Source organism: Camellia sinensis, chromosome 12, assembly GCF_055761805.1.
Source record: "Camellia sinensis isolate YWXY chromosome 12, ASM5576180v1, whole genome shotgun sequence".
NCBI classification, from domain to species: domain Eukaryota; kingdom Viridiplantae; phylum Streptophyta; class Magnoliopsida; order Ericales; family Theaceae; genus Camellia; species Camellia sinensis.
The window spans coordinates 67136728-67190498 of NC_138972.1; the positions used below are offsets into that span (position 1 = coordinate 67136728).

The 53771-nt window shown below is 33.0% G+C and overlaps 3 protein-coding genes and 2 long non-coding RNA genes across 6 annotated transcripts; 4 read left to right on the forward strand and 1 right to left on the reverse strand.

Annotated features, from left to right (window-relative positions):
- Positions 1-359: 359 nt before the first annotated feature.
- On the forward strand, positions 360-7804 carry LOC114311907 (F-box protein SKIP24). 2 transcript variants are annotated; one of them, XM_082898854.1, is made up of 5 exons: positions 360-883; positions 1267-1440; positions 2019-2181; positions 2280-2424; positions 7337-7804. In XM_082898854.1, coding segments are annotated over exons 1-5 (777 nt in total). In that variant the 5' UTR covers positions 360-590; the 3' UTR covers positions 7339-7804. The 2 variants fall into 2 exon arrangements, with proteins under 2 accessions (XP_082754980.1, XP_082754981.1); XM_082898855.1 differs by lacking the exon at positions 7337-7804 and adding an exon at positions 4461-4751.
- A 9907-nt stretch (positions 7805-17711) lies between these two features.
- Positions 17712-29046, forward strand: LOC114311534 (F-box protein SKIP24). Its single transcript, XM_082898856.1, has 5 exons — positions 17712-18168; positions 18537-18710; positions 19289-19451; positions 19550-19694; positions 28506-29046. Exons 1-5 carry the CDS (start codon positions 17888-17890, stop codon positions 28520-28522), a joined length of 780 nt encoding a protein of 259 aa, XP_082754982.1. The 5' UTR covers positions 17712-17887; the 3' UTR covers positions 28523-29046.
- On the forward strand, positions 21064-21657 carry LOC145804545 (uncharacterized). Its single transcript, XR_014346516.1, has 2 exons — positions 21064-21196; positions 21429-21657. It is a non-coding gene; the product is annotated as an uncharacterized LOC145804545 (long non-coding RNA).
- On the reverse strand, positions 21853-26492 carry LOC145804544 (uncharacterized). Its single transcript, XR_014346515.1, has 3 exons — positions 25547-26492; positions 22883-25445; positions 21853-22449 (listed from the first exon to the last, which is right to left on the reverse strand). It is a non-coding gene; the product is annotated as an uncharacterized LOC145804544 (long non-coding RNA).
- Positions 29047-35843: 6797 nt separating the features above from the next.
- MYB60 (myb domain protein 60) lies at positions 35844-38815 on the forward strand. Its single transcript, XM_028257693.2, has 3 exons — positions 35844-37305; positions 37412-37541; positions 38033-38815. Exons 1-3 carry the CDS (start codon positions 37173-37175, stop codon positions 38598-38600), a joined length of 831 nt encoding a protein of 276 aa, XP_028113494.1. The 5' UTR covers positions 35844-37172; the 3' UTR covers positions 38601-38815.
- Positions 38816-53771: the final 14956 nt, after the last annotated feature.

Sequence of the window (53771 nt, forward strand, 5' to 3'; positions counted from 1 at the left end):
AAACACTTCTAAATAAAATTATCAATAAAAATTTCTTTTTTTAAATACAAAAATTTTAATCTACTAAAATAACTACTCCTTCCGTCCCAAAATAATGGTTCATTTTGGAGAATTCAACTTTTTTTGATAGTATAATTATTGCATTTAAAAAAAGTTGATTTTCCAAAATTATTCTTTTGATGGTATATTTTTTAGGAATATCAATGTCATAATTGTATTTTTTATATTATTTATTAATTTAAAAGAAGGGCAAAATAGGAAATTTATATTATTTTTGTACTTAATTTTTGAAGAGAGACTAATATTTTAAGACAATAAAAAATAGAATAAGGGACTAATATTTTGGGACTGAGGGAGTGTTAAATATTTCCCAAACGATTTTTTCCAAGAAACTCAGCGTAAGGAAGAGGCGGTTGGTTGAGATGAGCGAGCGTGTGTGATTCCTCCTCCGTCAGTCCGAGTTCAACTGACCAAATTCTGGGTTTCTGATTTGTGTTTTGAGAGAGAGAGAGAGAGAGAGAGAGAGAGAGAGGAGAGAGAGAGAGAGAGAGCTGCACGCACAGACTCATCATCAATTATCGGATAGAAAAATGTGGGTGTCAGTTCTGCCGGAGGAGCTGTGGAGAAGAATACTGGAAATTGGGGTAGTTGAAACCCCGAATTTGCTAAACTTCAAAGACCTGTGTTGCCTCTCCATCACTTGCAAACGCCTCTACAGATTGTCCAACGACCCTTCTCTCTGGTCCTCTTTACTCTCTTCCGATTTCCCCCAATTTCGATACCCACTTTCCTCCTCCTCCTCCTCCTCCTCATCTAACTTCATCATCAACAACAACAACAACCCATCTCTCAATTCCTCTCCCAAAGCCCTCTACAAAATCAGGTACCAATCGCGCTCTCTCTCTCTCTCTCTCTCTCTCTCTCTCCCTCTATATATATATATATATAGTTTGGTTGCTTAGAGGAAATGGGTTTTTCTTTTTCTTCTTTTTCGGGGAAAGCAAATGAATGTTTAGTGATTCATACTCACCATCCATCTACACAGCCTAAGCAAAATGTTTTATTTTTTTTCCCCTGCTGTTTGTTGGAATCAAATGGATGTTCATTGATTGATTCTGGAACACTGGTTAAGAAGTACTTGTTAATCTGAACTCAACCAAAGCAACTGGAATCGGACGATTTGAAATTTTCTTTTACTTCTGTTTATGGGAAATTACCGATTGATTGTGGAAAAGTGGTTAAAGAATTTTGGACAAATTGAAATAGGTTTGAGAGAGAGAAAGCTCGAAAACTTGCAGCTCATCATCGCGCTGTTCTTAGAATTGAGAGTCAAATTGCGGAGCATTCCAGAAAGCTGCAAGAGATACAGCTTCGGTCAGTGGAGGAGACTGAGAAAATGAAGGCAACAGGTGCAGAACTATCAAACTTGCGCAAAGTTAGGTAATAATATTGATAATGTTAAATCAAATTTTCCAATGTTCTTTCATTCTTCTCTTTGCAGACTATCTTTTTATGCAACTTTAATCATTTTTCCACATGTAAGATACTTGTTGACTATAACCCAAAACAAATCAAACCAAAGTAAGCCTTGTGTCCTAATTAGGTTGGGTCAGCTATATGTTCCATGCTTTAAGAGATTTGGTGCTTGTTGAGCGACCATAAACAATTCAGGAGCCATGTTCCTGGGAAGTCAGTGCTATCCCATTTAGGACAAGGCTTATTTAAAAAAAAAATGTCCATTCTATTCTTGAATTTTTTGTGCTAGCTAAATTGTATAGAATTGGAGTTACAATTGACTTTAATGCCTATCTTGTGTACCAATGTGAACCTTTTGGTTAATGACTCTGATTGTTTATAATTCTCTAAATCTAATCATATAGATACTTTGGTAATTGCAAATTTGATTAAATCTCTACCAAATTCTTTTTCCCTAGTATTCTTAGTACTTTGTTAGTGTAGAACAATTTGGAACTTTTCAGCTTAATGGCAAGATCTTGTGATTGGTTTGATCCTATCAGGCAAGCTTCAGTGGCCTTAAATGTGTGGCAGCCAGAGGTTGTTCGGGGTAGGCATAAACAAATAGTTGAGCAATGTGTTGTACCTGCTGACTCTCGAATCCATGCACTTGAGATAGAACTAAGGCTCTGCAAGCAGCAAATTACTGGTCTTGATAAGGCTTACGTTAGTGAAATTCCTAAATACATGCCATTGGGCTTCATTTTGGGTTTGATGGAAAATGGTACAAAATATTTATGATGTTTATTTATGTAACGTGGCAGAGAGATGAGAAGAGAAGGCTTAATGCAGCAAAGGAACAGTTGGCATCCGTAAAGTATCACCCCGTGCGAGATTACAGCTCGACTAGTGGCAGGGTTGATGAATGTTGCATTAAGAGGAAGAAGTTGAAAAAGGAACACATCAACTGTAAGTTTTGATTTCCTTATCAATTTATTTTAGTTCTTGATATGCGGTTTCCTTCTCTGTTTATATACAGTAAATTTCATGAGTCACTAGAAAAATCTGTTGCATTTTCTGTACCATTCTCTCTCTCTCTCTCTCTCTCTGTTTGCAAGCTTAACTTTCTTTTTCTTTTTTTTGGGTATGTAAAAATAATGAAGAAGACACTGAATGGGCTGCCACCTGAGTACAAAAGTATGTTGACAAAAAGCAACAAAGCCCTATATGCATGAAGCAAAAGGACCCTACAAAATCCTAATTATGTTCTGTTCTGTGGTCAGGTTGATGATACCCCAAAATTCTCATAAATTTACTGTTTAGACTAAAAGAAGTCTACATCAAATGACCTTCCCATTCATTGTCCCCAAGTAATCCACATAACCCAAAGAACTGCCAAACTCCAAGCCTTCTTACTCTTTCTCACTTCCAATTATGGATAGAGTTAGTCAATGATGAAGGCAATCTTAACTTTATGACTTGATTTGCTTTGTTTTAAAGTCTTACCTACCCCCTCCCCTACTATTTTCCAGAGTTGTGTGTCTGCAAAATGGAATCCTGATTTGTATTCTAAGTTGTTGCTTGTCTTCCAAAGGTTCATAATTATGCTTGCACTATTTAACACCTTGGATCCCATGACCTGAGACCTTGAATGGGGTAAGGGATAGGGATGGGTCAAAAATTAAATTAGTCAAAGGAGTGCAAAAAGGTCTCCAAAGGGTTGGATCAAGTCAAAGGGTCAAAGGTGGAAAGTCAATAAGGTGAGGCAGTCGCTCGAGCGGACTAACTGTAGACTCGACTTTCTTCGCGCGCCCCCTTTTGGAGAGCTCGAATTGGTCCTACAGTTCGGATTTCTGTTACGGTTCTGAATTTAATCTCACAAAGTGCAATGTGAGACTGATAAACACCAAAGAGTCCAAATCCGGCAAATTGTTTTGGAAAATCGATTTTGAATCAAAAAGTGCCAAACATAGACTGTTTTGGCAGATTACAGAGTCGCCACTTAAATATTTTGTTTTTGGAAAATTTAGGAAACCCTAACTTGTGCCAAAGGCCACGTGTCCGTCATCACCAAAGTTGCCTCGGCTCGGGAACTTAGGTGCCTCGGCTTGGGAACTTGGGTACGAGAGAGGAAGATCCTGAAATGAGCACCCCCACTCGCCCGATCAAAGTATCGGCTTCTACTAAGCATGATATGTTGTTTGATAAGCACATGTGTTCTTATTCTGATTATTAGCTAACTTTACTATGTGACGCACACAAAGTAAGTATAGACTAGATCGCAAGAATTGGAACAAATCAACTCGTGTTTGTTTTCAAAAATGGTTTGAAAGTGCCACTCGTAAGTGGGCTAAAGCGCGGATTTGCCACCCTCAAGTGGGCTTAAAACATGATTTTGCCACTTCGCAAAGCGGCCTTAAAACTCACATTTATCGAATTGTCCCAATTCAAGCAACAAAGCCTTCACCCACAGGCATTCAAGTAGTTTAGCAAGTAAGCAAATAGCCTCATGGCAAGTATGCTATCATGGCAACACTCACACTCATGCAAGCGTGCTAAAGTGTAAAACTTACAGTGTACTCTAAGCTAAAACAAAAGCTAGTTAGAAACAATGCATGATTCTAACTATACAAGATGCCTAATACAACACATGCAACATGAAATTAATAGGCTCGATTACTAATATGGCATATGAATGGAACAACTTGATAACATGACATATTCAAGGAAGTGTATTGAAATACAATGCAGTTTGAATGATGCGCCAAGCCCGGTGCATGCAAGACAAATGAATGATGTAAACATGCAAGCATAAGGTATGCTAATCAAAACGTGTCCTAAACTAACCATACCCGAGTCCATATAACATAGAGTAGAGGTTAAAAGCATATAAAGGTTAATGTATTGTTCTTCACATGGTTAAAAGCTTTAGTCTGTACAGTAGTTAATAATTAATGAGTAGCTCTTAACATTGTGACCTTTGGCGTTGCGGGTTTGAAATACAGAAACATCCGCTCCATCCCAGGTTAAGGGTACATACATTTGACCCTCCCTAGAGATCCCATAGTGGCAGCAGTCTCATGCACTAAGATGCACTCTAACATGCTTGAGAAAACAATACGTCATCTCTTTTTCTCCTCAAACAAGTGCATATTGTAAATTGGGTAATGGATAGTTCTTGTAATTTATTTTTGCCTCATTTCTTTTTCTCAAACAAGTGCATGTTGTAAAAGTGAGTAATGGATGGTTCTTGTAATTTACTTCTGCCATTTGGGAAATGCTTGTTGATTTGGTGAGTGCTTGATGTCCTTTCACATTCCGATTCATCTTCTAAGTTTTGGGGGGGGGGGGGGGGGGGCGAGAGTTAAGCGTTGTCCTCCTAATGATTTGGAATGTTTGGCTAGAGCAAAGTAGGAAAATCTTTGAAGATAAGAGTGGAAGTATGATTTTTTTTTTCTTTTTTTTTACTAGATAAAATCTAACCTCCAAGTCAAGTTGTTGTTCTGGGCATAGCAACCTCATAATTTAAGATTATTTCGTCTTTGATTTTTTGCGATTGATTTTGTATGTTTAAGTTGAGCTATGAGAAGAAGGCGATGAAGCTGTATGCCCCTTTAAAAGGCAGAATAAAGCCCAATATGGATAGGTGTCCTCTTCCCAAAAGTACCTTGCACCTCAAAATCCCAAATTTACCATTAAACCAACCCATAGTTTGATGAGGAGACAATATTTGTCCACAAATGAGCATCTTCATTAACAATTGGAGACCAAACCTACTTTCTTGTGTTCAATCCTAATACCCAACGGGTTAAAACCTATTTTTGGATTGGTGAATGATGTGTGATAGTTTTAGAAAACTTGGAATTACATGGCCTATAGTCTAAAAAGCATGGATATGTGACACAACACAGACACGACATGGACACGCCGACACATAAATTTAAAAAAAAATATAAGACACAACATGTGGGGGACACGTGCAAAATATATAATTTTATATATTTATTATATATCATACATGAGGATAAATTATTATATTCTATCATATATATGAATATTTAAGTCAAAATTAATAATTTTAAATCTAGAGGATGAGAATATGTAAAAATGTACATTGTTTTTTATTTTATAATTGGATTTCAAGTTATTTTATTCAAACTTGTAATGCGTTTCATGTGTGCTAAGTGTTGAGAAGTGTTCGATAAGTGTCATGTCATGCTAGTGTCGGATATAATACGTTACCTTCTCAGAAGTTACCTTCTCAGAAGTGTCCATGTTTCTTATCCTACAATTGATTTTGTGGTGGCTTTAGGTAAAGGTAAGCTTGTAGTTTAGGGTTTTGAAAGGCAAAAGGGAGGTTCTAAAGTTTGTAGACCAAAGGGGGCTGAAATTATGCTTGTACTTCATTTTTCATGAATATGTGTGTTAGTGTATGTCCCAAGTTTTAGGATGGGGGAGCTTTGCTCGAAACTTGTCCAAGACTTGGGGGTACTAATATGGAACATGTCCTGCAAATTTGAATAAATTGGGTTTTTCATTGTGCATGATATTGTTATTAGAGAATATATTTGAATGGAATTTAAATTAACTAGAATGTGGTTGTAAATTGGGGTTTCTGTATCACATCAGAGAAGTAGGAAATCCTCTACCATAAAAAATGAGATTCTCCTTCTTTTCACCCATAGAGGATCGATCTATGCCTGATCATGTGTCCCATACATCCCATACCTATACCCAATTTATGTCTTGTTAACATGGGTTCATATTGGGGAACATGAAAGTCCATATAACGAGTTTAAGGTGTTTGATTGCTGATTTTTAGAAAATTCTTGTTGGAAATATATGGTTAGGAGTTATGACAACTATTTTAAGGCTTCCATATGTACTTAGAAGGCTAGTGGAGATATTAAAAATGTTTGTTAAAGTGTATTATATGACAAAAAGGGGAATCCAATTTTGTATGTTAAGGGTTTGTTCATGTAGTAGTGTATATGGGTGTTCCAATGGAGATGTTAAAATGTGTTGTGGGACGCCAACTTTCATTCTCTCTCTCCCCTGTCCCTTCTCTCTCTTGACTGCTAGGGAGCTGGCTGCGGTTAACAACCAAGTTAAGAACTGATAGGTTTAAAAAAATTGGCTAACCCATCCACTGGAGCCCAAAATTGTAGAATTTGGTTGCTAATTGTGTAGCACCGACACTAGCATATGTGGTGATGCCAAAAAAGGTAGGAGAAAGGACTAGCGATATAGGCTTGTAGGAGACTAAAGAAGGGACCAAAATTGAAAATTGGCGATATGAATGTGGGATGTTTGAATAATTTCTGGAGTTTTGGACATAGGTTGGGTGGTTTGTTTATGTTATTAGTTTGTAATATATGATTTTTAATTGGGTTAGATAGATCTTAAGAGTCCTTAATTTTTAATTTTGGATTTTGGGGTCATAGTTTGTTTAGATTAGTAATTGTCTTACTGTACAAAGGTAATTCTTCTAACTGAGCTGAGCAGATAAATTTCTAATGCTTTGTTCCTTGTTGGGATTGCATGATGGAACCTTGACTCTCGGTGTGATACCTATGCGAATCTAGGTTTCATACCAATATTATGATGTGTGTTCTCATAGAACCCTATCTGGCAATTTTTGAAATTACCTAACTATCCTGGCTCGTAGAACTTATTAAAACCATACCAGCAGAGCAGCACAGTAATCTAGAACTAATCCATTGTAACAATCCCCTTAGTCCAACCTTGATTAGATGGGGTCCAAAGCATGCTTATATAAGACTCCTAATTTGATCCTTCTGTTGTTGTCATGCTGCACAATAGTTAATCTTTGAAATGGCCGAAGATTGGATTGCTCAAACTTCCTTTTATGCCATTGCAGGAGCTGATCTTTTTCTGCTTTTGATAACTGCTGTAAGCATCATGATGTCAGAAATAGTTTGGAGGTTTCAAGTAATTCATTCAGGCAGTATAATAGCTGGGAATTTTGTTTTGCTTTATTTTATTTTGTTTTGTTTTTGTTTCTTTTGGAGGGGAAGGGGGCAGTCGAACTTGTGCTCTCCTAGTGAGGGTACATATGTTCTGGCCACTGAACTAACCCTAGTGGTTGAGTTAATAGCAATTCAGTGCAATATTTCCCTAGTGTGTTGAAGACTAATGTTGGATGCTTTCTACCTTCTACCCTACTTTTGTTTTTTTGGTACTACGTGTATTGAAGGATGAAGTACTCATTGTTCATCGATTATTAGATTTCCTATTAACAGTTACATTTTTTTTTTTCTTTTGGGACATTGACCAATAAATCTTGAATGTTAAAATTGTGATCCAGATAATCCCATGATTTTTCTTATGTTCTATTTGTTACACTAGCCTTTTTAAAACCATTCTTTATAGTGAAACATGTCCCATCAACACTCTCCCAATCTTTTGTTGGGTGTTACGGTTTTTGTTGGACGATGGGAAAAGTGAGCAGTGTAGGAAAAAGTACATTATAGTATTTTAGAATCTTTTCTTGTGGTGGTGTATGCCACATCCCACATCAGAACTCTCCCTAAAATGACATGGCCATATACCACATCCCACATCAGCACTCTCTCTAAATGACATCGCCTAATGAGGTAAGGTACAACCGTCCAACAAAAATTACCAAACACACAAAGTAGGATTTCATTGTTATATTGACCCTGTTTGGTAGACCTGTGGTAAAGTACTTATAAACAGCTTATAGTTTATAACTATGAACATAAGCTGATTTCTGACTTATAAATTAAGCATTTCCTGCTCCACTCAAAGAATAAGTTGATTTCTGATTTCCAAAAAGCTATAAGCTATAAACTAAACAAAAAACATCAAAATAATTTAAATTAAGCTGAAAGTTGAAATAAGCAGTTTTTAAGCTGCACCAAACAGGCACATTGTCAATACCAACATGACTTATCAAGATAATAGAAAAAAGTTGGATGGATTGGAGTAAGCCTACGTTTGGCAAGATGGGTTTGGAGTTTTTTTGGCTAAAATAGTCACAAACAAAAAAAAACAAATTTTAACCTAATAAGACAAAACATTACATCTAATTTATAATTATTATATTTTTTTTCTCATAAAAAAGTCAAAAATTCTTTCCAAATCAAACTTCTTAGTCTTAAGTTAAAATAGTCAAAAAAGTTAAAAAGTTAACTCACTTCTCAAACGGAGCCTAACTATTATTGAGAGGAGACTTTCTGATAACTTTTCCTTTTCTTTTATTTTATTTTATTTTTGTAATAAAAAAAGCACAATACACAAGAAGGAAGAGCATGGAAAGGAGTTACATAGGAAACAAAATACATGCAATTCTTCCTTTTTAAAAGAAGCCATATTTGTCTTCCTGTTTGGTTACTATTTATGTAGGTTTGTTCTTATGTTACTGGTGGACAGATTGACATTTTCTGCAACAAAGCATTTCCATCAGGTTATGATGAGGCTGTAAAATGTGAAACAATACAATGCCCATGTTCTTTTTTCTGAAATTGCAAATCAGTGGCAAGATGAAAAAAAAAAAAAAAATTATAAAATCCTGAAAAAATTTATCACTTAATTATTAAAGTTCATAAATTTTATCATTAATTTACAATTTATTTTAGAAACTTACATTGAATTGCAATTTTTCCTTCTTTTTTTAGTTCTTCTACTTTTACATTAACAAATTAGAAAATCGGATATAATTTATTTCCCATGTTCTTATTTTCCATCCATTTTTTTTTTTTTTTCCTGACAAATTTACAATCTAAGCATGAACTTTACCTCTCCTTTATTATAAAGTTAAGAAGGTAGCTCTGTCAATGGAAGTGATTGTTGGAGGAGATAAACGACAAACGGTAATTAAATGTGAATAAGCAATGAATGGTGACCAAAGGAAATGGAAGAAAGAGATTAATGAATGGATTTTTTTTTTTTTGAACAAATGAAATTAAATTTTTTAAGATTACAAAAATTTAGTAAATTTTAAGATAAATTACAAATACACTTTTAGATTTGATTAAAATATTAATCATCTCTAATGGTTTCGAAAATTACATTTCACCTATTAAGATTTCTAATTTCATAACAAATTGTTTATTTTATTAATAAATTATCAAGTCTGTTAACATTTTTTAATAATGTTAGAAATATGTTTCAATTAATAATTTATATAATTTTATTATTATATAGAAGAACAATTATGAATTTTATTTTTTCAATTAATTCTGTTAAATAAAAATTATGGTTATGAAGTATTTGTAATTTTTCAAATCACATTGAGTGATTTGTACTTTAAGCAAAATTCAAGAAGTGTATTTATAATTTACCTTAAATTGTATAAATTATTTAGAGCTTCTCGAATAAGTTCAAATTAAACATTTTAGTTAGTCTCATCTCAAACTGTGATGTTAAGGTTCACATCAACATCAACATCAACATTGTATCAAATTACACAACCACAAGCCTCAACTTTCAGTTGACTATAAACATGTCGTGAATCTTCACACCAAAACATATGAATGTGAATGTTCACATGAATTATGGAATATAGATATTAACATTATGAATATTAACATTTGTATTCACATTCATATGTTTTAGTGTGAACATTCACGTTATCTGATATTAACATTATGAATATTAACATTTGTATTCACATTCATATATTTTAGTGTGAACATTCACATCATCTAATGTGAACATTCACGTCATCTAATGTGAACATTCACATTCATGTTATCTGATGTGGACATTCACGTCATCATGTACAGTCAACATTTAGATGCATGAAAACTATCCAAAGATAATGACAATCAATAAAGAACCATGTTTAATTTTGTGTATGTAATGTATATCAACATTAAATAGTGGTGTGTAATTAATGCATATCAACATTAAATATAAAGGTATAAGAGTCTAAGAAAATAATGTAAATCAAGAAAAAAGACCTTATGAAATAAATGTATAAATGTATGGGACTAAATGAGCTATAAATTTCCTTCATGAACTTCTTGAGTTAGAACACTCCTAAATAGGACCTATTAATAAAAATCTCTTAGAAAAATGGTTAGATTTTTCTACTCTTTTTTTTTTTTTTGGAAATAATGTTTATGAAAAAAAATGGTGAAATAATTATGAATTTGATATGATATTTTATTTATTAATTATTTTAATTTATTTATCTTTTTATAAATTTTAACTAAAAACAAATTCAAAAAAATCTCTTGCCAAAGAGAACCTATGTACATGTTTGTTTGGGGTTTATAATTGAGGGGATGCAGGCAGACTCTGGTGCGATTGAATAAAAACATTAAATTTGTACATCAGATTAGTAATAGTAATAGTATTAGTATATAAAATTAATATTTTTAATTTTTAGTAGTATTTTAATATTATTATTATTTTTTTTTTCTTAAAAATATTAAATTTTGTTCAAAAATCATTTAAAAATTTATTAATTAATTTATAATCTTAACTCTCCTATAGGATTGGCAGTCTTACCAATTGGGAAATTACTAGTCGAAAGGATAATTAATTCCTTCACTCAAGTCCCTAGCCAAACATTCTTTGTCTTAAATATTATTAATCCAATTTTTCTCTTCAAAGAGTCAAACAAACAAGGCTTATAACTTAAGAATAAATACTTTCTGAGTCATAACTAAAAAAAAACAAAAACAAAAACAAAAAATAACAATCAAACACTATATGAGGTATAACCAAAGATCTTATGAGTTATAACTTAAAAAAGAAAATTAATCATAATAAAAAAAAATAACATAATTAGAATACATATAATACACTCTTTCTTTTTCTTTTTTTTTTGGTACTTCGGAAAGGATATATAGTGCCTGTTTGGCAGAAATTATTTACAGCTTATTTCAGCTTTCAGCTTAATTTAAGCTATTTTGATGTGTTTGGTTTAACTTATAGCTTATAGCTTATAGCTTTGTGGAAGTCAGAAATCAGCTTATTCTTTGAGTAGGGCAGGAGATACTTTAAGAATAAGCTGGAAATCAGCTTAAGTTGAAAGTTATAAGTTATAAGCTGTTTAGGCATAAGCTATAAACACTTTCCCACAGCTCTACCAAACAGGGCTATAATACACTCTTTCAAGACAAGTGTAAAGTAGCATTTTCCAAGTTTCTTTCATCCCACAATTACATCTACTATTGTTAGGTTTATTTATTTTGATAATTTATTTAATTATATTTTAATTTATTTGGAAGAAAAAAATAGAATCAAAATTTATTTTGATGATTTATTTAATTATGTTTTAATTTATTTAAAGGGAAAATTATTGATAAATCTCATTTAGAAGTGTTTTAACCCAAGAAGTCCATAAATGAATTTTTTAACCCATTTAATCCCATGTATGTATAGTTTTATTCCATAAAATCTTTTTTCTTGATTTACACTATTTTCTTGGACACTTATGCCCTTATATTTAATTTTGATACCCTTATAAATATTTTTTGAACGGTTAGCAATTTTATGATGTGAACATTCATATTTTAAAATTTACATTGGTAAGAATGTAAAATTGACCCGTGGGCGGCCCGAAACCCGCCCGCGAGCCGGGGCGGTCCCGGGCCGTTGACAATGTGAATATTCACATTGACATGTTAATATTCACATTAATAGGAGTGTAAAATTAGCCCCCGTCCCGTGGCGTGCGCGAAACCCGCCTGAGGCCCATGGGCGGCTCGGGGCGGGCCCGGCCCGTTGACAATGTGAATATTCACATTGACATGTTAATATTCACATTAATAAGAATGTAAAATTGGCCCCCGTCCTGTGACGGCGCGAAACCCGCCCAGGCCCATGGGCGGCTCGGGGCGGGCCCGGCCCGTTGACAATGTGAATATTCACATTGACATGTTAACATTCACATTGATAAGAGTATAAAATTGGCCCGCGGCCCATGGGCGGCCAAAAGCTCGCCCGTGGCTTAGGACGGGCCCGGCCCGGCCCGTTGACAATGTGAATATTCACATTGATATGTTAACATTCACATTGATAGGAGTGTAAAATTAGCCTGCGCCCCGTGGTTGCTTGAAACCCACCCACAGCGCGTAGGCGGCCCGGGGCGGGCCCGGCCCGGCCTGTTAACAATGCGAATATTCACATTGACATGTTAACATTCACATTGATAAGAGTGTAAAATTGGTCTGCAGCCCGTGGGTGGCCCGAAACCCGACCGTAGCGCGAGGCGAGCTTGGCCCGACTCGTGACATTGTGAATATTCACATTGACATGTTAACATTAACATTAATAGGAGTGTAAAATTTGTCCGCAGCCTGAAGCTTGCCCGCAGCCCGGGGTAGGCCCGGCCTAACCCATTGACAATGTTAACATGCACATTGATAGGAATGTAGAATTGGCCCGCAGCCCGTGGGCTGCCCGAAGCCTGCCCACGGCCCGGGACAGGCTCGTTTGGGTCCGGGCCCGAGCCGATGGGTCAAACCTCGGGTCGGGCTGATGGGCCTGGGCTTAGCCTCAGGCTTGGGTCGGGCTTGGGCGGGCCTGGCCATTTTTTTTTAATTCTTTTTAATTTTTTCTACCAAAATTTTATTATTTTTCACAAAAAAAGACACAAGGCCTCGGCGCGAGCCGGGCCTCAGATCGAGCCTTGAATGGGCCTTTAACCGGGCCGATAGGTCGGGTCAGGCTTCAAAGTGATGGCCCAGGCCCTAGCTTAGGGTCTCAGACTAGGCTCGAGCCCGGGTCCAAACGAGCCTTTTTCGGGCCGCGGGCGGGTTTCGGGCAGCCTACGTTCTTTTTTACTATTCCATTAAGTCCTATTTGAGGTAAGAAGATCAAAATATCATTTTCATCTACTTATATTCTATTTAGTCCACATTATTTTCTTATGCTTCAATAAGTCCTATGAGAGACATAATTACCAAAATACCCATAATGTGAATGCTCACATCGTCAATGTGAATGTTCATATTATCAATGCGTAAAGGCTCGGGCCGGCCCATATCGAGCCTCGTGGGTGTCAGAAAAAATTCGGGTTAGCCCGGCCCGGCCCACGGGCCAAAAAATTAAGCCCAGGCCCTAGCCTTGGCACAAGGGTATTCGGGCTTTGGACGGGTCAATAGATCGAGCCTCGGGTCGGGGCGGTGGGCTTAGGCCTAACCTCGAGCTTAGGTCGGGCTTGGGCGGGCCTGGCCATTTTTTTTTAATTCATTTTAATTTTTTCTACCAAAATTTTATTATTTTCTACAAAAAAAGACATTGTGCCTCGGCGCGTGCTGGGCCTTGGACCGAGCCTTGAATGGGCCTTAAGCGGGCTGATGGGCGGGGCCGGGCTTCAAAGTGATGGCCTAGGCCCTAGCCTAGGGTCTCGGATATGCTCGGGCCCAGACCCAAATGAGCCTGTCTTGGGCCGTGGGCGGGCTTCGGGCAGCCCACGAGTCGCGGGTCAATTCCATATTCCTATCAATGTGCATGTTAACATGTCAATGTGAATATTCACATTGTCAACTGGCCGGGTCGGGCCTACCCCGGGCTGCAGGCAAGCTTCGGGCAGCAGGCAAATTTTACACTCCTATCAATGTTAATGTTAACATATCAATGTGAATATTCACATTATCATGGGTCGGGCCAAGCTCGCCTGGGGCTGCGGTCGGGCTTCGGGCAGCCCATGGGGTGCGAGCCAATTTTACACTCTTATCAATGTAAATGTTAACATGTCAATGTGAATATTTATATTGTCAATAGGCCGGGCCGCCCACGGGCCGTGGGCTGGTTTTGGGCAGCCACGAGGCACGGACTAATTTTAAACTCCTATCAATGTGAATGTTAACATGTCAATGTGAATATTCACATTGTCAACGGGCCGAGCCGGGCCCGCCCTAGGCCGCGGGCGGGCTTTTGGCTGCTCATGGGCCGCGGGCCAATTTTATACTCTTATCAATGTGAATGTTAACATGTCAATGTGAATATTCACATTGTCAACGACCTGGGCCGGGCCCACCCCAGGCCGCGGACGGGCCCGCCCCAGGCCGCGGACGGGCTTTTGGCTGCCCATGGGCTGCGGGCCAATTTTATACTTTTATCAATGTGAATGTTAACATGTCAATGTGAATATTCATATTGTCAACGGGCCGCCCTGGGCCGCTCATGGGTCGTGGGTGGGTTTCGCCCCGCCACGGGACGCGGGCCAATTTTACACTCCTATTAATGTGAACGTTAACATATTAATATGAATATTCACATTGTCAACGGGCCGGGCCAATTTTATACTCTTGTCAATGTGAATATTAACATGTCAATGTTAATATTTCCATTGTTAACAGGCCGGGCCGGGCTCGCCCCGGGCTGCCCACGGGCCGTGGGCGGGTTTCGGGCAGCCACGAAGCGTGGGCTAATTTTAAACCCCTGTCAATCTGAATGTTCACATTGTCAACGGGCCGGGCCCACCCCGGGCCACGGGCGGGCTTTTGGCTGTCCATGGGCCGCAGATGAATTTTATACTCTTATTAATGTGAATGTTGACATGTTAATGTGAATATTCACATTGTCAACGGGCCGCGCCATGGGTCGTGGGCGGGTTTCGCACCGCCACGAGACGCGGGCCAATTTTACACTCCTATTAATGTGAATGTTAACATGTCAATGTGAATATTCACATTCTCGGCCCGACTCGAATTTTTCCGGGCACCTACGAGGATCGACATGGGCCGGGCCCTTACACATTGACGATATGAACATTCACATTGACGGTGTGAACATTCACATTAGGGGTATTTTGGTAATTATGTCACCCATAGGACTTATTGAAACATAAGAAAATAATGTGAACTAAATGGAACATAAGTAGATGAAAAGGGTATTTTAGTCTTCTTATCTCAAATAGGACCTAATGGAATAGTCAAAAAGAATATAGGTTGGATGGAATAAAGATCTTAGAAAGTGAATTTATCAAAAAAGCTTCCTTATTTAAAAGAGAAAAATAAAATCAAAATTTATTTTGTCCCATTATTTCTTACCTAAACTTTTATCCTAAATGTTGTTAGAATGTATTTAATATTTGATTAAATCAGAGATTCAAGCAGCCCAAAAACAGAAATTCAAACAGCCCAGCACAACAGCAGTTCAAAAGGTTCAAGTGAAAGATATTCAAATTTGTAATGATGGCGTGGAATATATTCAAATTAATAATAATGGAGTACAACGGCTATAAATTCAAATCAATACAAATTTGTAATGATAGAATGAAAGATATTCAAATTAGTAATGATGGAATACAACGACTATAAACGGCTATAAATTCAAATGAATACAACGGCTATAAATGGTTATAAATTCAAATGAATACAACGGCTATAAATTTCATTATATATACCAAAGCTTCTAATGTAAACAAGTTACAAAAAAAAAATCAGAAAATATTATTTGATTTATAATCACTCACATCCATTCTCTGAGGAGTGTTCTTCAATTTTTATTTACATCCTCTTTCAGAAATTATACATTGAGACGTATAGCTTTAAGCCCATCTTTCGTGTGTGAGGTTTATAGAAAAACCAGAGCTTCATTTTTATATCTATCTTTGAGAGATAATTTTTATAACTTTCTGTAAAAGCAAAAACACATTTCTTTTCAACTTTGTAAGAGTGTAGTATGCTCAGTGTTCTTGACTTAGAAAGTCAGTGTAAAATCCGTAGAGGATTACTCCATTTGTAAAAATGTTGCTAGTACCCCCGTGAAGCTAGAGAATAGTGAAAAATCTCAAGTGAAGCTTGAGGAGTGGACGTAGGCCGAGTTGAAGCCGAATCACTATAAATTTGTTTGTCTCTCTCTCCTTACCTCTTTATTTTATTTAAATTGTTGTAACTATATTTCACATTTTCACTATGCTAAAATCATTAACTGACATAGTTATTAGAATAATTGTTTTAATTATTTTTATTTCATTAACTATATTTATCTATTGTGCTAGACATAATTTTTATTAAGATATTATTAATTTTTAATTGTAAAAACTTAATTCACCCCCTCTTAGATTGTCTTTTAGATAACAACTATGAAAATTGTTACTTTTGCTTAAATAAATGTTATTTTTTCAAAATAATAGTACATGTTTATCAATTTTATGTGAGATTTTTTTTGATAAATTCTTTTTTAAGAGTTTTATTCCATCTAATTTATATATATATATTTTTTAACGAGCAATGCTAGGTATCATGAAAATCTTTTCATGAAAATGATCATGAAAGATTTATGACCCTTGGATTACACCTAAAATAAAGCACCACACATTAATCAAGCTAATCCAAGAGTCACAAATCATTCATGATCATTTTCATGAAAAAAATTTCATGATCCCTACCTTTTCTCTTTTTTAACTATTTCATTATATCCTATTTGAGGTAAGAAGACCAAAACACCCACAATCTCTCATATCTCCTATTAATGTCAATATTTAATGTTGATTGTTATTATGTTTTGATAGTTCCCATGCATCAAGAGGTTGACTGTCATTATATTCATATTAATTTGAAAGGAATTTTTGTCAATGTGTTTTCAATTACATGATGTAAATATTCATAACATGTAATTGAAATAAATATTCACATCATCATATTCACATTAATTTGAAATAAATTTTTGTCATTGTATTGTAATTACATAATGTGAATATTTATACTAAAACATACGAGTGTGAACGTTCATATCACTATATTAGATGAGAGAGAATATTCACATGTTGTGAACGCTCACATCATTACATGTTGTGAATAAGAATGTGTTGTCAATTAAAAATATAATGAACGTTATTTTTAATATGTTGTCAATTAAAAATAAGAAAGTTCACATGTTGTGAACGTTCACATCACTACATTAGATGAGAAAGAATTTTTCGAAAAGGTGTTAAAAATGTTCACATCAGATGAGAGAGAAAATTCACATTATTTTTAATGTGTTATCAATTAAAAATATACTCACATTATATAATAATATAAAATAATAACATCAATGTTATTTAATTTGTATATGAAATTTCTTATATTTTAGTCTTTTCTCTTCTCTTTCCTCCCCTAACATTAAATATAAGAGTATAAGAATATAAAAAAATAATGTAAATAAAAAAAAAAGACTTTATAAAATAAAAATATAAATACATGAGATTAAATAAGTTAAAAAATTTCTTCATTGACACTTTTAAATTAAAACATTTCTAAATATAATTATTAATAAAAATCTTTTTTTTTTTAAATACAAAAATTTTAATCTACTAAACATTTCTCAGCGTAAGGAAGACGCGGTTGGTTGAGATGAGCGAGCGTGTTTGATTCCTCCTCCGTCAGTCCCAGTTCCAACTGACCAAATTCTGGGTTTCTGATTTGTGCTTTGAGAGAGAGAGAGAGAGAGAGAGAGAGAGCTGCACGCACAGACTCATCATCAATTATCGGATAGAAAAATGTGGATGTCAGTTCTGCCGGAGGAGCTGTGGAGAAGAATACTGGAAATTGGGGTAGTTGAAACCCCGAATTTGCTAAACTTCAAAGACCTGTGTTGCCTCTCCATCACTTGCAAACGCCTCTACAGATTGTCCAACGACCCTTCTCTCTGGTCCTCTTTACTCTCTTCCGATTTCCCCCAATTTCGATACCCACTTTCCTCCTCCTCCTCATCTAACTTCATCATCAACAACAACAACCCATCTCTCAATTCCTCTCCCAAAGCCCTCTACAAAATCAGGTACCAATCGCTCTCTCTCTCTCTCTATATGTATATATATATATATAGTTTGGTTGCTTAGAGGAAATGGGTTTTTCTTTTTCTTCTTTTTCGGGGAAAGCAAATGAATGTTTAGTGATTCATATTCACCATCCATCTACACAGCCTAAGCAAAATGTTTTATTTTTTTTCCCCTGCTGTTTGTTGGAATCAAATGGATGTTCGTTCATTGATTCTGGAACACTGGTTAAGAAGTACTTGTTAATCTGAACTCAACCAAAGCAACTGGAATCGGACGATTTGAAAATTTTCTTTTACTTCTGTTTATGGGAAATTATACCGATTGATTGTGGAAAAGTGGTTAAAGAATTTTGGACAAATTGAAATAGGTTTGAGAGAGGGAAAGCTCAAAAGCTTGCAGCTCATCGTCGCGCTGTTCATAGAATTGTGAGTCAAATTGCGGAGCATTCCAGAACGCTGCAAGAGATAAAGATTCGGTCAGTGGAGGAGACTGAGAAAATGAAGGCAACAGGTGCAGAACTATCAAACTTGCGCAAAGTTAGGTAATAATATTGATAATGTTAAATCAAATTTTCAAATGTTCTTTCATTCTTCTCTTTGCAGACTATCTTTTTATGCAACTTTAATCATTTTTCCACATGTAAGGTACTTGTTGACTATAACCCAAAACAAATCAAACCAAAGTAAGCCTTGTGTCCTAATTAGGTTGGGTCAGCTATATGTTCCATGCTTTAAGAGATTTGGTGCTTGTTGAGCGACCATAAACAATTCAGGAGCCATGTTCCTGGGAAGTCAGTGCTATCCCATTTAGGACAAGGCTTATTTAAAAAAAAAATGTCCATTCTATTCTTGAATTTTTTGTGCTAGCTAAATTGTATAGAATTGGAGTTACAATTGACTTTAATGCCTATCTTGTGTACCAATGTGAACCTTTTGGTTAATGACTCTGATTGTTTATAATTCTCTAAATCTAATCATATAGATACTTTGGTAATTGCAAATTTGATTGAATCTCTACCAAATCCTTTTTCCCTAGTATTCTTAGTACTTTGTTAGTTTAGAACAATTTGGAACTTTTCAGCTTAATGGCAAGATCTTGTGATTGGTTTGATCCTATCAGGCAAGCTTCAGTGGCCTTAAATGTGTGGCAGCCAGAGGTTGTTCGGGGTAGGCATAAACAAATAGTTGAGCAATGTGTTGTACCTGCTGACTCTCGAATCCATGCACTTGAGAGGGAACTAAGGCTCTGCAAGCAGCTAATTACTGGTCTTGATAAGGCTTACGTTAGTGAAATTCCTAAATACATGCCATTGGGCTTCATTTTGGGTTTGATGGAAAATGGTACAAAATATTTATGATGTTTATTTATGTAACGTGACAGAGAGATGAGAAGAGAAGGCTTAATGCAGCAAAGGAACAGTTTGCATCCGTAAAGTATTACCCCGTGCGAGATTACAGCTCGACTAGTGGCAGGGTTGATGAATGTTGCATTAAGAGGAAGAAGTTGAAAAAGGAACACATCAACTGTAAGTTTTGATTTCCTTATCAATTTATTTTAGTTCTTGATATGCGGTTTCCTTCTCTGTTTATATACAGTAAATTTCATGAGTCACTAGAAAAATCTGTTGCATTTTCTGTACCGTTCTCTCTCTCTCTCTCTCTGTGTTTGCAAGCTTAACTTTCTTTTTCTTTTTTTTGGGTATGTAAAAATAATGAAGAAGACACTGAATGGGCTGCCACCTGAGTACAAAAGTATATTGACAAAAAGCAACAAAGCCCTATCTGCATGAAGCAAAAGGACCCTACAAAATCCTAATTATGTTCTGTTCTGTGGTCAGGTTGATGATACCCCAAAATTCTCATAAATTTACTGTTTAGACTAAAAGAAGTCTACATCAAATGACCTTCCCATTCATTGTCCCCAAGTAATCCACATAACCCAAAGAACTGCTAAATTCCAAGCCTTCTTACTCTTTCTCACTTCCAATTATGAATAAAGTTAGTCAATGATGAAGGCAATCTTAACTTTATGACTTGATTTGCTTTGTTTTAAAGTCTTACCTACCCCCTCCCCTAGTCTTTTCCAGAGTTGTGTGTCTGCAAAATGGAATCCTGAGTTGTATTCCAAGTTGTTGCTTGTCTTCCAAAGGTTCATAATTATGCTTGCACTATTTAACATCTTGGATCCCATGACCTGAGACCTTGAATGGGGTAAGGGATAGGGATGGGTCAAAAATTAAATTAGTCAAAGGAGTGCAAAAAGGTCTCCAAAGGGTTGGATCAAGTCAAAGGGTCAAAGGTGGAAAGTCAATAAGGTGAGGCAGTCGCTCGAGCGGACTAACTGTAGACTCGACTTTCTTTGCGCGCCCCCTTTCGGAGAGTTCGAATTGGTCCTACAGTTCGGACTCTTGTTACGGTTCTGAATTTAATTTTACAAAGTGTAATGTGAGACTGATAAACAACAAAGAGTCCAAATCCGACAAATTGTTTTGGAAAATCGATTTTGAATCAAAAAGCGCCAAACATGGACTGCTTTGCCAGATTACAGAGTCGCCACTTAAATATTTTGTTTTTGAGAAATTTAGGAAACCCTGACTTGTGCCAAAGGCCACGTGTCCGTCATCACCAAAGTTGCCTCGGCTCGGGAACTTGGGTACGAGAGAGGAAGATCCTGAAATGAGCCCCACTCGCCCGATCAAAGTATCGCCCTCTACTAAGTATGATATGTTGTTTGATAAGTACATGTGTTCTTATTCTGATTATTAGCTAACTTTACTATGTGACGCACACAAAGCAAGTATAGACTAGATCGCAAGAATTGGAACAAATCAACTCGTGTTTGTTTTCAAAAATGGTTTGAAAGTGCCACTCGTAAGTGGGCTAAAGCGCGGATTTGCCACCCTCAAATGGGCTTAAAACATGATTTTGCCACTTCGCAAAGCGGGCTTAAAACTCACATTTATCGAATTGTCCCAATTCAAGCAACAAAGCCTTCACCCACAGGCATTCAAGCAGTTTAGCAAGTAAGGCCCCGTTTGGGGACTTACCTTTTTAGCCAAAAAGTCAAAAAGTTACCTTTTTAGCCAAAAAGCCAACAACTCTTACAAAAAAGTCAAAGATTATCTTTTCTCTCTACTTTTTGCACATCTTTTCGTAATGAGCTAAAAAGTCATCCCAAACATATAAGTTTTTTTTATCTACTTTTTTAGACAAATAGCCAAAAAGTTACTAAATTAGCCTGTTCCCAAACGAGGCCTAAGCAAATAGCCTCATGGCAAGTATGCTATCATGGCAACACTCACACTCATGCAAGCGTGCTAAAGTGTAAAACTTACAGTGTACTCCAAGCTAAAACAAAAGCTAGTTAGAAACAATGTATGATCCTAACTATACAAGATGCCTAATGCAACATATGCAACATGAAATTAATAGGCTCGGCTACTAATATGACATATGAATGGAACAACTTGATAACATGACGTATTTAAGGAAGTGTATTGAAATACAATGCAGTTTGAATAATGCGCTAAGCCCGGTGCATGCAAGACAAATGAATGATGTAAACATGCAAGCATAAGGTATGCTAATCAAAAGGTGCCCTAAACTAACCATCGAAAGCGGTTAAGTAAAAGGGAGAAAGAAGTGGGGTTAGAAGACACGCACACACGCACGCACGCACCCTTATTACAACATTGTGTCCTCGCGAAGGAGGATCCGAATAAATAAGTTAAGCTAAACTAATTATTACAACACAAAACGAAACTAATTAAGTCTTCTAGCTAATTAATTATTACAAACCGAATTGAATAACTAGCTATGTTAAGCTAATTAAAATATTACAAAACAGATTAAACTAATTAATTACAACACTTGTATTAATTTGCTACAATTAACTAATAAAGCAATTAAAGTGGCCTCGCGGGTGAGGGGGACATGCATGCTCAGTTGGTTTCCTTCCAAAAATTCATCGCTTTCCCAAAGGTTGCCTCTGTTTGCATTCGCCGTGATTTCTGAAAATTGCACCAACTTCCAGACTGCTTCTGATCTAAAACAGGAACACTTTTGCATAAAAATGGATTGGTGGCCGGTCGGCCACAGAAGGTGGCTGCCGGCCACCTTAACTGGCCGGTCGGCTAGTATAAGTGGCCGGTCGGCCACCCCTTTTTCCAGGCTTCTGGTTTTGCTGCAACAGAGAACAACAGAGGCAAAGCAATGCATTTTTCAAGGAATGTGTCTACTGTCACCCTTCTTATCATTTCTCAAGCTCAAAGGAGTATGACACTTGGGGCCCGTTTGTTTTGGGAGATAGAATGGAGGGGATTGATAGTGAGGGGATTAATAGTGAGGGGATTGTTAGTGAGGGGATTGATAGTGAGGGGATTAATAGTGAGGGGATTGATAGTGAGGGGATTAATAATGAGGAATTGTTAAATTATTTTTATATAAAATAATAAAACAAATAAAAAAATATAAAAAATTAAACATTATATTTAAAAAAAAATTCCCAATATATAAAAAATAAAAAAATTTCTAATCCCCTCACTATTTTCTAATACCATCTCTACCTCCTCCTTACCAATCCCCCTTCCAAGGGTATTAGCAATACCAAGGGACTAATAGTCCCAACCCTTTCTCTGCAAACAAACAGAGACTTTAGTAATACCTTGGTATTACTAGTCCCAATACCCTCCCTATAGCCCAAAACAAACGGGGCCTTGGCTCTCAAGCCACCAACCAAGCATTTTCATGCATGATGGCCAAAGAACCAAGCTTGTATAAGCTTAATGAATGCACAGATAGACTCAAAGGGCCACCACCCTATCATGCATGATCAAGGGTGACGGCGACCGAGAAACGTGGCGCGTTTCATCACTTTGAGTATGAAACGTCCTCCAATTCTCGTGTTTGGATTAACGTCCGATCCAAACACATACAATGCAACACAAACATGCTTATTATCTTGCTCAAGTTTTACTTGTCGTGTTTTATTTACTCATTTTAGATTATCGATTAGTCCTTTAACCGATTGAGTTCAAAGTGAGAGTCCTCTAATTGGAAAGAGGGTCTAAGCCACAAGAGCCTTGAGCATGAAAGAGACCTCATGCTGTTGGTTAGTAGAAACCCTCAAGAGATGATTAAAACCATTAGGCATGAGAATCTCAATTTCATACACAAGCCAACAAGGGACTTAAAGCCACTTTCAAAACAAATTGAAAAGTGAAGAATAGGGGGAGGTTGCAGACTTTTCAGTGCTGATATGGCATGCAAAATGACACTAAATCATGCAAGCAACACATGCACAACATGCTACGAGCCAAAAGCATCAAAACTAGTGAAGAGTGCAACACTATAAGCATGCAACACTAAGTTCAATTGACCAAACCAGCTCTGGACAGAGTTGAAACATACCAAAAAAGTGGCTAAAACATGCTGAGATAGAAGCATAAAAGGTTAGAAAAACATGCTCACATGTTAGCTCGGAAATGAGACTCAAGACACAACTTTCAAAAGCAATGAAAGAGTGAAAAAAATGAGCATGTGACAGAGATTATGATGCTGAAATTACATGCAAAATGATGCTACAACATCTACTCAAACACTTCATGCTCGAAGCCTCAAAACAATGGACTTGTGAAGACCGTTACACTATAGCCATGCAAAACAAGCCTCGAAGGACTTAACCAACCCAAAACAGAGTTAAAGTAGGTCTAAATAGTAGCTAAAACAAGCTGGATTTAAGTTAACACAAGCTAGAAAAATAGGCTAACTCATTAGGCATGTTAGTCTAGTAAGCACAATTGCACTACAAGTACAAAAAGCAAGCAACAGGTGCACCAACCAACCAAAAACAGAGTTGAAACATGCCAAAACAGAGCCTAAATCATGCTTGAAATAAGCTAACACAAGCCACAAAAACATGCTACTACGTAATGCTAACTAGGCATGGAAGAGAGACACAAGGAGGGGAGGCCAACCCCTCCATTTTTGGACTTCAAAACATACTTTTTACCACTGAAATAATTCTGAATTTTAGTGGTTTAAAGGCCCAAAAAGTTTGACTTTTACATGCTAAAAGATGAGGCAAAGGCTGATACAAATATGCAACAAAGAAGGGTTGACAACCCCTTAGCACCAAATGGCTTCAATCCAACATGTTTAGGCCCAAAAATCAGAACTTTTTGTAGTTGAAAACTAAGCTCAAAATAGCATAAAAAGATGGTAAGACAAGAGTGTACAAAGAGCTTAAATGAGGTAAGTCTTATACCTTTGAAGCACAACACTTAAACAACCACTTTCTAGGCTCAAATGACCTTCCAACAGCCCAAAATAAGTCCCAAGATGCCTCAGCTCTAAGGTGGTCCAATTTGGTTCAGGGGTTGTATGCAAATACGTAGAGAATTATAACTTTTAAGCATAAACAAGAGAAGAGAGAGAGAATTGTAGAGAGAGAGAGAATTGTAGAGAGAGAGGTTCTAGAGAGAGAGGCTCCCAAACTTTTCTTCCTCAAATGTTCTAACCTTCTAAACTATAGAGAATGGCCTCCATATATAGCAAAATACAATCTCAGGTCGAAATATCTAAATTAGGACAACTAGCACATTGTGAAAACAGCTGGAGGGGAAATGCAAAATATCTGAGTTTTGGACACAAGTGGCCGACCGACAACCTTTAGTAGCCGACCGGCCACTTAAAATGGCCGGCAACCCACTTTTCTGGCCGACTGGTCACCTCTAGTGCCCGACAGCAAAAATCTGTTTTCCAGGTCCAACTTTAAATGGGTATATCTACTTCGTCTGGATTCATTTTCAGGTCATTCTTGTGCCTAAATTGAAGCCCTAAAAGTTTTATTTCCAATGGTGGCAGTCTTACATTGAAATTCCAAGTGTGCTAAGGGATATCCCTCTTTTAGTGAAGACTGCTCAGTTTCAGTTCAACTGGATTCATGCCTAACTTCTCCGCAGCTAGTTTTCTTTCCTTCTCTCCTCTTTTCTTCAACCCCAAACCCCTAAATAAGGTGTTTTGAAAGATTTTTCAAAGATTTCACCTCTCTTTCATTCATTTCCACTTTGTCCTTGCTCAATTTACCGAAAAGCGCAACATTTAACGAAATGCGAGCCTCGGAACATCGTAGAATCATTTTTCAAAAATATTTTGAAAGAGAGGGTTTTAAGGTCTAAAATCATTTTGGTCAAAATGTTTTGGTCCACAAATGGGGTGTGAGGTTTGGGATTTAGAGCGCCTCTTGCCGAAGAAATTGAACCTTTGCACTGCATAGCCTGCACCATCGAGTAAGCAATCAGTGGCACCTAAATCTTAAGGACGGTAAAAAATGGGGTGTCTATACTAACCACCACTTGAGTTGTGAATACAGACTTACAGCTTCTTTGATCAAGTGATAGATCTTGGATGAAAGGCTACTCGAGTGCTAAAATCAATGTTCTATGACTTTTGCTCAATCAGGAGAAACTGAAAGGTTGTGATGACCGCTCAGGCAGTCTCAGTTAGTAAGCACACCCAAGAGGCTAGGCAACTTTCACTTGGCTTCCCACATTGCCATCAAGTTGCTCCATCCCTTGTTCTAACCGATCTTGCTGCTCCGTGACATCGGCCACGGCCACTTCCACCTTGACCACTCGGGTCTCCATGGCGCTCACAATGTCGCGTGACTTGTCTTTGGCCTTCTTGCCCAAATTAGCAGTAGTCTCCCTTCCTCGGATCTCCTCGGTGTGGATTACTTTCGACATGGTGCTCTTCCTTCCTTAGTCACGATGTCTTCATAACCTTGGCTCTGATACCAACTGTCATGGCCTTGGTTTTTTCCAAGCCAATCGTGCGGCCTTTTAGATGCTTATGCACGCCTTGCTTGCAACTAAGTAAGCCTTCTTGGAAGAGAGTTAGGAGAAGATTGCACACACAAGAGAAAGCTTAGAGAAAATTAGAGAGAGAGCTCTTGGAGAATGTTTGCTTGTATTGCTTTAGAATGCTTTGGATACACTTGGATGGTTTGGGCAAATGAAGCCCTCCCCCTTTTATAGGCTACAAAGAATGTTCTAGAACTATAATGATGGAGAGTATTCTGAACACTTCCTCCAACTACATCCTATAGACTATTCTAGAATTACAAGGATGGAGAGGGTTCTAGATCTTTCCCTCACCTTCTCAAAGAACCTATTCTAGAATATACAAGAATTACGTACAAGCTTCTAGACTTATGTACAATTCTCCACAAAGCTCTAGGGAGTTCTAGAATCTTCCAGCAATCTCCAGAACCTCCCAGTGCTTCCTTATTGAGGGATAGCTTCAAGATTTGTCAGTCTATGACACTAGGCCCAAGTCCCGTCCAAGCCCAAGGTTTGTGCCTTGTAGTGTTCCAGGCCAGACGACCGTGATAAGGCCCCTGATTGGCCCAAAGCTTGCGTCTTGAGGGTTTTTTTTATTGTTACTTTAATTGGTTTTGTTTAAAATCTGACAATTGATTTAATATGGTGTTACTACAGAAGATTCCTACTCTTATTATAGATGCCAATACATTAGGCATTCAACCCCCAAATCAATGATAGAAGAAAAATTAGCCCTAATTCATAATCTCCAAAAAAATCCTAAATGTTTAACATTTCATTTTGTTTATGTTGAACCCTAAATTATTTACTTATATTAAATTATATATTTTTTTCTGTACAAGGTGCGGCTCACTTTGGTGAAGCCTGTGCCTCGCCTTGCGCCTTGAGCCTTGAGCTTAGGCCCCAGGAGACCTTGGCACCATGGTGCGCCTATCGCCTTTAATAACACTGATCCAATCTAGTTGAATCCCGTGAGCAGTTCTGTAGTTTCAATCTTCTTCCTTCGTTTGTTCTGATCTTCCTTGAAACTTTGCTGATTATTCTCCCCACTAGCATCCCTCGAACACAGCACCAAGCAACTGATCGACAATATCAAGTTTATACAATGCCAGTAGTGATTGTGCACTATATGCTTGTGTAGTGTATATTCAAGGACCTCACTAATCCCTCACTCACAAAGCATATATACTCTCCAGACAGAAATCACAAAGAAATATGATAATATGAGTAAATATATATACGCACTCAAATTATCCTCTTCTCCCTTTTTCTAATAGTGATCATGAAGATCTATGTATACACATATATATAGACACAAGGAATTTTAACTAAAATAGGAGAGAAAAAGTCTCCACGACATAGCCTGAACAGACACACGCATTCATGCATTTGAACAGATGACCTACTGGAATACTACTTTGTTTAAAGATCCCATGTTTGAATGAAATGCTAGTGTGTTCGAACAGAGAAGCTACTGTTTTAACCTAGAGTCATGGAAACACCTGCACATTTGAATGGAGCACCATGTGTTCAAACAAACTTGCATTTGAATGGACCCAATACGCATTTGAACATGCTACCTACCTATGAAGCATGGACACATCTCCGGAGGTGACGTACAAGTGTCTGACATGTGTCGGACATGGACACACTCTGGACACGTGTTAGACACGCTGGGACACTTGGGACATGCTGCGGTCACGGACACAGACAACAAGGGACACAACCAAATCCAAGAGTTTAAAGTCAAAGTCCTCCAATCAATTTTGTATATAGCATAAAATAAATTAACTAAGGTCTATAGCAAGAGTTGAACACTGGACATAAGACAGATATTACACTCAGCTGCTCAAGTGTGTGTATGCAAAAGCATGAGTGTATTATATCTGAAATGCTCAACTCCAAAGTGCAAACTGTGGATTATTATTGAAATTCATTCTTCACTTTGTGCTCTAGTTTGTAACGAGCTTGGCCTTGAGTCTTCAAAATGTCAGAATGTGGAATGCTTATGAGACACAATTAAGCCTAATTAGTAAAATATCTACTTTGAAATGAAATTGTGAACACAAAATGATATTGAAATTGAAATACATTTTTCCTCATAGAAGTTCAATAATTTGAAATTTTCATTTGCCAAAAGTCTTATGTTGATTTTTAATTTTATTTTCTGGTAACAACTCTTTCTTGAATTTTTTTTTTTTTTTTTTGGTTTGAGTTTTATACTATCATTTGTAAGTAATTATTTTTGAAAATTTAAGTTATGCCCATTTTGTTAATGAAACAGGTGAATAGACAGGTAAGTTCAATTGTTGAAATGTTTAGGTGTAGACATTTTTATCTTTGCATTGGTCGTTTTCCCAATTTTGCTATTTACGAAAGGGCAAAGCGAAATTTGCCCTTTTTTCCCCCTGATAATTGTTGTTTTTGTTCATTTTGGATTTAAAAAATTACTGACATGTTGTCAAATGATCGTTTGTCTAACCAATGTAACACCAGGTAACACATCTCGTTGACCGATTTCCTGCTGGAATAAATTTTTTTATCTTGTTGTGGCCATCCAAACCTCTGGATGTATGCTTTGAGGAAGTTGTAATCCTTGTGTGCTATCAATGAGTTAAAAGGCGACTTTCATTGATCCTGTGGAGATCTTCAATCAATGCCTCCAAGGGAAATGCTTAGCTTGTGGCTAAAGCCTATGTATGAAATATGCAAGTTAGAACATTTTTGGGAGTGAACTTGACTTGGAGCCATGTATTGCAGAGCTCAGTTGAAAGTGGGGATGGTTAAATGGCAAGAATATTGGCTTAGATCCTGGTTCAGGTTTGTCACATTGGTTTTCTGATATTTGTGTTTGTAGAAATCTCCATGTTTATTATTTGTAACTCTCTGTTTTGTTTTGTTTGTTTGTATTTTTTTTTTTTTCCAATTTTTTTTACAAGCTTCCTGAATGAAAAAAATTGGAAATTGTTGAACGACCCATTGTTTGACAAACCCTGTTTGTGTGAGTTGTAATGATAAATGTTTTTATGCTTCTCAACCTTGAAAGATTACTACTTGGGTTGTTTGGAAATTGATTTTTTGGTGGCTTTTGAGTTTTTTAACGAAAAGATGTGTAAACAAAATAGAGAGAATGAACTGACTTTTAATAGTAATTTTTTGGATTTTTGACTATATTAAAGTTTTGACTCTGTTGATTTGATTTGCATTGGCTCTGTGATTGTGATTAAATTTTGAATTGTAGAGAAAAAAGAAGGAAAAATAATGAATTAAAATTGTTCTTTTCCTTTTCACTTCCCTTTCATTTATTTTTTGGCTTCACAAATTCTTCCACAAATTCAAAATTCACAGTAACAGCTTTTTGGCTTCTGTAATGGCTTTTAAGCTTGAGCTTGTTTGGTAATATTGTTACTTCTTAAATTTTGTAATAAAAAAATTATCATTATATTGATTAGTGTATTAGCTTTTTGGCTTGTTTAATAACATTGCTACCTTTTAAAATTTTTAATAGAAAATAATAATTTTATCATTCATTTTAATGCACTAGCTTTTTGGCTTGTTGATTTTTTATGGGTTTTTTATTTTTATTTTTTAAATATGTATTTGATTTCATGTTTTTTTTTTATTATAGAAAAATTGATATCATATTTTAAACTTTTTGATGTATGCCAAATGTAAAAATGTTTTTTTTTTTTTTTTTTGGGTTTATTGGGCTAAAAATGTCAAATACATAAGTCATAGCCAAAAGAAGTTACCAGAAGAGATGGTTTAACCATTAAATCATTTAACTTGTCTTTTAAGACTCATAATTTTTATTTTTATTTATTTTTATTTTTTGGTTTTGAAAAATTCTTATTGCCAAATATTATAATAAAGTAAGGCATCATTTTAATGTTTAATCTAAGATCTCAAAAAATCTTGTGCTTTTACTTGTGACTAGATTTTGTTTAACATAGTTGCCAAAAGTTGGCTCTTTTTTGATTGAGAAAAAAAAGAACCTCTCTTTAGTTGAGGGAAAGGATTGAACCCATCTAGTTTGGCTTAGGGTTTGTTTGACACGTTGGTTGATTTTTTGACTTTTTAATTTTTTTAATCTGGGGTTAAAAGGCCTCTTTTGATATAGCCTTTTTGACTTTTTTGAGAGAAAAAATGAAATGGTTATGGGTTGGATGTGATGTGTTGTCTTGTTGGGTTAAAAAGTTTATTTTGTTTTTTTGTGACTAAAATAGCTAAAAAATCAAAAAGCTTGGCATGCCAAACGAAGGCTTAGTGAGCTCATTATTGAGTTTATTTTAATGATATGATTTTTTCATCTTGTAGAACTTCGTAAATTATTCATGAAAATAATTATTTAGATATAATAATTATAATTATTTTTTAATATTTGTCTTCAAAAAAATTGATAATAAATAGGATTTTGAATTTTTTCAAGACAAATATAATGAAATCATATATTTATGATTATTATATCAAACTGAATCCATAATAGCCTACTGAACTAAACTAGACGAATCAGTCTTTTTCCAATTAAAGAGAAATTATCATGTGAATCCAATGAACTGAGCTTCTCTCTAGTTTGGTTTGTGAGTTTATTATTGATCTTATTTTAATAATCTATTATGTTAATTTTTTAGGTTTACTTGTAAAATCATATTTATCACACATGGTATGAAAATAAAGACGATAACATTACATCATACCGATTTTTAAAATTTGTATAATGTATGGTGGTTTACACACTGAAATCTAAAAAATAAATGGAATAAATATCAAAGTGAAGCTTATGACGTAATTCACATGCCAAACTAATTGGTGAAGTGGAAAAGACCTTAGTCTAACCTGATAATATAATCTTACTGAACTAAACAAGAGAGTCCAGTCTTTTTTCAACTGGCTGCATTTTGTACAAGTTAATGATCAGATTGGTTTTTGGATTTGGAAGAGCCAGCTTTTGATTGGAAAGATGGGTTAAGGACTTGTAGTTACGTACGTGCCACTTAACTCACCATCAACAACACTTTTACAGCCTGGATTGCTTACTCCTTAAGGCAAACTTTCATAAAACTAAACTGAGTTTCATTGTCCTTTCCTTTGTACTAGGAAAATTAAATGGTTTTCATACAATCTATAGCCTAGTTTACTTAGATTTGAAGTGGTTGCTGCGTAGGGGTGTACAACAATCACTGTTGTTTAGCTAAATGGGTTTATTTCGAAACTCATTTCGATAATCCGAACTGTTTATATTTAGAATACATCAAATAAAACATACCTGTAAAAAATCAAGTCAACCAAATATCGTTTACGCTTTCATCCACTCACATTTGTTTTCATTTTAATATTTTAAATCACAATTATTATTTATTTTTGTAGATACAAATGTGAGTGGATGAATAGGAAAATGATATCCGATTAACTTGATTTTTTTGCAAGTGTATTTTACTTGATATATTTTAAAATATGAACGGTTCGAATTATTGAAATGAGCCTCAAAATATACCCATTTAGCTGTACAATAATGTCTGCTGTGCACCCCTCAAAACCGTCACCCCAAATCCAGCTTTACTAGCCCTTCCTTAAACTGGAATTTCTCATACTCAACTTATTTTTGAATCCCTTTGCCTTGGGTGTTTCAAAAATTAGAAAATTTTTAATGGCACACCATTTGTTCATGAAATCGAATACAATCTTTTTAGATGAGAAGAGACTTGTTAAATGTGTGGGTTTTACTTTATATAAGAGAATTAGTGTCTGATTTTGAAATTAAATTATTTGTCTGTAAAAAATTATAAAAATAATGATGAGTTAAACTGGTGTTTAAAAACCACACATCACTAACTAACTTTGCCAAAGTGACTATAGATAGAATTTTTTTTTGAAGCAAATAGAATACATGACACAAGTACATAGATTGGGTTGTATAAAAAACAGACCAAAATATATCTAGAGAGCGAGAAAATTTTCTTTTTTTAATAATCAAATAAGATTTGAACCAACTACTTACCCAAAAAAGATTTGAACCAACTATAGATTAATCCATCATAATAGAGTCATAATGCACCATATGAAATAGAAAAAATATGAATAGGCTTAACAATTAATCTTGTGTAAGGCAAAGGGATTAATCTGGTAATTGAGACACTCACTTATTAAGCGTGATGTCTGGATTCGAATCTAATTGCAGCATCTCTTTCACTATTTTCCATTCTTCTCTTAGCAAAAAAAAAAAAAAAAAAAAAAAACCCAATTAGTCTTGAGTTACAAAAGTTGTAATTTACAATTGTGGTGGAAAGTAAGAGAATTCAGGATTCAATCCTGTGTCTCTATCTCTAATTATTTTTTTTTCAAAATATGGTACAGGCTTCTTTGACACAATAATATAATTAAGAAATTAAAGATTTTCAAGCATTGGATTTAGGAGATTTGGTGAAAAATCCCTTGTCAAGGACTAGATATTTTTCTTAATAATTATATTAGGTGGCTTGTGTGGCCTTAGATGAAAATATATAGGACCAGAGAGAGAACAATATTAAATGAGAAGAGTCCATGGTGGCTATGCATAAACCATATATAAGTGAGAGGTTTAGGAGAAAGAGAGAGAAATAAAATAAAAGACTTTGAGGCTTTGTTGGGTTTGTGTTTCTTAAAAATTTTTGGGAAAAATTCTCTACAAATAAGTTTTCAAAAGTAATCAAACCAAACAAATTTTTTCAAATTTTTTTTCTAAAACTTGTTTGGTTTATAAATTTTCCAAACAAATCTCTCTCATACACATCAAATCAATCACTTTTTCCAAAACCCTCTCTCAAAATAATTTTTCAAAACATCTTTTGAAAAAAACCTAAACCAAACAAATTTTCATACTTTTTATTTTAAAATATATTTCTCAAATACAAACCAAACAAGGCCGGAGTCTCCTACCTTTTGGGTGATGAAGTGTGCAGTCGCACGTGACCCCTTTGTCACACAAGAAATTTTAACTTCTCTTCTGACTTTGGTTGCCCTATTGACTAGTGTACTTTTTATTAAATAAAAGTTAATTCAATATGAGAAATTAGTAGTTTTTACATTTTGTATCTTATGTTATTTTAGTTTTTATAATTTTAATTAGTGATTTTAACATTTAATTTTAAATTTTGTATAAATTTAATCTAATTGATAATGTTGATTAAGATTTTTGAAGAAAAATAGTCATTGAGTTAGTTAAAGTGAACTCACAGAGTCGAATAAATTTAATTTTACCTATAAAAATATAACATATGTGCTTATGTACATATTTTCATCCAAAAACACTAACAATTGTAATCAATTAAATTAAATTAAGACAAAATTATAAATTTAATGTCTAAATTGGGCCAATTAAAATTATAAGAACCAAAATGATATAATAATAAAAATATAAGAACTATTGATATAATTTATTTTTTAAGAATAGAGGAATATATGATTATCTTATTTAGAAATAAGAGAGTTGATATATGGCTCAGTACTATCGAAAGTGTACACACTAGGGGTGTGTTTGGTTGGAGGGATAAGAGGGGGGACTATTTACTGTGCGGATTGTAATCCAGGGGAAGTATCCAATCCGCCATTTGTTTTTTTTTTTTTGCCCGCCGGACATGGAGTCCGGCCGAACTCCTTATCCCCCATATGGGGGACTAGGATGGGGGACTATTGTGTCCTAAGGGGGGTATGAGACAATTTTTGGGAGACTATCCACTGTTGGGATTAGGTGGTAAAATGACTATTTTGACCATCTACTATATAATTATGTATTATATTTAATAAAATTCAATAAAATTTAAATGTCTCAATTTAAAAATAAAATAATTTTATTTAACTTTTTATTGATGTTTTATTTATTTAATTTTTTAAAAATAATTTTTTATTGATGTTTTATTTTAAAATTTTGTTTATATTTTATTTAATTTCATTATTTAAATTTAATAGATGTTTTATTTAATTTCATTGTTTAATTATTATTATTTTTAAAAATAATAAAATTTTAAATTTTAATTAAAAAAATAACATATATTTTTATTGATATTTTATTTATTTTATTTAAAAAAATAAATTTAATTAATTGTGTAAAAAATAAAATAAAATAAATTTTATTTAATCTAGCTAAAAATAATTAAAATATTAAAGATATGTTTAATATTTCTATTACTTAGTAAATAATTGAAAAAGGGTAAAATAGTCTTTTGTTCATTTATCCTATCCAGTCCGTCCAACTAAACGTTGGATTCACTAAAAATAGTCATTTCCAAACATCTAATCCCATAAAAAAACAAACACATAATACATATCCAATCCAGCCAAATAGTCCGGGGGATTCACAGTCCCAAGACTCAAGTCCGATAGGTTCTAATCCCCTTTTATCTAGTCCGTCCAATCAAATGTGTTTGATTGGGGGGATAAGGGGGAGATTATTTACTGTGCGGATTGTAATCCGCACAGTAAATCCAATCCGATGTTTGTTTTTTTTTTTAGTCCGCCGGACTCCTTATCCCCCATATGGGGGATTATACTATCCTAGGGGGGAGGGGATGTGGGACAATTTTGGGGAGATTATTTACTGTTGGGATTAGGTAGTGAAATGACCATTATGACCATCTACTATTTAATTATATATTATATTTAGTAAATTTCAATAAAATTTAAATGTCTCAATTTAAAAATAAAATAATTTTATTTAACTTTTTATTGATGTTTTATTTATTTATTTTTAAATAATTTTTTATAGATATTTTATTGATGTTTTATTTTAAAATTTTGTTTTTATTTTATTTAATTTCATTATTTAAATGTTAATAGATGTTTTATTGAATTTCATTGTTTAATTATTATTATTTTTAAAAACAAATTTATTTAAAATTTTAATTAAAAAAATAATATAAATTTTTATTGATATTTTATTTATTTATTTAATTTAAAAAAATAAATTTATTTAATTGTGTAAAAGATAAAATAAAATAAATTTTTATTTAATCTAGTTAAAAATAATTAAAATATTAAAGATATGTTTAATATTGCTATTACTTGGTAAATAATTGAAAAATAGTAAAATAGTCTTTTGTTCATTTATCCTATCCAGTCCGTTCAACCAAACGTTGGATTCACTAAAAATAGTCATTTCTAGACATCTAATTCCATGAAAAAACAAATACAGGATACATATTCAATCCAACCAAATAGTCCGGGGATTCACAGTCTCAGGACTTAAGTCCGATGGATTCTAATCCCTCCTTATTCAGTCCGTCCAATCAAACACACCCAATTGAAGTTATTAGATAATTTCTCATCCTATACACTATTGATCCTCAAAATATGGATAATATGTGATTTGTAAAGAATAAGGGGCTGATTTGATGGATGAAGTATTCTCTTACCAAGTCAGATGTTTGAATTCAAATTGAATTCAAATCACTATTAGGCAATGCAATCTCTCCTTACCTTATTCCCTTCCTATTGACCTTCCTGACCTTATTCCCCCCCCTATTGACACTTTGCTTCATTTTGGGCATTATTATTTCAATTGCATCAATTTAATGCCCAACTTGTCCAATTTGTGTTTAATATCCCTCGTAATGTTTTCATCAAATCTCCCTCTAATTTTTTCTTTTGGGTAAATTACATTATTGATTGCTCTAGTTTGAGCAAAATCTCACTTTGATTTTTATAATTTTGATTTGAATAATTTAGTCCCTATATTCTTCATTTTCTTGCAATGTGATCTCTCTGTTATACATTGTTAATATTCTGAATGAAAAAAGGCCATATGTAAATTTAGAGGAGCTAAAGTAAAATTCAAATAAATTATAAGGATCACAAACTATAAGGACCACCTTGTATTCAAAACAAACTATAGGGATCATTGTGTATTTAAAACAAACTATAGGGATCACAAATTATAGAGACCACTGGTGTTTACACCGTTGGATTAAAAAAAAAAAATCTATAAAGACCCCAAACTATATTTGTTTTGAATTTCACTTTGGCCCCTCTAATTTTACACTATCTTTTTCTATTCCAAATTCTCACAGTAAGTGACAGAAGGATTACATTATAACAAAATTGAAAATATAGAATCTAAATTATTCAAATTAAAACTAGAGAGATTAAAGTGACACTTCACTTAAATTATAATTAAGGACTAATAGTGTAATTATCAATCTTGTTTTCTTTTCACAAATTTAGATAAAAAAATAATAGGAGAATCACCATCCACATGTTCTTTCAAAAAAATATTATAGATACATGAAAAAGCTTAAAACTTTCATTTTAATATAGATAAAGTTTATCACTAATTTATAAATTATTTTTAGAGCTTGGACTGATTTTATATTTCCTAAAAAATAATCCTAATTTGGTTATAAATTTTGGATGAAGCGCAGTGTTGAAAACCATTTAAATACAAATTAAATAAATTGGGAATCAAACCCACACAGTTAAAATATCACAAATCAAAATGACAGAATACTCATTTTTGAAGCCCAATTGTGTAGAATTAAAACATGATAAAGTATACCATTGGTCCCTCTAGCTGGAGTAAAATTTCACTTTATTTCTCATAATTTTAATTTGAACAATTTAATTATTATACTTTTAATTTTGTTGTAATGTGATCCGTCATCAAGTGCTATATTTTAAACAAAAAAAATATCATGCGCAAAACAAACTACATGATGTGGTTCCTCCAATTTTGCATATGATTATTTTTCGTTTCAAATTTTTACAGTAAGTGACGGATGAATTATATTACAATAAAATTAAAAGTGTAGAAATTAAAATTACAAAAATTAAAATGACATTTCCCTTAAACTACCAAAACTAATAATGTAATTTACCTATTAAAATATTAAGAATCAAAATCACAAATCTTCATAATTTGGAAATGAACTGTGTGGACCAGCTGCGTATTTAACCCAATAAAAGCAAGTAAAAAGGGCAGGTGACTCCGCGTGGTAGATCAACAGGTGAACTAAGAGCTTTCCAAACCTCTTTAAAGTCACCCTCTTTGTATCTATTTATATATACATATATGAACATCACTCACATGTTCATGTCACTATTTAGGAGGTCCATACAAGCCCAAAAACACACACACACACAAGATCAAAATTTGAGAGAGAGAGAGAGAGAGAGAGAGTGGTAGAAGAAAAAGCCATGGGAAGACCTCCATGCTGCGACAAAGTTGGAATCAAGAAAGGTCCATGGACCCCTGAAGAAGACATCATCTTGGTCTCCTACATCCAAGAACATGGCCCTGGAAATTGGAGATCTGTTCCCACTAATACTGGTAAATAACTGCAATTCCAATCCAATTTCTATGTCTTTGTTTCTGTTTTTTAAAACTACTTTCCACTCACTAACTATATATGAAATCTGTTTTTGCTTTTGAAAAGGGTTGTTAAGGTGCAGCAAAAGTTGCAGGCTCAGGTGGACTAATTACCTCAGACCAGGAATCAAGAGAGGCAACTTCACTCCTCATGAAGAAGGAATGATTATACACTTGCAAGCTTTATTGGGTAACAAGTAATTTTCAAAACATCTAAAGTTTCTATTGATTCTATATTTAATCACTAAATCTATAGAAAGTCTTTATAATTTTCACCTTGTTAGATATTGTACACAGTAAAGTGTTACATTCCTCGAAAAAATATTTAGAAAAATATTCAAAATTTCAAATATCAGGATCAGACCCACACCACTTTCAAGTATAATCTACATCATAGAGTCAAACTCTACAAAGATATATATATATATATTTTGGATAAGTAGTATTTTTGTATTATGTATATAGAGTCAAACTCTACGAATATATATATATATATATATATTGGGTTAGTAGCATATCTGTACTATGTATATAGGGTCTTGAACATTTCGATCGATACGTATAAAATTCTTCACCTTCTATACTGATTTTCACTGATATATTGGCCTATATATGATCATATTATCAATAGCAATATCTATTTCGATGTGTTTGTATTCTCAAAAGGTTGTTAAACTTGGTGGTGTAGATGGGCAGCCATAGCTTCATACCTCCCACAAAGAACAGACAATGATATAAAGAACTATTGGAATACCCACTTGAAGAAGAAGATGAAGAAGCTTCAAACAGCTTTGGAGCCCCAAATAGCGTCATCAGACTCAGCTAGCTATCCGTTTGTATCCAAAAGCTTCATTGATCACAAAAGGACTATAGACACTACTACTTGTAGTAGTCATGCTTCAAGTTCAACAACCTATGCCTCAAGCACAGAAAACATTTCAAGACTCCTAGAAGGTTGGATGAGATCTTCCCCAAAGACAAATGCTTCATTGATGAATAGTGAAATGCACCAAAACAACAATAATCTTGACAACAATAGCATTGATGGAAGCAGTTTTGCTTCTGCTTCTGCTTGTGCTTCGGCTTCACTCCAGAGTGGAAGCCGTCACCGACTGCCCAAGTCTGAGCAAGAAAGTGGGGCCCATTTAGGCTCGAACGAGATGCTCGAGCCTCCTTTGTCTTTTCTTGAGAATTGGCTATTGGGTGAAAGTGTTGGACAAGTGGAAGAAATGATGGAATTGCCTGCAATATTCTGATCAATTTTAGTTTTGAAGTCTGAATTTCTGAGGTTTTAGCTATAAATTTTATGATGACAGAAATAACAATAATAATAATGAGAAGAAGAGTGTTTGATCTATTTAGGGTTTAGATTTTTTTTAATTTTTTTTTTGTTGGGGTTCTGAAAAGTTGGGATCTCATTGCAATATGTAACTTCAGTGATGATAATAGTGAAATGAATTATTTGAACTAATCTCTGTTCATTTTCACCTTTTCTCCTATTTATTTTTATTTTTATTTTCTGGTTTCATTTTAATTTGTTTGTATATGAACAATTTGACTTATTGATGAAAGCAACTAACTATTGATCTTTCAAATAAGGGTCCTACTAAAGGACAGCATAATTAACACCAATTTGAGGGGTAAGTTTAGATATAAAGTCTTTATTTTTAGGTATAATCATATATAATTTTTGATTGTAACTAAGGTAGATCCTACTTTAATTTTGATTTGATTTGATTATAGACAAATCTTAAGACATAATCAACATCTTTATAGCATAATTAGGCTTGGTTTGGGAAGTGAGTTGACTTTTTTGGCTTTTTTGGCTATTTTAGCCTGGGCTAAAAAACTTGGTTTGGGAAGAGCTTTTTGACTTTTTGGCTTTTTTGACTTTTTTTGTGAGAGAAGAGTGTAATGATTATGGGTTGCATGTGATGTTTTATTTTTTGTGGCTAAAATAGCTTATTTTGTCTTTTGTGTCTAAAATAGCCAAAAAAAGCCCCTAACCCAACTTGCCAAACGGAGCCTTAGTACATTTATATTTCAGATTGCAATGGTAGAGCATTTTTAATTGGCTCACCCAGAGTTCATTAGAGTCAAATATTAGGCCTCGTTTGAGAACATGCTAATTTAGTAACTTTTTAGTTATTTGACTAAAATATGAGATAAAAAAAATTAATATGTTTGGGATGACTTTTTGACTTTTTACGAAAAGATGTGCAAAAAATAGAAAGAAAAGAGAATCTTTGACTTTTTAGTATGAGTTGTTGGCTTTTTGGTTAATTTAAGGGTTGTTTGGGATGACCTAAATAATTGTACTTTTTGTCCTTTTATGAAAAGATGTGCAGAAAAGTAGAGAGGTAATGTGATAGAAAAAAGATAAAAAGATAAATTATTTTAATTTTGCCAAACTTGACCTTAGTAATTTTTTTACTTTTTGATTAAAATGGAAGGTTCCCAAACGAAACCTTAGTACAATTAACTAGCTCATTTTTTTTTTTGGAGGTCTCTGATGCATGTAGTCTTGTCATAGACTTGTTCAATTGTATGTAGGGTTGTATATTCAAACTCAATTTATTAAATTTTTATTACGTTTGAATTCAAATTTAAATTTATTAAAATTTTAATAAATAAATTTAAACATACAAAAACTCAGTTCGTTGACTCGTGAGTTTGCTTAAAATTTATTTAAATAATAAAGTAAACATATTATTTATTATTTATATATTAAATAATATAAAAATATGTATAAAAAATAAGATAATTATGTTATTTATATATTTAAAAAATATAAATATAAATAAAAGTTAATTATAAATAATACATTTATATAATAATAGTGGTATATATTATTATTTTGATAAAATATTGACTAACCTTTTAGTATGTTTATATATATATATATAATTAAAATTTCAATTGTAACTTTAGTTTTATACACAACTGTAAGCTTTCGTTTGGGATATGAGCTCAAGCTTGATAAAATATTATTTTTTTTAACTTTTGTGAGAGAAAAAATGAAATGATTATGATTTGAATGTGACATTTTGTCTTATTGAATTTTTGCCTATTTTGTTTTTTGTGACTATTTTAACCCAAAAAATTTATACCAAACATAGCCTAAATTTATAATTTTTTTAGTCTGTTATCGTGAACAAGCTTGAGCTCGAGTTAAGCTTAAACTAACTCGACTCAATCTCAATTCGTTAAATTTTTATTGAATTCAAATTAAAAATTGAACTCGTTAAAATATTAATAAATTAATTTAAACATACTAAAATTCGGTTCAACTCGAATTATTTGCCGCCTAATAGTAGTACGGTGATATAATTACCCGACAAACGAGGTGAGATGGCACCGTTTGGGAAGATGAGTTTGTGGCTTTTTTGGCTATTTTAGCCACAAAAGATAAAATATGCTATTTTAGTCACAACAAACAAAGCATCACATTCAACCCATAATCATTACACTCTTCTCTCACAAAAAAAATCAAAAAAGTCAAAAAGTCAAAAAGCCTTTCTCAAACTAAACTTTTTAGCCCAAGCTAAAATAATCAAAAAACCCAAAAAGTCAAAAGGTCAACCCACTTCCCAAACGGAGGCATAGTCTTTTTATTTTTTTATTTGTAGTTCTTTAATAAAATTTTCTTTTCGCGTGAACATTTACGTGAATATTATTCATTCTGTTTAGTTTCAGTTTTCAGAATTAACTTTTTAGTAAATTTTACTTTTTCGTCTTCATTATTTTTTTTTTGTTTTCACTGATTTTTCAAAATATTTTAAGTAATTTTTTTTTAATTTTTAGACACACCTAACATAAATACGCTTAAAAAAAATATTTGTGAAAAAAATCTTTAAAAAATTCACTAAATATCAAAAATACAAAAAAAAGAAGTACATTTTTCGTATTTTTGTGTATTTATTAATTTTTTCAAATATTTTTTCACATATATTTTACTATTTAGATATATCTAAGTAAAGTGCATCTACAAAGTAAAAAAAATTGCTTAAATATAAAAAATATTCATTAAAAAAAACGCAAAAAAAAAAAAACTTAATTTCTAGAAAATTGAATTAAAAAAACTGAAATCAAACACACTAATTCTTATTTAACACATTTTAGTTAGGGAGAATTGCAGAAAAATGGTATTAACTCAAAATAATTGTAATATCATGAAAGTACAAATAATTTGTGTATTAGACTATGCAACTAAATCTTGTACTTTCACATTTTGCAATTATTTTAAGTTTATACCATTTTCTTGCAATTACCCTTTGTAGCCATAGGGTTTGGACTATTTCCGGTTGGTATTCCAATTGGATGGTCCAATTTGGCTCATTTTGCATCCATTTTGAATCCGTCTCGATAATTTAAACCGTTCAATATGCAGGACTCGTTGAGTATTTTATTTCTATAAAAAAAATATGTTAATCGGATATCAATAGCTACTTGATCAAGTCACATTTATTTCAATAATTTATTTTTAGAATTTTATTTATCGTTGACAAAATCTGATATGAACAAGTGCCTATCGGTATTCGATCAATGTGATTTTTTTGCAGGGATGAAGTACTTGATAAGATGCCCAACAACACACTCTAATCTGATTTCAGACCGAAGATAAGAGCCACAACCTTAGCTATATTATTGTATCACTAATTTTACTCCCCAAATTAACAAACACTTAACATGTAAATTTGGGTTTCACTTTTATCAATTTTGATCAATTGACAGGTATACTTTAACACAATTTTAGAGACGAAATGCTCTTATGAAGTTCAAGAAAATTATTTGAAAATATCATATTCATTTTGGGGGTAGCCCCACCTTGCACTACTTTAAAAAATTTAGACCACATATTTTATTTTTTTTTAAAAATTCAAATGACTTTTTTAAACTATTACATTTTTTTTTTGGATACTTACGTATATGTCTTAATAAGTGAACTTATTATCTAATAGGTCCTATGGGAAAAAATTGTCATAAAAAAAGTCATTAATTATAAATTTTAGCGATAATTTATAAAAATCATGATAAAAAAAAGTCACTAATTGTCAATTTTTAGTGACATATATAAAAAATTGTCACAAAAAAGTTATTTTTAGCGACAATTTTACCAAGGCTTATTTTGAATAAGACTTGATGGGAATTTAGTCAAATTATTAGGACCCATTAATAGTTTATCAATTTTTTTTTTTCAATATTTAGACACCGCTTACTAATTTTTACCTATGTGGGTAGGGGGTCATCAATAGGACGGGTCAGGCTTATCCAACTCGCAAATATTGTATCCAAATCCCACATATTAACTGCATTTTCCAAATTTTGACCAGTCAATGGATTAGTATGAGCCGGACCTATTTAAAAACTAAAATTACATCTTATCCATCACTCCAATTCTTACAAGCCAAAATCAAACCAAACCGAGATACAAATCTTAGGTTCCAAACGGACGAAAACCAAGAATCTGATCCAAATTAGATAAGAACATTAATTAGAAATTGAAAACTCCCATTAAATCAATCAATCAATCAAATTTAGACTCCATTGTACACGAAATGTAGGATTTCAGATTGTATTTTCAAAACAACAATGATTCATCCCACTAAAAATATCACCACTAATAGTACTAATGCATTAAAAAAGTAAAAAAAAAAAAAAAAAATTACAACTCCAAAACCAAAATATCACATCATTAATGGCGGGACCCACTGCCACCTAATTAGTGGGAGCACTAATTAGTGCTCCCAAGCATTTTTCATTTTCAAAATTGGTTTTCATAACATGATATACACTCAACCAATCTTTTTTAGGATTATTGTTAGATTAATGCTTCGGATCCCCACCGGGGGTCGACCCCAGTGAGGTGGCAAGCGGTGATTGGGTTTAAAAAAAACTGTTTTATTTTATTTTATTTTTTTTTGAGTTTCGGCCAGTGGGGGCACGCCACCTCACTGGGGTGCGACCCCCACTGGGGGTCTGTAGCGGTTCTGTTATTGTTAAACGAATCAAGACACTTTAACTCAATGGTCGGTTTGTTAAGCAAATAAGTTAAATTTAAATACATATTTAAAACTCAATAAGTCATAAAACCAAGTTTCAATAACCTAGTACTCGACTAGTTAAATTTATATGCATTATAAAAAATTAAACTATTCAAATTTAGCTCATTAAAAACTCATTCAAGATCTACTCATTGTTTAAAGAAGTAGAAATTAAACAAAATTTTAAATTTGTCAAGTTTTAAACTAAAATTGAACAAGTTAATGTTGAGCTTCATTCGACTTGTTTATGTAAATAATATTTTTGTTACATATGTATATGTATATATGTTTGCTATATATATATATATTTAGGATGAGAATTAATTATATGATAGAGGAAGAGAAATAAATAATAGCCATATAAATAAGTGAATGGTACAGTGTCACGAAACTCTTGCTACTAAATATAGTAATAACAGTTTGCTTCAAAAAGCAATCTTTTTTTCACAATAACACAGGAGGGGATACATGTGAACTCTATGACCTTTCGGTGTGGGAAAACTTGCCATGCTGGCATCTCATGGTTACCATGCAAACTTTCACAGGATATAGAATAGATTTTCCTTTTTAGAGTTTCTTTACGTGGGTTTGGATTATGAATTTAAATAAAAATTTAAAAGAGATAAAATAGAAATAGAGAAATTTTTTAATTTATATTTCATTCACATTTTGCTCATCCTTTTTTGTTTTGTTTTTGTTTTTTTTTTTGTTTTTTTTCTTCAAATTTCTACCAAAATTCATGATCCAAATGGATGAGGGGTGGCCCCACTCCGAGTCCTATTTTGATGATCTAAACTATTCACTTTTTAAGATTCTTCAAGTAAAACATATTTATAAAAAATTAAGTTAATTTTTTGTAAGTAGGTTCTACTCAACGAATCCCAAAAAGTGAACAATTTGGATCGTCAAAGTAGGGCCCAGAGTGGGCTCTATCAGACGGAAAGCAATGATTACTATGTTTGGAGCACAATGGCCATTCTATTTTTGATCTAAGCATAGCCTTATGCTGTGTTTGGTTGGAGTTTTTGAGGTGGGATTTGGAAAAGGAATGAGAAATGTAATCCTATTTATGTTTGGTTATAATAAAAAATATATGGGAAAAGAAAGGGGGTGAGAAATAAATAAAGAAATAGGATACCTTTTAGGACATCAATTCTATTTTATAACCAACACAACCAAACATAGTTGGGATTTGGAATTCTATTAATTCTTTCTCCTTTTCCTTTCATTTCCATTTCCCTTTCCATTTCCCTTCCCAAATCCCCCAACCAAACACAGCGTTAGAGTTTCTTTACAGGAATTATGATTCTCTGCAATAATTATTATTACGATAATCTTGCAATGGTAATTTGAGTAAGTGGTTTAAGTTTAAAACAATTTGAAACTGTAAAAAAAAATTGTATTGCAGAAAATCCTAATTCTTTTTTATTGTAGTATTCTTTTCTGTATTTTAACACACCAAAACACATAGTTTATATAAGACTAAGATATTGACTTGGTAGTTGAGGCGTTCTATTATAAAACGTAATATTTGAATTCGAGTTTTAAATGCAGCTTTCCCTTCACTTTGATAGAAAGAATAAAACACAAGAAGTTACTCTACTAGTTTATAATTTACTATTTTTTTTTTTTTGTTATTTTCAAATTTCTACCAAAATTCATGATCTAAATGGATGAGGGTGGCCCCACTCTGAGTCCTACTTTGACGATCTAAACTATTCATTTTTTTAAGATTATTTGAGTAAAACATATTTGTAAAAAATCAAGTTAATTTTTTTACAGGTATGTTCTTTTTGACAAACCCTAAAAAGTGAACAATTTGGATCTTCAAAGTAGGGTGCAGAGTGGGCTCTATCGGACGGAAAATTTGGAAGCATAACAGCCATTCTATTTCTGATCTAAGCATCGCCTTAGAGTTTCTTTATAGCAATTATGATTCTATGCAATAATTATTCTTACGATAATCTTGCAATGGTAATTTATGTAAGTGGTTTAAGTTTAAAACAATTTGAAAACTGTAAAAAAAAAAATTGTATTGCTGATAATCCTATTTCTTTTTTATTGTAGCATTCTTTTTCTGTATTTTAACACACCAAAACACATAGTTTATATGAGACTAAGATATTGACTTCGTAGTTGAGGCATTCTCTTATAAAACGTAATGTTTGAATTCGAGTTTTAAATGCAGCTTCCCCTTCATTTTGATAGAAAGAATAAAACACAAGAAGTTACTCTACTAGTGTATAATTTACTATTTTTTTTTTGTTCTTTTCAAATTTCTACCAAAATTCATGATCCAAACGGATTAGGGGCGGCCCCACTTCGAGCCCTATTTTGACGATCTAAACCATTCATTTTTTAAGATTCTTCGAGTAAAACATCTGGGTAAAAAATTAAGTTAATTTTTTGCAAGTATGTTCTACTGACGAACCCAAGTGAACAATTTGGATCGTCAAAGTAGGGTCCAAAATGGGCTCTATCGGATGGAAAACAGTGATTACTGTGTTGGGAGCACAACGGCCATTCTATTTCTGATCTAAGCATAGCCTTAGAGTTTCTTTATAGCAATTATGATCCTCTACAATAATTATGCTTACGATAATCTTGCAATGGCAATTTAAGTTAGTGGTTTAAATTTTAAACAATTTGAAAACTAAAAAAAAAAAAATGTATTGCTGATAACCCTATTTTTTTTTTTTTTATTGTAGTACTAGTGTATGCTTGTGCCTGAAGGCACTGTATAAATAATGTTAGGATTACAATATAATTGTAATCCCAACACTATTTAAATTTATTTTTTAATTTGATAAAATCACAAATTTATTATCAAATTTTGGAGTTCTCACAAAACTCCTCATGAAAACTCGCTTTTGCTTAGATAATATATAGTTAGATAGATAGATGTGCTTGGCATACATACAATTTCTACGGGCATACATATATTATTGCTTTTGCTTATATAATTATATGAAAATTGTATGTATGCCCATAATGTCCAAGTATATTATGGGCACACATACATTCTATGAAAAATAAGTGTAAAATATATTGAACAAAAAGGAGAAAAAAAAATAGAGAGAAAAATAAAAACGGGAGAAAAAAAAAAGAAAAAAGAAAAGAGAGAGAAATGTGGGATCATGGGATCATGGAAGGATGTGTGAGAAAAGGAAAAAGTAAAAGAAAGAGAAGCGGAAAAGTATAAAATGTATATGTAGGATATTTTTTGAAAAAATATATCTCAGCGATTGTTTTATAATTTGAACAGATCTGAGCCATCCAAATGTCCTAATAGGACAAAAATATGTTAAAGATTCAAAAATCGTCCTGCCTTATTAAAATATGTTGAAAATTTATATAAGGTCTAAATTTCTGAAATCTATTAGGTATTCAATATATTTAAAAATAATAATTAATTATTCAAATTCATTTAATTTGTGGACTATAAAATTCATTAATTTAATCTACACTACACACAGTAAAATCTGGTTCCTAATTCTAAGATCGCAAACTTTTCCATATAATATGAATAAAAATAAATGAACAAAAATGAGAAAAAAACAAAACAAATAGAGAGAAAAATAAAAATGGGAGAAAATAAAAAAAATAAAAAGAAAAGAGAGATGAAGGTGGGATCATGGGATCATAGAAGGATGGGTGAAAAAAAAAAAGTAAGAGAGAGAAGTGAGAAAATAGAAAATGTACATGTAGGATATTTTTTGAAAAATATATCTCAGCCGTTGTTTTATAATTTGAATAGATCTGAGCCGTCCAAATGTCCTAGTAGGACAAATTCAAACGCTGTCAGGCTTTATTATATAGATATTGAAGATTCATATGAGATCTAAATTTAAGATAAACTACCAATAAGTCGTAATAGTTAGACTTAATTCCCATCAAGTCCTATTGAAAATAAGTCTTGCTAAAATTGTCGCTAAAAATAATTTTTTTGTGACAATATTTTACATACTTTGCTAAAAATTGACAATTAGTAACTTTTTTTTGTCATGATTTTTATAAATTGTCGCTAAAATTGACAATTAGTAACGTTTTTTCATGTCAAATTTTTCCCATAGGACCTATTAGACAATAAGTCAACTTATTAGGACTTACACGTAAGTACCCCCTAAATTTATGAAATCTATCAGGTATTCAATATATTTAAAAATAATAATTAATTGTTCAAATTTATTTAATTTGAGAACTATAAAATTCATTAATTTAATCTCCACTACACACAGTAAAATCTGGCTTCAAATTCTGGGATCACGGATTTTTTCATATAATATGAATAAAAATAAGTGAACAAAAATGAAAAAATAAAAAAAATAAACAAATAGAGAGAAAAATAAAAATGGGAGAAAATAAAAAAATAAAAAAAAGAGAGATGAAGGTGAGATCATAGAATCATAGAAGGATGGGTGAGAAAAAGAAAAAATAAGAGAGAAGCGGGAAAATAGAAAATGTACATGTATGATATGTTTTGAAAAATATATCTCAGCTATTGTTTTATAATTTGAATAGATCTGAGCCGTCCAAATGTCCTAATAAAATAAATATGTGTAGGACAAATTCAAAAACCGTCCTTTTTTATTGTATAGATTCTTTTTCTATATTTTAACACACCAAAACGCATAGTTTATATAAGACTAAAATATTGACTTGATAGTTGAGGTGTTCTCCTATAAAACTTAATGTTTGAATTTGAGTTTTAAATGTAGTTTTCCCTTTGTTCCCACCGCCGGAGCTTTTTCTTTTTGTTTCAGGTTACTTAAGCTATCTGTTCTGCTTGTCCTCTTCAGCTGATCACTAAACGGGCAGTGTGGTCAGATTTTCACCCACACAGGAATAAAACACAAAAAGTTACTCTATTAGTGTATAATTTACTGTGCTAAAATAACATAAATGCTTTAGTAATGTAGTATTTTCTGTGCTATTTGTTTTCCCCACTACCAATCAACCCACATTCACTAAATATTTATTTAAGTCAAAGTTATGAAACAAATAAAAGTTGCATTAAACAAAACAGTGCAATACATTATCATGGAAAATAATAAAAAATATTAGTCCCGAAATACCATGTGACATTATTTACATAATATATTTGACAAAATAGGAATCACAAAAAGAATAATTACCTACAAGTCTTATTTGATGAGATTGTGCTACTATAAGTCTCATGTAAAGTTTTTTATCGTAGAAAGTCATTTTTTCTAATTGTTTTATTACCTGTAATTAAAAGGGGAAAGGAGCCTGACCTGACCTTGCTCGGCCCATGTCGGGCCTCACGGGCTCCGGTCAAAATTTGGGCTGGGCCGGCCCACGGGTCATAAAATTAGGCCCAAGCCTAGGAGATATTTAGGCTTTGGGTGGGCCGGTGAGCATGGGCTCGGGCGTAGGGCAGGCTTAGGTGGGCCTGGAAATATATATATATATATATTTTAATTTTTTCTACTAAAATTTTATTATTTTTCACTAAAAAAAACACTGGGCCTCAGGTTGGGCATTGAGTGGGCCTTAAGCGGGCCGAGCCAGGCTTCAAAATGATGGACCAGGGTCTCAGGCAATGGCCCGGTCAACCCCCTAAACCCGGAGTGGCGCCAAAACCGGGTAAAACCGATGACCCGAACCAGTTCGGGAGGGTCAGACCGGTCTCTTTTTTTTTCTTTTCGGTTTTACTTTTTTATTTTTTATTTTCTTTCTTATATATATATATATATATATTAATATATTTTAAAATTTTGACTAAAAATTTTTATTTCAAGAGTCTCCTCTCATAAGGAAGAGTCTCATTGAAGGCTTGAGAAGATTATGAAAGTCTATTTCTATTTATAGGAAAAGATTTTTCAAAGAGAACCTACAAAATTCTATGTGGGATTCAATCAAATTATTTGAAACATATTGATTGGAGGGAGAGTTGAAAATTTCATTTCCCTCCAAAATTAAATCTAGTATTCAATCAATTTATTTGGAGGGAATGTTTAAAAAATTTAATTTCTTTAAAATAGTGACTTTTTTTAATCAATTATGACTTTATTAAATATTATTAATAATACTATGCAACAATTTTTATTTTTGTTTGATTATTTATATATATTTTTATTTATTTATAATTTATAATTATATTTTTTAATTATATAATATTAATTATGACGTCACGGTTCGATCGCTTTGACCCGATGGTTGAACTGGTGACCCGTCCACTAGGTCTCTTTTCCGGTTCGCTCATCGGTCCGGTTTTGAAAACATTGGTCTCAGGCTAGGCTAGGGCCCAGGCCCAAACAGGCCTAAACGGGCTACGCCCACCCCGGGCCGCATGAGGGCTTCTGGCCGCCCGTGAGCCGCAGGCCATTTTTACACTTCTACTGACCTGTGTTGATGCAAAAAATTTGATGATGTGGTGATTTATCATTTTTTTTTAATTTTAAATTTTAAAATGTCATAATTTTCATATTACATGTCCGTTTTTTTAAATAAAATTAATATTTTAAAACTTACTTGTTGAGATCTATTAAATAAGACTAATATTGAATATAAAATTATATAAAAATAAAAAATATTTTTTTGACAAAATAAGTAAATTTCTCAGTATTAAATTAGAAAAAATTGAGAAATTTCTCAATTTTGCAAACTAAGAAATTCTTAGTTTCATATAATTTTAAAAAATATATATATATATATATATATATATATATATTTTTACAAAATTTCATATTCAATGTTAGTCTTGTTTGATAGATGTTGTTGTGTGGATTTTAGAAATATGAATTTGATAACATGAATATGTATAATAAAAGTTAGAGCAAAATTCATTTTACTTCCTTATGGTTTGAGACTTAAGCATTTTATTGTCTGTGGTTCAAATATAGCCAGAGAATCTCATGTGATTTTGGACTAAAGTATTACCGTTACTTTTTTCATCCAAACTAATAGAATGTGTATCACATATGCCATTTTTTAGAGTATGTTTGATTTTTTGAAAAAATAAAGTGAAATTAACACAACAAAAATATAATTTTGCTCCCATCTTCTCCAAACCTAAAATTAGTTTAAAATATTAATTAAAATTTAATTAAGGATTGATGTAAAATATAATTAATTTAAAATATAAAATAAATAATAATTAAGGATTGATTTAAATTATAATTAAATTAAAATTAGATTAAGATGTTAGGAATTACAATAAATAAGTGTTTAGGATTAATTGTTATATAAATATAATTAGAATAGAAAGTTAAGAATTACAATAAATAATTAAGGATTTAAAATTAAATGTGATTTAAAATATAATTAAATTAAAATTAGATTAAAAGTTAAGAATTGCAATAAATAATTAAGAATTTATGATTAATTATGATTTAACTGAGTTAATGTTAGAAATTACAAATTATGCTTATGAGAGACGAGAGAGAGAAAATCACAAAAAAAAACATATAATTTGAGGGTATTATAGTCATTTCACATTTATAATTAACGGAGTTAACGATTGAATTTTGATCTAAAATCATACGAGGATTTTCTGATTATATTTGAACCATAGAAATATAAAGTGCTCCTCACTCAAATCATAAGAGTGTAAAATGAAATTTGCCCTTAAAGTTATGAAGTTTTAAAGTTTTGAAATAACAAATACAAAAGTAATGCCATATTAGTATCTTGAAGTGTGCCCACCTCACTTAGAAAAAGTTATTTAGTGTTCCTAGGGTATGGTCAGGTGGTGCCACATGAGAGTTGCGATTGGTGAAATAAGTGAGAACTATGATTTTGTGTTGTGGCATGATATTTGGTGATTAGTGGATGACATTGTCATGTAGTGTACCTAAGAATTTTTCTTCTAGCTAGGCATACATATTTGCATATGTGAATCTTAAAATAAAAAAATAAAGAAAAAACCTAACAAGACTTAGAAATAAAATATCTTTGGGGACTAAACATTTTAGCCAAAAAATTATTATAAGTTGTCATATGACTCTCTACTTTTTTACATATCTTTTTGTAAAAATTTAAAAAATTATTAAAATAACATGTTCCCAAACAAGACCTAGCCTCAAGTTAATTCTCATGATGGGTCATTCTTTGATTTTCTAATTACCTAATAAAAGTGGGTTAATATTGCCCCACTTATAAAAAACTTAGTAAGTTATTAATTAATAATGTCACATAAATAATATCAAATAATATTTAAAATTGCTGAATAATTATCTTAAAATCAGGAGAAAGAAAATTCCCATCAAAATTGGAGTTTTTTGATTGTCCTATTGTTATTTTAACTATAAATATCATTTTTTTTTTGTGATGTTGATGACATTTGATTGAGAGGCTTCTATGTTGGAGATGTGTATTCTTTCTTCTTCCCTTCATTAATGACCTCTATTATTAATTTTTTTTTCTGTCTATCCTTCTCTTCAGTATCACATCATTGCCTTTTTTAAAATTCTCTATCAAATAGAGTTAGGAGTTGCTGATCAAAGGGAAGCAGTCAGGTTGGCCATCAAGCAGTTGTTGTTTTGATGGAGTGTCTTGTTTCTTTCTTTTCTGTTTTTCTTGGTTGGTGTCTCTCCAGCCCATTGTAGTGTTAACAGATGATTAGGCTTGTTTTTCGGTTTCAATTTAGTTGGGAGCATCTAGTTTGCTATGATGTTTTGTGCACTCGTCTCTCTTTATTGATATTTATCTCTGTATTCTGTACTGTTGGTTTTCATCAATGAAATTTTTTTTGCTGATAAAAAAATAAATTAAAAAATAGAGTTAGGAGTTATTGTTTGAGCAATTGATTTGTTAGAATCTTGTCATTTGACATTGTTATTAATGTGAGAAAAAAATTAGCAAGAATTTTAATTATTATTAATAAATTAGTGAGAATAAGTGAGGAATTCAATAGATATTTCAATTTGTTGTTAGATTTCTAATGGCGTTGTGGCATAATAAATTAGTGATGAATTTGTACGGAAAAGAAATAAATACTCTCGTATAATTATGTTGATCAAGTCTGCGCTCATTCGTACGATATCGCTTTACTCCTTGAAAACATAAACGTGAGCTAGCCGGCGGATGTGTGCCGGATACCTCTCCGATGCCTAAGTCAGCAAAATAGACAAATATACAAAAAGCTCTGTGTATTTGGGAATCAAAGTTGTGTTACCTCTCCATAGGTGATGCTATGAGAGATGCTATGAGCTTTTATAGGTTCTGTGTGACACAATCCTAGTAGGACTCTTACTCCTCCATGTAGAGTCCTCCTTGGAATCATATTCCTGAAAGATAATGCTTATCCTTCAACACTCCTCTCACTGCTTGAACCAAGTGAGATGGTTTTACCATGGTCAGATTCCAATATGACCGAGGTAAGCATGGCTATGTTAAGTCGCAGAGTAGACCGACCTATCTAGTTCGGTTCTTTCTTTCGTTGCTCTTATATCGGTTTCTCTCGTACAACCCATGGTGCGCTTAGACCAAGCTAGCAAATAACAAGGTTCCAACCAAGCTAACCACAGTTATGCTATGACCGAGCTAACGCTGAGTATGGTGATCGAGCTAACTGCAAAGCTCTCTTGGACCGGATTAACTTCAAGGTTTTCTCGGACCGGGCCAACTTCAAGGCCTTTTTTACTCAACCCTTCTTACTATGGCCCACAACAGCCCATTACCCAGTTCGGCCTAATTTAAATATAAATTACCCTCTCAGAATTAAAATTAATTATACGTATATGTAATTTTTTATTGTATAATTAACTAGTTAAAGTTATATTATAAAATAATATTGTGTTCCATCATATGCCAAATTAGCCCAAAAAATAGCACTATGCGATTTTAGTACAACATACTATTGTTTGAAATGACCTAAATAAGTGTACTTTTTGTTTCTTATGAAAAGATGTTCAGAAAAATAGAGAGATTGTGTGATGAAAAAAAGATAAAAAGAAGAATCATTTTAGAGTTGCCAAACTTGATACCATGGCACTATTTGGATATTAGTTATTTTAATTGGTTTTTTAATTTTTTTATTATAAAAAGATATAGAGAAAGTAAAAAGAGTGATAATATAATTTATAATAATTTTTTTTAACTATAAACCTAACTTTCCAAACATAGGTGGCAAATATTTGTATTGTTATGTACTATTTTAACATTGCTATATTTAATATAGCACAGAAGTAGCGTAGAATGAAATGATAATTATGTGGCCTCTTTATTATTAAAATGACTGTTCTCTTAAAAAGATAAATAGTGATTCCATTTGTAATAAATTTTTGGGACAATTATAAAAAAATATCTTAGAATTTGAGTCTTATAATAAAACAAACTCTAAATTTTTAATCTAAATCATTGGCTTATTTCCGTCAAGTAAAGCCAACGGAAAAACGAATATTTTAACAATTCAATATA

Bases quoted from the DNA above. Each gene is read 5' to 3' on its own strand.
- LOC114311534 (XM_082898856.1), top strand. From the start codon at position 17,888: ATGTGGATGTCAGTTCTGCCGGAGGAGCTGTGGAGAAGAATACTGGAA. The intron at 18,169-18,536 runs GTACCAATCGCT...AAATTGAAATAG, and splicing joins AAAGCCCTCTACAAAATCAG to GTTTGAGAGAGGGAAAGCTC. The intron at 19,452-19,549 runs GTTAGTGAAATT...GTAACGTGACAG, and splicing joins CTGGTCTTGATAAGGCTTAC to AGAGATGAGAAGAGAAGGCT.
- MYB60 (XM_028257693.2), top strand. From the start codon at position 37,173: ATGGGAAGACCTCCATGCTGCGACAAAGTTGGAATCAAGAAAGGTCCA. The intron at 37,306-37,411 runs GTAAATAACTGC...GCTTTTGAAAAG, and splicing joins ATCTGTTCCCACTAATACTG to GGTTGTTAAGGTGCAGCAAA. The intron at 37,542-38,032 runs GTAATTTTCAAA...TTGGTGGTGTAG, and splicing joins CAAGCTTTATTGGGTAACAA to ATGGGCAGCCATAGCTTCAT.
- LOC114311907 (XM_082898854.1), top strand. From the start codon at position 591: ATGTGGGTGTCAGTTCTGCCGGAGGAGCTGTGGAGAAGAATACTGGAA. The intron at 884-1,266 runs GTACCAATCGCG...AAATTGAAATAG, and splicing joins AAAGCCCTCTACAAAATCAG to GTTTGAGAGAGAGAAAGCTC. The intron at 1,441-2,018 runs GTAATAATATTG...TGATCCTATCAG, and splicing joins TCAAACTTGCGCAAAGTTAG to GCAAGCTTCAGTGGCCTTAA.